Source organism: Eleutherodactylus coqui, chromosome 1, assembly GCF_035609145.1.
Source record: "Eleutherodactylus coqui strain aEleCoq1 chromosome 1, aEleCoq1.hap1, whole genome shotgun sequence".
Taxonomy (NCBI): domain Eukaryota; kingdom Metazoa; phylum Chordata; class Amphibia; order Anura; family Eleutherodactylidae; genus Eleutherodactylus; species Eleutherodactylus coqui.
The window spans coordinates 425,709,030-425,781,118 of NC_089837.1; positions in this window are offsets into that span (position 1 = coordinate 425,709,030).

Consider the following 72,089-nt stretch of genomic DNA (forward strand, 5'->3'; position numbering starts at 1 on the left):
GACAAGTGGGGGTAGCTTTTCAGAAAGCGCTGAACCACCAAATTAAAGACATGGGCCAGGCATGGCACGTGCGTGAGGCTGCCGAGCTGCAGAGCCGCCACCAGCTTACGGCCGTTGTCACACACGACCATGCCCGGTTGGAGGCTCAGCGGCGCAAGCCAGTGGTTGGTCTGCTCTGTCAGACCCTGCAGCAGTTCGTGGGCCGTGTGCCTCTTCTCTCCTAAGCTGAGTAGTTTCAGCACGGCCTGCTGACGCTTGCCCACCGCTGTGCTGCCACGCCGCGTGACACCGACTGCTGCCGACGTGCTGCTGACACATCTTGATTGCGAGACAGAGGTTGCGTTGGAGGAGGAGGAGGAGGAAGGTGCTTTAGTGGAGGAAGCATACACCGCCGCAGATACCACCACCGAGCTGTGGCCCGCAATTCTGGGGGTGGGTAGGACGTGAGCGGTCCCAGGCTCTGACTCTGTCCCAGCCTCCACTAAATTCACCCAATGTGCCGTCAGGGAGATATAGTGGCCCTGCCCGCCTGTGCTTGTCCACGTGTCCGTTGTTAAGTGGACCTTGGCAGTAACCGCGTTGGTGAGGGCGCGTACAATGTTGCGGGAGACGTGGTCGTGCAGGGCTGGGACGGCACATCGGGAAAAGTAGTGGCGACTGGGAACCGAGTAGCGCGGGGCCGCCGCCGCCATCATGCGTTTGAAAGCCTCCGTTTCCACAAGCCTATACGGCAGCATCTCTAGGCTGATCAATTTTGCAATGTGCACGTTTAACGCTTGAGCGTGCGGGTGCGTGGCGGCGTACTTGCGCTTGCGCTCAAACTGTGGCACTAGCGACGTCTGGACGCTGCGCTGAGAGACATTGCTGGATGGGGCCGAGGACAGCGGAGGTTAGGGTGTGGGTGCAGGCCAGGAGACGGTAGTGCCTGTGTCCTCAGAGGGGGGTTGGATCTCAGTGGCAGGTTGGGGCACAGGGGGAGAGGCAGTGGTGCAAACCGGAGGCGGTGAACGGGCATCGTCCCACCTTGTGGGGTGCTTGGCCATCATATGCCTGCGCATGCTGTTGGTGGTGCCTCCCCAGCTGATCTTGGCGCGACAAAGGTTGCACACCACTGTTCGTCGGTCGTCAGGCGTCTCTGTGAAAAACTGCCACACCGTAGAGCACCTTGACCTGTGCAGGGTGGCATGGCGCGTGGGGGCGCTTTGGAAAACAGTTGGTGGATTATTCGGTCTGGCCCTGCCTCTACCCCTGGCCACCGCACTGGCTCGGCCTGTGCCCACACCCTCACTTGGCCCTCCGCGTCCTCGGCCGCGTCCACATCCTCTAGGCCTACCCCTACCCCTCAGCATGCTGTATTAGCAGTGATTTGACTTCCCAGGCAGGAAAGAAATTGCCGCAAGGCTGCACTCAACCGTAGCTGGTTGCGTCTGATTTTTTTACGTTCTCCACGCAGCACACACGTACCCAGAGCCCTTAGGACTGACACAGGCAGGGCAAATATACTTTCTTCCCTTTTGTTTAAAAGGATAGGCCCACTGCGTCTATTCACTGAATAATAAGTCTAATAACTGTGTTGCGGCCCTGCAAAAGTGTCACAGAACTTTACTGTTGCAGAGTTACTAACTGTGGCAGAGCAGGTATTTCCCAGGCAGGAAAGAAATTGGCGCAAGGCTGCACTCAACCGTAGCTGGTTGCGTCTGATTTTTTTACGTTCTCCACGCAGCACACACGTACCCAGAGCCCTTAGGACTGACACAGGCAGGGCAAATATACTTTCTTCCCTTTTGTTTAAAAGGATAGGCCCACTGCGTCTATTCAATGAATAATGTATGTCTTCTGGCCCTGCCTACACAATTCTATCCCTGTAGTATTAATGCCGGGTGCAATGCTCTGCACAGCCGGTTTTGAGGAAAAAAAAAAATATGCAACACTGCTAACAGCAGCCTGGACAGTACTGCACACGGATAGATGTGGCCCTAGAAAGGACCGTTGGGGTTCTTGAAGCCTACACTAACTCCTAACACTCTCCCTGCCTAACCCCCACTTCTGTCCCTATTGCAGGGCGCAATGCTCTGCAGATCCAATTTTGGAAAAAAAAATGAAAAATACTGTGCTAACACAGTACTGCACACTAGTAGATGTGGCCCTAAGAAGGGCCGTTGGGGTTCTTGAAGCCTACACTAACTCCTAACGCTCTCTCTACAGCAGCTCCAGCACAATAGTACTTTCCCTCAGCTAAGTCACAAGGCATGTGTGGCGAGCCGCGGGAGGGGCCGATTTTTTATACTCGGGTGACATCTGATCTTTCCAGCCACTCACAGCAGGGGGGTGGTATAGGGCTTGAACGTCATAGGGGGAAGTTGTAATGCCTTCCCTGTCTTTCAATTGGCCAGAAAAGCGCGCTAACGTCTCAGAGAGGAAACTGAAAGTAACCGGAACACCGCGTGGTACTCGTTACGAGTAACAAGCATCCCGAACACCCTAATATTCGCACGAATATCAAGCTCGGACGAGTACGTTCGCTCATCTCTACTCATAACCTCTTCATCATCTAATTGGGACAGGATCTTCTCATGGTATGAGGATGTGTCCATCACTACTATAGCGCCCCCCTTGTCAGCTGCGCATATAATGACAGACATTCTTGCCCAGTTCCCTGAGTGCATTTAATTCAGAAACCTTCTAATTGCATTTCTTACTGCACCAACTCTTATCATTCTTTAATATCATTAGATCACAGCGGACCATATGTTCAAAGGTCTCGATCGCATGACTCATGTTAGGAGGAACAAATGTACTCCTGTTGCACAGTACAACCTCCCTCGGTGTGAATCCATCACGGGAGTTGGACTGTGCAACATTGGGGGCCATCTCCGCCACACTCATTACACCATCTGTCACAACTTTGTTCTGTCCAGAGAAAAACGTTTTGAGTCTCAGGTTCCTGCAGAAACGTCTGTGGTCAAGATCTAATTGGAACCAGTCTGGAACAGACACTGAACAATATGATAAGCCCTTTGACAAGACATCATTTTGTATAGAAGACAGTACCTTAGAGAATATATTGACCACGAGCGATCTAGCCATTAGCGGGTCTTCAGTCGAGTTCCTGATCTCATTGATCTCACATGATACCCTCTTCTTGTTTCTGTCATGTCTGCGTCCTCCCCTTCTCTTGTATATTGAGCTAGATATTTGCCCCTTCTTGCCTGAGGAGGGCGTGCCTCTAAAAAGAAGAGGAAGAAGCATCTTTGTCACGATTTATGCCTGTCACAGATTCATCTGTGGAATCAGATATCACAGTCCAGGTTCTCACTCATTGCGTCGGTTTACGTCATAATCGGTTCTTCCTCCTCCTTTTTCCATATATGGTCCCCTATTTCTGTGCATATCTATTGATTGTCTGCCAATTAAATATTTGCCCATTCCTGTAGTCATCTAGGTCCCGGTGCCATTTAGACCTTTTGATTTTTTCTGTATCCTCCGTGTATTTCCTTAGATCAGCTTCAGCTGTTTTTCGATAGCAAGATGTGATACAGGTGAGCAAGGAAGCATAAAGGTTCTGTATGGTCTCCTGTTGGATTTTGGTCAACATTTGCTGTAACTGGGCCTCTACATCGTGCAAACTTGTAGGCTGTTGAAGCTTGCGTTCTATGTGGTCCCATACATGTTCTATGATGATAAATATGATGACTGGATAGGCCATGGAAGTGTGACAATGTTGTAGAGGCATTCTTGTGACACCCTTGTTGTAAAATGCCTCTTCGAAGCTCTGCCATGAAAGGCAACACATGTGGCTGCAGGATGTACTGAACATATTGCTGAGCTGTTATTGTCCCTTTGTACCACTACTATGGGTGACCGACTGTCATATGTGTTGTTCCACAAAACATTACACTAGCAGTGGGGCAGTGTGCAGCTGCACAGCAATGGCGCTCACCCCTAGGTCTCCAGAAAAGAAAAGAACACAGCCATCATCAGTGCCCAAACTAAACCTGCATTTGTTACTGATGACAACCCAGTTCCACTACCTAGCAGTTCAGTTTTGTCATTCATGACACCAGTGCAAATTGAGGTGATGGTGGATGTCAAAGGCAATACATGTAATAGGCACCATGAGACCAAATTACCTTCATCGAGGGGTTGGAAATGGTTCCAATTGACACAGGAGTCTGTAAGGACGTTGCCACCTATCTTTGGATGGTGAACAACAAAAATATCTGATGCTGCTCGTGCTTGATGGACAGTCAGATGATTCTCTGTACTGGTAGTCTGTCAGGTGTCCTGAGCCTGGTCACCCTGCATGCATGCCCTAACACATGCTCTGCTCCCAACACCTCCTAAAAGTCTGGTCAGAATTGGACACAGGTAGCAGGCAATTTGTTGATGATCCAACTTCTTGCATTCAAAAAATACATCCTCTCTCAAACTATTAACTAGGCAAAATCTCTTCAATTGCATCGCAGAAGCATGTCTAGTGGTCAACAAGCTGTACACAAGCGAAAAAAGAAATTCACTACACTTTTTATAGGCTAAGGGTGAAACCACTTTTAGGCCCTCAAGTAGCAAGACCATTAACACTTTTCAATACACTATCTGACGTCTAAAGACATTCTGATTGAAGGCTGTGCAGCTCAGTTGTCGGAAGACATCCGGCAGGGTATTGATCCTATAGATTACTGGTCGCTCTGTTGTCGGAGGCCTCTCCCGCATGTCCATACTGCAGTACTGGCTCTAGCCAGCAGATGGTGCCATTTTATAATGGGAGAAAGAGAAAGCCCCCTAGGAAACCCTGAATCCAAAATTGGATTGCAAAGGGTTAATCTAATCGTGCCAAAACTCTAATTATTTGCATATCTGACTGAGATGTAATAGCATGCCAAGTTTTGCAGCAAAACAACAACTCCTTCCAGGTACTGTTTTTTTTTTTTTACAAAGAGTGTTTATTCAAAGATGTTGTCTACTAAGGTTTTATCCACGAGGTTGGCAGATATTTTACCCACTCTGGTTTTTCAAGATCAGGTAAGATTAGTTCAGGGTTGCTACTCAGTTGACAGTATCCTAAAACTTGAACGCCTTCTCTGCATCTTTCCCTTAGTACAGAGAAGGCATTTGATCAAGTCCATTGGGGATTCCTAAGTAAAATTCTTCTCAAATTTGGTATATCTGGAGTAGCATATGGCTCAATTAAGGCGCTATATTCACTCACATCTGCTGCTGTACTATAATATAATATATTCTAAACAAATAAAAAAAAAGTGTACTGTACATGATCGCTAGCGTCAGTACAGTACATGGCAGGGCTCACAGCTGAAATCCGTTTCGGGCCTCCGCAAGTGGATTGCGCATACTGCCGTCTGAGCCTGGCCTGAGTTATGGTACTAAATGATATTGATTTTGGTACTGTATTTATAAAATGAGCTTGGTTCTGGTATTGTATTAAAAATTAACTTTATTCTGGTACTGCATTTATATATTGAGCTTGGTTCTGCTACTACTGATCTTACAAAATTAATAGGTAAAAAATGTTTCATACCAAAATATTTCTTTAGATTCTACATTCCTAAACCAGCAAGGAATGCCACTGTACCAGAAACAAGATACAGATGTAGATAAGAATTCTTACTTTATTCCACAAAGTGCATATATATGTACTGTAAAGGCTCCAAATCCAGTCCAAAGTAGAATAAATTGGCAAGGAATGATGGGGGAGGTAACATGGAGGGAGGAGGGGAAGTGGGAGACGCAACAGAAGAGGCACAGAGAGAAGAAAAAGAAGGGAAAGGGAAAAAAGGAGGGAGTGGAGAAACACCCCATACACCTAACCATCATTTTTTGGGGGAAAGGGGTATGGGAGCACAAGATCCAGAAAACTCATACAAGGACCCTGGGAAGTGGGTCAAGGGAGACCTTGACCATTTAAATTTCAATATTCCTGAGAGTTTAGGAATTCAATCCAGTAGTACCAACTTATCCTGCGAGTCTTTGATTTTATGCTGTAAGGTCTTCCCTCTCCATTGTCTCAAGGATCATTTGAAACCACAATGGAAGGAAGGGACGCTTGGCGCCATAGTTTTGGAATGCATGCCTTGGCTGCAGTAACCAGATGTTTGACCACAGAGTGCCTATAGAACTATGTGAGGATATCACTAAGGTGCAGGAGGAAGAATGCGGGAGATTTTAGGGGATCAAAGCCTGTAAATTTGGATGCAATGTACCATACCTCTGACCAGAAGCCCGACAGCACCACGCATTCTCTGAATACCTGAAGTATGGTTCCCTGGTCTGTACCGCATCTCCAGCAAAGTGGGAAAAAACATGGTAAATTTTTAAGTAGGCGGGAGGGCACCCTGTACCACCGGGAGATAATTTTGAATACAGTTTCCTGAATTTTACTAGATATGGAGGATTATTTCTAAAGGAGTATGCTTTAGCTAGCTCTGTAGGTGTAAATGCGACAGAGTTGTTCAAAGGGTGTCCTTGCTCCGGAGAATCCTTGGGCAGGAGGTAAAAAAAAGGAGAAAGTGTCTGCTTTGGAGGTTTTGTTAGTGGAATAGTGGTGTAGGTTCTGTAATGTTTGCCATCGTCTAATGGTAGCCACTGTACTTCTGAAATGAAATGAAGTGCTTTAAATCCACCATTACCGAGCCAAAGATGGAATGCTCCACTTTCCAGGTTAGGGGGAAAGCCTGGGTTTCTGAGAATTGGATATAAGGGTGAGGGCATGGGCAAGATTCCGGATTTAGGGAAAACTCCAGGTAGAACCCTGAGAGTGGGGCCAATTGTGGGGTGTGAGCTGGCTTTCGGAGAGACATCTGCTTGTAGCCAGGGTAAGGTCAGCAGAGGAATAAAAGAGAACATCAGTTCCAACGTAATCCACTGCTTAAAATCTGTGTGCCAGTGCCAGTCAACTACGAAAAGATCATGAGAGACTTGGTGATAGGCCAACAAGTCTGGTAGGCCCAAACCACCCATCTCTTTTGGCCTAGTAAGAGTGTTATGGGCTATATGTGTGGGTTTGTCCGCCCAAATAAATTTGGGTGTCAGAAGAATAATCTAGAAATGTGAAGGGTAATGATTGTAGGGTCTATAATATTCTGGAGAGGGCATTTATCTTAAATATCGAGCACCTCCCAAACCAGGAAAAGAGGCCCTTATTTCATGAATCTAAGTCTTTTTTAATGTTGTTTAAGAAGCTCAGATAGTTAGCTGTGCAGAGAGGTGAGGTATGCACTGTTAGGTAGAGATATAGGATGTCCCTGTCCAATGTAAAAGAAAAGCAGTCTTTCTGCTCTGCAACCAGGGACTTGGTTAGGGATATATTGAGAGCCGCTGATTTTTGGTAATTGATTTTGAAATTCGAAAATGTGGCATAATATCAGAGACTGGACAGAGATAAATGCGAGGACAATAGGAAGAACAGCATATGCATATGCCACCACCTTGTGCGTTGACTCCCCCCCCCCTTCCCTGATCTGCACACCCCCCAATGTTGGTATTGGAATGAATATGATGGAGGAGGGGTTCCAAGCACAAGACAAAAAGCAGCAGGGAGAGGAGCATCTGTAGAGAAAAGGCATAAAAAAGGGATGGTTTTTTTGCATGGTGGATAAGATTTACGGCTTTGATGGTGTTATTTCGAGCCTCCTGCAGAGGCATGAAACCCACCTGGTCTCCGTGTTTTATATATTGGAGAAGGAGTGATATGTGATTGGCAAGGATTTTTGAGAAAAGTTTTAAGTCTATATTAAGAAGGGATATGGGCAGGTAGCTCTGGCATTGGGAGAGATCCTTCCCCTCTTTCGGGATTACTGTGATGAATGCTTTCAGAGTATCTCTAGGTAGGCCATTTTCTGAAGTAAAGAAGTTGAAGGCTTGTAGGAAATGAGGGGACAAGACTTTTGAGAATGTTTTATAATGTGATAGCGAAACTCTGTCTGGGCTGGAACTTTTCCTATTCAGGATTCTTTTAATGTGAAAGTGAGTTCTTCTTGTGAGAGGGGGATTCTAGCACTTGGACTGCTTCTTGAGAGAGATGGGAAAAGACCAAGTTTAAGAGGTAGGCTTGGATTAAAAATCTGGGTGAAGTGCGGTCTTGCTCTGAGAGAGGTGGAGACAAGTTGTTAAGACACTGAAAATAGTCCCAATATGACTCCACAATGTTAGGGCTACAGATGTGGAACCGTAAGGTCAACCTACCGGGTAGTTCAGAGGACCAATCCAGCGAGGTTGACAGCTGACCCTTGAAGATCAAAGACAAAGATACCAGGGGAATGTGACACAGTCCAGGGAGGAGATGCTGGATGGGATACCTAGCCCTCCACAAGTATAGGAAAGAAGGGACAGCTGGCATCCTGATAACAATGACCCCACTGTCTTCCTCTAGGGCCTAGCTCACCCTGACAGGGCATCGAACAAAACAATGCAAAAACCAAAATACAGACCAGGAAAAGAGCAGAAATAGAGCACTAAGGACAAGCGACTTAAAAACAGGCAAAGAGCTACCTGACAGATACAGTGCAGAAGCAAAAGAGCAACAAACATAAGAACACTGAACAAAACCAGATACACGGAAAAGCAAGATTGGAACTGTGTGTCAGAGAAAAACTCACAACAACCCTGAGGCAAAGGAAAGGATTTCCAGATCAGCTAAATAGGGCTATGATTAGCCATGTCCTACAGCTGAGCTAGAATACCTGGGAAAGGAAACCATTGACATGCTAGAGAAAAGTATGTAGAAGCTAAGGTAGCAGGAAAAGCAGGGTGATGTCCGCATCTACCAGGAACAGAGAGAGAAGAGCAAGCCTGAACAGCGGACCTAACATACGATCTGTTGTGGCAGATGGAGACTGCGGAAGAGATGTGTGGGATGTAGGAGCGAGTCCTCTCCTTTCGTAATTCACGGTTCAAGGTATGACTGGGTTTATTACCGAACCCATAAAAGTGTCTGTATTATGAAGAATCCCTTGACATGGGTCATGTACAATGTGCATAACTGTTCCCTTAATTGTGCTAGTTTTATTCCTTTCTCAGTGTCTAGAGTGTGATTATGGGCTGATCCCAAGGTCTGGTTTCATCCAGAAGGTTCCTGAAATGGGAGCTACATTCTTTTTTTTTAAATTCTGGAGCCAATATTGATGAGGGAACCTCGAATAACACACTTATGAACCTCCTGTACTGAAAGCGGGGCAACCTCTGGGGTCAAATTGTTTCTAAAGTACTCTTCCAGGCTATTTTGTATCTCATTTTTAATTGCTGGCTCTCATATGAAGGATTCATAGAAACCCCAATGCCAAGTCTTCTTGTGTAGAGATGGGAAAGAGATTTGAGCTGAGTTGGTGATATAGAATGAAGCTAGCATGACAAAGGTGTCTGCCAGCTTACCCTTGATGAAGAGGTATCTACCTGCACCATCCTCCTACGAGCCCAGGTGCTCCCAGGGAATGAAACTTGCAATGAGAATGGAGAGTTCTTTGGTTTTGGAGACTGGGCATGCTCTGTGGTAGACATCCAGAAAGCGAGCATCCCTCAACCTGGGGGCATCGTATCCTCTGAAATGGGTATCCTGAAGATAAGCGACATGTGCCCTTTTCTTCCGTAGAAGGTGAAGGAGTGAGGACCTTTTCTCCAGGATGTTTAGACCCTTTGCGTTAATGGAGACAATGTTAAGATTAGTGCTGCCAGAAGATATAGTGTGGATGGAAAGAATATCAAGACTGGTACAGAATTCTCACCGGTCAAAGATCAAGTGAAAAGGACTCCTGAGATGGGACAGAAGAGGGGAAGGAAACAGACAGGAGAGTGAATAAAAAAAAATAATTAAAGGTGGGCAGATGGAAAGAGTTAGGGGGGTTAGGCGAAGAGGACCAATTGGCGGAAACCCTCCAATAACTGCAAACTACCTGATGGCCAACATGGATCTGGGTATGGTCTGTCCCGGGCAGAAAGCAAAGGCTTCTTAATAGAGATGAGCGAGCACCAAAATGCTCGGGTGCTCGTTTCTCGAGTCAAACTTTTTGTAATGCTCGAGAGCTCGTTTCGAGTAACGAACCCCATTGAAGTCAATAGGAGATTCGAGCCAATCACCGTCTGCGGGTGACACCACTGCCTCTTCTCCTGTGTTACATGCTGGCATTGCAGTCCAATCGCCCGCACAAACCTACGACCACAGCGTACTCTATTTTGCCCAGCGCAGCATTCAGCTATCCTCATGCTACACGGTCGCTTAATAGCAACACCACCCACATGTCTATTTATAAGTGCGTATTGGATGAGGAGGAACCAGAGAGAAACACTGCAGAGGGCTTGGAGTGCCTGGCAGCAACCCCCTTTGAAATTGTGGGCGATAGACCACTATGCTGATGAGAATTGATGATAAATTAACGTATGATCAGAAGTCCAATCCCATGCCACCTCCGTGACAATATTGTCTGGAGCCACAAACGTGGCTATAAAGGGGACTCAGATGCCAGTACTTCTACCCATCTCCACAATTCTGCAACACATTCTAAAACCAAAGATTGCTTGGAAGCAGGAAGTGTCACACAAGTAGCCACCACAGGTATACAGTGAACCTGTGAAAGTCTCATTAAATCAGTTACGCTTCCTTTGATCGCTACAAGGACAGCATAAACCATGAAGAAATTTGAGTGACCAAAGCAGGACAATTCATTCTGCTGAACACCGCACTGGGAAACCTTTTTGTACCAAGAGTATAGGCAAACCCCTGATAAATTTGTTGACCAAGAGTATAGGCGAACCTCTATAACAATAGAGAGAGAGAGAGAGAGAGGGCAGCCTTGGCAAGTTCCATTGGTAATCGGGAAGGATGATGACAAGGCTCCATCAATCAAGGCTCTAGCAGATGGAGTCGTGTATAAAGCTTGGATTGCACTAAGGAACTCCCCTTTTATGCCAAATTATTGTAGAGTGGCAAAGGCAAATTCCCAATGGAGTCTATTGAATGCCTTCTCTGCATCCAGGGCAAGGAGAAGAGAAAGAGCGCGACTCAACCCCATTTTTGTAATCAAATTAAGTGCTCTTCTGGTGCCGTCTGCAGCTTGTCTACCTCTGACAAATCCCACCTGATCACTGTGCATTATAGTAGGTAAGATCTCTAAAAGCCTTGCGGCAGGAATTTTTGAGTAGATTTTTGTGTCCGTGTTTAGGAGAGACATTGGTCTGAAGTTAGCCGGGGAGTCTGTTGGTTTACCCAGTTTAGAGATGGCTACTATAATGGCTTGCAACATTTCTTGAGGAAGGTTGCCTGTGGACATGGCTTCATTGAAAGTCATAGTAAGATATGGAGACAATATATTTGTAAAAATTTTATAGTATTCATTTGAGAAACCATCTGGTCCTGGAGATTTACATATTTTAAAATTTTTAATGGTGCTGGTTACCTCTGTCTCAGAAATAGGTTTATTTAGTTTTTGGATGTTGTCTTTGACTGTAGGAAGGTTCATTTTTTGTAGGAAATCATTAATTATGACAGAATTTGGTTGGGCTGTCAGAGGATCATTCTTTAAATTATATAAGTTGGTATAGAATTTGCCAAATTCTTCTGCTATGGCTTGGGGATGGGAACGTTTTAATTTACTGCTGTCTGATGATAAAATGTATGGAATTTTAGTTTGATTTTGTCACTTCTTTGTCAAGTTAGCCATCAGCTTTGAGGGTTTGTTGTAAGAGGAGTAATAATTTGCCCGCATAAAATCTGTATTTTTGTTAAATTTTTTCTAATAAAATTATTTTTAAATCTCCTCTTAGTGACATTAATTTTGTTTGGTCTTCTTCCGTAGGATGAGTCTGTAGAATTGTTTCTTGTGATTTAATTTGGGCTAAGATATTATTTACTTGGGCATTTTTGGCTTTTTTATGTTGGGCACTAATCTCAAACAAAACTGCTCTGATATAAGCTTTATGGGCATTCCAAATTGAAAAAAAATATTGGTTTCTGGTACTGAGTTTATTTCAAAATATTCTTGCAGGGATTTACTGATTGAGGGATTATACGATGGGGATTTGAGCTGGTTAACATTGTTACGCCAAACTTGTGCATTCCCTCGTCTTTCACCTATGTTCATTTTCAGGCAGATCGGAGAATGATCTGACCAGGTAGTCATTCCAATTTCTGAGGTCGTGATCTTAGGAAGTGTCCACCTATCCACCAAACACATGTCTATTCGTGAAAATGATTTGTGGTGGGGAGAGAAAAAGGTGTATTCTTTGGAAGATGAGTTGAGGCATCTAAAGGAATCATAAAGTGATTCTTTGTGGAGCCACGGAAGTAAAATGGGAGATGTTCTATGTTTGGTTGTGGAGTCAATAGCTTGATTTTATTTAGGAAGGAAATTTGGCCTTTGTTAAATATTTGCACTAGTGATAGAGCTCCCGTCTAGATCCCCCACCAGTACCAGATATCTACCCTTAGTATCTGTGATTTGTTCGGACAATTTAAAAGTAATAGATACTCTAAAAGCTGTAAAAACTCCAGCATGCTTTTTCTTTTGGGTATTCGCCATATATATCTGGGGATATTTTTTATTGGAAAATTTTGGGCAAGCAGTGTGTAGAAAATGTGTCTCTTGTATGCATAATATATCAGCTTTATAGTGATTAGCATCTCTCCACATCTGTGATCTTTTAAAAAGAGAATTCAACCCTCTAGTGTTTTGTGACAAAATTTTGTGACATGACACCTGAGATAAAAGCATGTTGATGTGGACATTCCATAACTTACTGCACTTGTAAACAGATTAGTTAACTTCATAACAAAAACAGCAATAGAAACATCAGGACTGTCACCGTTTATGGCCAGGTATACGCCTTCTTGATCAGAATTAGCGAAATCCTGGAAAGTAAAACAATTAAACATAACGAAAGTTAGAGCAGGAATTGTTGCTTTCTTGTCTTGGGGGCAGCAACAATAGTCCACCTGACGGCGTCAGCCTTCCTTTTTAAATGCTCTGGTTAGTGTATCTAGCGGTAAACGACATATTAAATTTTGGATACAATAGAGTAATCAAGCATTTTCTTTTATATGGAAGAGACTAGAGTGCAGGTGGTTGGGATCTTCTTAGATTTCTGCAAATTTTTGGATTGTTGGCCTTTATCTATTGGCATTCCTGACGTTGACAAAAGCTTTACTCCCCCCTCAGGGGATATTACTACGTGCATGGTCTGGTCTCAAGGGATGAGCAATTTCGTAGGCAATCCCCATTTATAGGGCATTTTAGCGGCTCTCAGAGCCATTATGATTGGCGAAAACGCTCTTCTAGTTTGCATAGTAGCAGGGGTAAATCTGCATAAACATGGATTGAAGAGCAGGGAGCAGGTAGTGAGTCTATTTTGGACTCTTGCGATAACGTCCCGTGGGTTTTTTTTCTGGAAGAAAGCTGGTTTTAGGTAATCTGTGTATCCTGTCTATCACCAGCTCTTGGTGAGGAGTGTTCGGCAGCAATGTAGACATGAATTTTGCTAAAAATTCTTTTAGCTCAGCTTGGTTTATGCTCTCTGGGACACCTCTCATCCTTATGTTATTGCATCTACTTCTGTCTTCTAGATCGGCCACTTTGCGTTTGATAGCCATTACTTCTTGCAGTATACTGTATAGAACCGGTAACAGTATGCAGTATACAGCCGGGATGCTTGTGAATGCTTTGTGCTCACTACTGGTCCCAGGCAGCCAAACTGCTGATACACACAATGAGAGGACTGTTGGGTTCCAATAATTCCAATCCCATGCCACCTCCATCACGAAATTTCATGAGCCACAAACGTGGGCATAAGGGAGACTCAGATGCCAGTACTTCTACACATCTCCACAATTCAACAACCCATTCTACAACAAAAGATTGTTTTACCCAGAGTACAGGTGAACCCCTGAAAAATTTTTTAAACAAGAGTATAGGTGAACCCCTGAAACATTTGTGTACCAAGAGTATAGGGATCCCCTGAAACATTTGTGTACCAAGACTATATAGGTGAACCCCTGAAACATTTGTTGACCAAGAGCATAGGTGACCTCCTGAAACATTTGTGTACCAAGAATATAGGCGAACCACTGAAGCATCTGTGTACCAAAAGCATAGGAAAACCCCTGATAGATTTGTTGACCAAGAGCATGGGCAACCCCCTGAAACATTTGTGTACAAAGAGCATAGGCGAACCCCTGAAATATTTGTGTACCAAGAGTATAGGCGTGTGAGGGTATATGTATATATTGCCATATGTTTCTTATGCTTTTATACCTGTATGCAAGTTCTATTCAAAGTTAAAATGAGAAAAACTTATATGTCGCCTTACATCAGATATTCCGGAGGCCTTGCAAGGCGAAGACAAAATGTATTTTAAATACAGCAAAGAAGAATCGGACGAAGGCCGCGTGCTTGGCTGTTTTCCCGGAGGCGCCGTATCAAGATAACAACTGTTCAACTACGTACATAGCTTTCACTGTCTCAGCCGGAAATCCGGACTTCCCATATATGGTTATGCGGTGAATTTGAGCCAATGAGCCCATCACCCATTCCTAGTTATGAGACCAAAGGGTATAAGATCCCATGTAATCTGTAATAAAGTGCGCAGTCATGTCCCCGTGTGAGGAGCTATACCAGACCTCTGTGTGGTGTCTCTTCTTTACCGCCGGCAGCGGGGCAAGTGGGGTGGGCCTGATTGGTGCTGTACTTAGAATTTTCTCTGACAAATGGTGCCGAAACCCGGGACAACAAAACCGGAGCCGTGCAGCCCTGTCCACCCGGATCCACACCACGGAGAAGCTGTCCTGCTGCAAACCGAGCCTGATCAACTCACAGAACTCCAGGTAAGACCAGCATATATTCATGTTGTGTTTTACACTGCGAGTTTTGCAGCAGGAGGGACTATCTGTGTTTTGTGACCGGACGGGTTGGGTTAAGAGTTCTACACGGTAACTCGTGTGGGCTTCGGGTTTGCCGTCATGGACCACTGACCGTGATATGCGCACCAATCGCTCACCCAGGAACTAGTCTGTAGTCTATTTGTACTTTGAAGTCCGTAGCGTTTTAGCAATAGTGGAGGTTGTTTGTTGTATCTGCAGAATTTTTATTTTTTTTTCTTACTTTTCATTTGGTCTCACAGACGAAGGAACCCTCCGTTTGAGTTTATTTAGTTGTTGATGGTTTAGCTGAGAGGGATGCACTCTGTGAGATAGTTCTCACAGACGAAGGAACCCTCCGTTTGAGTTTATTTAGTTGTTAATGGTTTAGCTGAGAGGGATGCACTCTGTGAGATAGGTCCCATAGACGAAGGAACCCTCCATTTTAGTTTAGTTTAGTTGTTGATGGTTTAACTGGGGAGAGGGATGCACTCTATGGGACTGGTTCCATGGAAGGAGATGCCTTCGGTTGTTTTGCCATATATAAGGGGCTGACAATTCGGGCCAGAAGGATGCACTCTATGGAGCGTGTTATTATTATTATTATTATTGTTGTTGTTCTAATATGCGTAAGGCCTTATTAAAGAAGACAGAGCCCCTCAAGGGCTGCCGCCGTGCGGATCAATTGGTGGAGGAGAAACAAGAGTTCCAATGTGTAAAATGTAAGAAAACTTATGAAAATGTGTGACATCGACCCGCACGGTAGATTACAGCATGGTGTCTGGGAGGAGGTCTTTAGGACCAAGAAGCGTGCCTTGAAAGACCAAGGTTTGCTAGAAAGTACTGGAGTGAGGAGGAGAGAGAGACAGTCAGAGAAAGTTAAGTATGTACACATTATTTGTTTAAGAAAGTATCCGTAAGTGAAATGTTGGAAAGTACAGTAAGTGATCAAGAGGGTGTCGGGAGAGTGTCTATTGAAGGTTACATTGGGAGTTAGGTAGGGAGAGAAGTATGGGGAATAAGCAAAGTCGAGAGGAAAGTTACAAAGCATGTGATTTGTTGGCAGAGAGAAAGAAGAAAAGGTGTATAATACAAGATAGATAATAGATATGTATATGTGTGTATATATGTATATACTGTATGTGCAAACGGTTAACTGAGCTTGCTTTTAGAGGAGAAGGTTTGTTTACTTAAAGCTGCAGTCTGTGTCTCGTTTTCAAGGTCAAGAGATAACAAAGCAGAGAGAATGCAATAATAACCCTGGATAATATCTTTGCTTGCTTAAATGGAATGGAGGCTTGAAATATAGCAATTTCTAAGGTATATTCTTACTGGGTTCTGAGGTCACAAATGGACACGTCTTGGTCTCTTTTTCATACAGGTGTAAGAAAGTTATATCCCACTCACATCCTGTGGGGGCTTTTAAGAATACAGGGGTTGAAAATGAAGAACATGTTGTAAGGTCCCAGCATATGTGTTAATTATGAGTTCAAATGCAGGGAATAGTTAAACTAAAACAACTTATTCAGTCTGCGTTTCATATTCGTAGAGAGATAACAGATATTTTGCAAAGGTGGGGGCTTTCAGACTTTACTTTTTGTTCAGGGTCACAGAAACTAAAATACTTCAGCGTTTAATACAGCATATAATAGCTTCAGTACATAAGAAAGATAGAATGTCTCAGTCACTCAGCAAATTTTTTTTCACATAATTTGTCAAAAATAGCGCTCATTCACAATCTCATCTCAATAGAATCATGTACTTTATAACATTATAGCACTCACCTCAATGTTTTTCAACTGATGTATGTTTGTTTGTCAAACTTTTTTTTTTTTGTCTGTGCATCTGTATGTACTGGTACACCTTCAATAGGGGGTGACGGGGCAGACTTGAGCGCATGGATCGATGAGAGTTAATGCCCAGTGCTCAGGCTGTGATGTATGTAACATGTGTGATGTGGATCTTGACTAGGGATGGAGGTCCCCCCCATGCATGGGACTTTACTTGTTTGAGATGTGGATGCTTAGACTGTAGAGCTTAAATGAAGGTTTGAAAAAAGACGCAAGCGACCAATATCGAGGGGGTGGAGCTAGATGATGTAAAAGTACGTAATGTTTCATCCCTCTTATCCACAAGGGAGGGGGTGAGGATCTTGAGCAGCTAGTAAAATTTTTTTTTTTGTTTTTTTTTCTCTCTCAAATTTGATAAGACATTGCAGGCAGGATCAGATTAATAATGAATTTGCTTAAAGGATATCACATTTCCAATATTAATAGGTGTTTGTAGAATATTCTGCCCCAATGTAACTCAGGTCTCTGTCATTGGTGCTAACATCTTACAGGCCTTATCTGCATCCATCAAATCTTTTTACAATGTTGTAATACCTTAAACCCGGCTACTCTTGTTCCAATTGAGTACCCTGGTTCAAAGGGGGGGAGGAGAAGGCATAGGTGATCTAGGTATTGCAAATCAGCCATTTTTAAATTTTTTGCAACAAGATTCTGATCTTTTTGAAATAGAATATCAACCTGATTGTCTAGCAGTGATGCAACAAGAAAATTTAAGTTTTAAAAAAGTTACTGAAAGCCCTTGTTAACAATGCATATTTTGAGTTGTTTTTTATAGATGGTACCAGGGTGATTGACGACTCCACACTGGATATGCAGTGGTCACACAACAAGATGTCCTAAAAGCAGAATGCCTCCGCATGTCGCAGTACAAGAAGCGGAACTAAAAAAGGCCCTCACTGAGGCGTGTAGAGTGGCAAAAGGTAAGACGGCAAACATTTACACTGACTCCCGGTATGCATTTGGCATAGCTCATGATTACGGCCCAACATGGAAGGCCAGACAGTTTTTTACCTCAGCAGGACAGCCAATTGAGAATGTTGCAGCGGTTCAGTCTCATGGAGACCCTACTTCTACCTGACAAAATGGAGAGCTCACACCTATTCCTACACTGGAGAAGCAAGAGGCAACGCTATCACAGACCACACAGCAAAGGCAGCGGCCCTCAAGCCGTGGAAGAAAAGAAGAAAAGAAGAATTTAACAATAACTTTGGACTTTGATAAAAATTTGGACTTTGACAAAACTTTGGACTTTGATAAAAACTTTGGACTTTGATATACTAAGGACTTTACAGTTACAAGCCAGCAAGGAAGAAAAGGAAAAATGAACTAAATATGGGAACAGCAGAAATGGGACGGCGTATGGCGAACAGTCAACAGCACTTGCCTACCACAGTCCCTGTGCCCCATGATGGCCCAACTGACGCACGGAAAGATGCACCTCTCAAAGCAGCAATGATTTCGGCGCTTGAACAAGGACGGGTGGCTCCTGGGTTTTCTGCAGCTGCTGCATCATTTGTCCAATTTTTGCATGATCTTTGCCGTAAGCAAAGGGGCAGAAGTAAATTTGCCACATCACACTTGCCGGGACCACTCTACCCATTTCAGGGATTGCAAATTGGCTACACTCAGCTCCCACTTGTTGGGAAGTATGAATATGTGCTTGTTGTTGTTGATTTCTTTTCAGGTTGGAGAGACCTACTCTGTTACCAAAGTAAATAAGCAGGTAACCGCACAGAAGCTCATGAATTAGGTAATCCGCAGATACGAGGTACCGGAAGTGATTGAGTCAAACAAAGGTACACACTTCACAGGTGAAATAATGCAACACATCATGTCTGCTTTGGGTATATTCCAGACTTTTCACACACCCTACCATCCGTGGAGTAGTAGGAAAGTAGATCCAAAAGCCAATAGAGGAAATGGGCAAATCTTGAATTGAGTGTCTTCTATTAGTTTTTCTTTTTCTCCGGAGGGTACATGCCACAGTGGCTGAGATTGGGGAAGATTTTCTTGTTAATTTTGTCATAGGCCTCTCCAAGGAATTGTTAGTAATCCTTTCTGCAGTCTCTGCTTTTCTCCCAGGTCCTACAGATGAGTGTCACAATCTGAAACCAGGTGACAGGGTCTATGTGAAAAAGTTTGAAAGAGAAACCCGGTTTGAAGGTCCTTACCAGATGATGTTCACCACCCCAACTGCAGTCAAGCTCGAAAGAAAGCCCACTTGGATCCACACTTCGCACTGAAAAAAAACTCATGATCCTGCACATCCTTTACATGCTATGGGCAGGGTTGGGGACCTTGGCGGAAGTGGATGTCACAGTGACATTGTGGTACAATTTCTCTAACACACACAAAGCCACACACACCTTTGACTACTGTACACTAGCCCCCTGTTTCAGGGATCAGAACAAATTAATACAATCAAATGTGCAATATGAAGACTACACTGAGGGTGAGAATCCAACACCGCATTGTGCTAAGAGAGAATTTGACGCTCCAGGTGGTAACTTTGATCCACATGTATACATAGATGCAATAGGAGTGCCAAGGGGGGTGCGAGATGAATTTAATTCTAGAGATCAGGTTAAAGCAGGTTTTGAGTCCTTATTTGCTTTTGTCACTGTTAATAATAATGTAGATTGGATGAATTATATCTATTACAATCAGCAGAGGTTTGTAAACTACACCAGGCATGCTTTACAAGGGTTAGCTGACCAGTTAGGGCCCACTGCATCCATGGCGTTCCAAAACAGAGTGGCCCTGGATATGATTTTAGCAGAAAGAGGTGGGGTATGTAACTTTCTGTATGTGTATTATCCCTTTGATCAAAAAGAGTATGAGTAAGGGACTGGACAATGTGACACCAACATTTCCCTTGTTTGAAAAAGATGAAGAGCCAGTTCCGATAATGCCAACCACATACGTTACCAGAAGAATGGAGAAATGTACTAGTACTGCGCCTGTCCCGGTCTCATAAGATGAACTGTCAGTGGACTTCCCATTTGCCTAGGGATAGTGCAGAAGACCTTAGGTTCGAGCGAGGGCACACCCTGTGGGGTGTTAACTTGTACAGATAGATGGTATGGATGCCCGGAAATGAGCCCAGGGAATCCATGGCCTCCTTCTGAGGTGAGGTAGGGATCCCCCGTCCTAGGAGTAGGGACTTACGGGCAGTGGGAAAAAACCTGACACAAGGGAGAGGCGACCGAGGAAGAGTGCAAGGCCTGGTGCTTGATCTCCATATAAGTTTTTAGGGGGGTTTGTGAGGGTATATGTATATATTGCCATATGTTTCTTATGATTTTATACCTGTATGCAAGTTCTATTCAAAGTTAAAATGAGAAAAACTTATATGTCGCCTTACATCAGATATTCCGAAGGCCTTGCAAGGCGAAGACAAAATGTATTTTAAACACAGCAAAGAAGAATCGGACGAAGGCCGCGTGCTTGGCTGTTTTCCCGGAGGCGCCGTATCAAGATAACGACTGTTCAACTACGTACATAGCTTTCACTGTCTCAGCCGGAAATCCGGACTTCCCATATATGGTTATGCGGTGAATTTGAGCCAATGAGCCCATCACCCATTCCTAGTTATGAGACCAAAGGGTATAAGATCCCATGTAATCTGTAATAAAGTGCGCAGTCATGTCCCCGTGTGAGGAGCTATACCAGACCTCTGTGTGGTGTCTCTTCTTTACCGCCGGCAGCGGGGCAAGTGGGGTGGGCCTGATTGGTGCTGTACTTAGAATTTTCTCTGACAGGCGAACCCCTGAAACCTTTGTGTACCAAGAGTTTAGGTGAATCCCTGAAACATTTGTGTACCAAGAGTATAGGCGAACACCTGAAACATCTGTGTACCAAGAGCATAGGCGACTCCCTGAAACATTTGTGTACCAAGAGTATAGGCGAACCGCTGAAAAATTGGTGTACCCAGAGTATAGGCGAACACCTGAAAAATGTGTTTACAAAGAGTATAGGCGAAGCCCGGAAAAATTTGTTTGCTAAGAGTATAGGTGAAGGCCGGAAAAATATGTGAACCAAGAGTACAGGTGTGCCCCTGAAAAATGTGTTTACCCAGAGTGCAGGTGAAACCCTGAAAAAATTTTTAAACATACAGCTCACACTTGCCTTTTTGCCCTCTGAAAATTGGCTGTTCAGCATGCTGACATGCTGGTTTAGGAGGAGGAGGAAGATCAGAGAAGGATAGACCAAGCTACTTCTACCTTTTTTTGGGGTGATAGAGGGTGCATGGTTCTTCTGTTCCAGCTTAAAGAATCTTCATGTTCTGCTGCTTTCCACCGGCATAGAAGAGAAGTCCGGGGAAATCCAGGCTTTGTTCATCTTAATGAGTGTAAGCCTGCCGGCACTGTCAGTTGACAGGCGGGTACGCTTATCCGTGATAATCCCCCAGCAGCACTAAACACCCTCTCTGATAACAGACTAGCGGCAGGGCAGGCCAGCACTTCCAAGGCGTACAGCGCAAGTTCATGCCATGTGTCCAGCTTTGAAACTGAATAGTTGTATGGAGCAGAGGGATCACGGAGGACGTTGGTACGGTCGGCTATGTACTCCCTCACCATCTTTTTACACTGTTCCCTCCTACTCAGCCTAGACTGGGGAGGGGTGACACAGTCTGGCTGGGGAGCCATAAAACTGGCAAAGGCCTTGGAGAGTGTTCCCCTGCCTCTGTTGGACATGCTGCCTGCTCCCTGCATCTGAGAACACACAGTAATCCGTGTTGGCCACAATGCGTCTAACGCGAGGGCCATGGAAAAGGCAGCTTAACATGAAGTCAGCCATGTGTGCCAGAGTCCCAGTACGCAACACATCGCTGTCCTCACCAGGAGGATGACTCTCAGTCTCCTCCTCCTCAGCCCATACACGCTGAAAAGATTTGAAGGAAGTAGCCTGAGTACCCTCTGCAGTGTGGGAAGTAGTCTCTTCCCCCTCCTCCTTCTCCCCCTCCTCCAATATGCACTAAGAAACAGACGTGAGGGTTGTCTGGCTATCATGCAACATATTTCCTTTCCCCTCCTGTTCTATCCGCAAAGCATCAGTCTTAATGCTTAGCAGCGACCCTCTCAGCATGCAAAGCAGTGGGATGGTTACGCTGATAATGGCCGCATCGCCGCTCACCATTTTTGTAAACTCCTCAAAGTTTCCTAAGACATGGCAAATGTCAGACATCCATGCCCACTCCTCTGTGAAGAACTGCAGAGGCTGACTACCACTCTGACGGCCATGTTGCAGCTGGTATTCTACAATGGCTGTACGCTGCTCGTAAAGCCTGGCCAACATGTGCAATGTAGAATAACAGTGCGTGGGCATGTCACACAACAGTCGGTGTACTGGCAGCTGGAAGCCATGTTGTAGTATCCTGAGGGTGGCAGCATCTGTGGTGGACTTTCTGAAATGTGTGCACACGCGACGCACCTTGCTGAGCAGGTCAGACAAATAAGGGGAAGTTTTTAAGAAAGCGTTGAACCACCAGATTGAACACGTGGGCCAGGCATGGCACATGTGTTAGTCTGCAAAGCTGCAGAGCCGCCACCAGGTTATGCCCATTGTCGCACAGGACCAAGCCACAGATCACTCTGCTCCGTCAAACCCTGTAACAGCTCTTGGGCGGTGTGCCTCTTGTCTCCCAAGCTGAGGAGTTTCAGCGAGGCCTGCTGACGCTTCCTCACTGCAGTGCTGCAGTGCCTCAAGCTACCGACTGAAGGTGACGTGCTCACACGTGGTAATTGAGAGGTGGAGGAGGAGGGGGGTGTTTAGAGGAGGTGGCATAATAAACCTGAGAAACCGCGACCGAGGTAGGACCCGCAATCCTCAGTGTCGGTAGCACGTGAGCAGACCCAGGGTCAGACTCGGTCCCAGTCTCCACAAGGTTAACCCAATGTGCCGTCAAGGAGATATAGTGTCCCTGCCCACCAGCACTTTTCCATGTGTCGGTGGTTAAGTTGACCCTCCTAGTAACCGCGTTGGTGAAGGCACAGTTAATGTTCCATGAGACGTGCTGGTGTAGGGCAGGGACAGCGCAGCGGGAAAAATAGTGGCGGCTGGGGACCGAGTACCGAGGGACCACCACCCCCATCAGGTTGTGAAAAGCCTCTGATTTTACTAGCCTATATGGCAGCATCTCCAGGCTGAGTAGTTTTGAAATGTACACGTTTAGCGATTGTGCATGCGAATGGGTGGCCAAGTATTTCTCTTAAATTCCAATCCTTGGGTTATCGACAGCAGAACGCTGCACTGGGACACATTGGTGGAGGTAGTGGAGTACCGTGGAGGGTGTGGGTGCAGGCCGGGAGGCGCTCGTGCCTGCGTCCTGGGAGGGGGATTGGATCTCAGTGACAGGATGTGACACAGGGAAGAGGCAATGATGTGACCCGCAGGCAGTGAATGGCCTTTGTTCCATGTCATCCGGTGCTTAGCTATCATATGCTTGCGCATGCTGGTGGTGATCAAGCTGGTAGTGGTGGCTCCCCTGCTGATCTTGGTGTGGCACAGGTTGCACACCACTGTTCGTTGGTCGTCCGCGCTCTCATTGAAAATCCTCAAGACCTTCGAACACCTTGCACAATGCACGGGAGCTTGCCGCGAGGAGGTGCTGTGGGGAACAGTTGGGGGACTATTTGCTGTGGCCCTCCCTCTGCCACTGGCCACCCCACTGCCTCTTCCAACCTATTCTGCTGCAGTACTTGCCTTACCCTCTGAAGCTCTGTCTTCAGTAGGCTTAGCAATCCAGGTGGGGTCAGTCACCTCATCATCCACCAGCTCTTCCTGTGAATACTCAGTCTGCTCCTCCCTCAGACTTACTGCCCTAACAACAACCTCACTGACAAACAACTATGTCTCATCCTCATCATCCACAAATAGCTCTTGAGACAGTAATTGGAAGTCCCCATCCTCATCACCCTGAGTCTGTGAAAGGTCCAAATTTTGGGCATTGGTCACGACAAACTCCTCACATGGCTGTGGAATCATTTTTTCCGACTCAGGGTAGAGACCCGAGAAGAGTTTTTGGGTGTATGCCTGTTTATAATCTCTCCTTTTCCTGGAGTGACCAGGGTGGGAGGAAAGAGGAACAGCCTGAGGATTCAGAGATGCAGTCCCTTGGCTGGCATGAGTGGACTGCATGGAAGACTGGGTGTTGGATAAAGTACTGGAGGTGTTATCCGTTATCCACGTCATCACCTGATCGCACTGTTGTGCTTTTAATAATGGTCTACCACACGGACCTGCAAAATGTGAGATGAAGCTAGGGAGGGGAGATACACGGCGCTCTACTAATCCCTCAGCAGCAGGCACTGTTTCACCCTGCCCAGGACCTCGGTCTCTGCCCACACCCTCATTCGGATGCCCACGTCCTCAACCTCGACCCTTACCTCTAGTCTTCATCATGTTGAATAAAGCACTTGCTAGTTGTTTTGTGTATGCTTATGGGCCAAAATAGACACAAGAAACAGTGTATACTGCTGTTAGCTAGGGCTAATTCACTGCCCACAGAGACTGGTAGGTACAGGTGGTTCTGAGCAGGCCCAGAAAATATTAAAACAGTGTATACTGCTGTTAGCTAGGGCTAATTCACCACCCATAGAGACTGCTAGATACAGGAGGCTCTGAGCAGGCCCAGAAAAAATTAAAACAGTGTATACTGCTGTTAGCTTAGGCTAATTCACCGCCCACAGAGAATGGTAGATACAGTACGCTCCAACACAACACCAACACGGGTATATAGCGTACACTTTGAGCCCACAAAAAACTAAAAATCAGAGAAATGATAGGAGTTTTCTTACTTCATATGTACTATGTGTATACCCCTGGCAGTACACTGCATAAAAGTGGTGACAGTGGGCAGAATACAGCTGAGCTGCTTGAAAAAAAATGGTGCGCACTACTGGTCCCAGCCAGCCAAAATGCTGAGGCACACAATGAAAGGAGTAGTTGTCCTAGAAAGGACTGTTGGGTTCTGGTAGTAAGCATCCCTGCCTAACCGCAACCTAATCCCTACCTTAACGCTTCCTCTATAGCAGCAGTTCTATCCCTAAACTAATGCAGCATGCGTCTGAGGCGAGCCGCGGGTGGCCGGAGTTTAACCCCTTAGTGACCAAGCCTGTTTGCACCTTAATGACCAGGCCAAATTTTGCAAATCTGACACGTGTCACTTTAGCATGGAAAAAGACCAGAAAGGTTTTGCATATCCAAGCGATTCTGACATTGTTTTTTCGCCACATATTATACTTCATTTAGGTGGAAAAAAAAGACCGATAGAATTTGTGTTTATTTATTAAAAGCACCAAAATTGGGAAAATTTTGAAAAAATCATCATTTTTTCACATTTCCAACTGCAATATCTCAAATATGTGCAAACATAATATAGAAATTTTTGCTAAGATTTATATTTCCATCCGTTTACTTTATTTTGGGCGCACATTGGAAAAACTTTCTTTTTTTTTTAACCATTTAGGAGACGTACAAATGTAACATTACTTTTCAGCATTTTAAGGAACACTTTGTTTTCCTACACCAATCCAAGATTGGAAAGGCTCATAGGAGTCAAAATGATAGATACCCCCACAAGTGACCCCATTTTAAAAACTACACCCATTAACGTATTCACTGAGGGGTGTCATGAGTCCTTTAACCCCACAGTTTTTTTTCAGGAGTCAATGCAATTTAGAAGAGAAAAACAAAAATTTCATATTTTTGCAAATATGTCATTTTAAAGACAGGACTTTTTTCTCTAGTACACATGAAAATTAGGATTTGCACCCCAGAATGGATACCCCTGTTTGTCTCGTGCTCAGAAACATACCCATTGTGGCCCTAATCTTACGTTTGGATGCACAATGGGGCCCAAAATGAAAGGAGCAACCGGTGGCTTTCGGAACAGAAATTTTGCTTGAAGGAGATTTAGGCCCCATTGCCCACTTGTAGAGCCATTGAGTTACCAAAACTATGGAGAACGCCCACAAGTGACCCCATTTTGAAAAGTAGACCCCTTAACGAATTTATCTAGGGGTACGATGACTTTTTTGACTTCACAGTTTTTGAATGAATCTAAGCCAAGCCGAAGGAAAAAAATTACGATTTTCATTTTTTTGGTAATTCTGTCATTTTAAAAGCAGTTTTTTTGTACAGCACATATATGAATGAAGACTTGCACCCGAAAATGGATACCCTTGTTTCTCCCGTGCTCAGAAACATACCCATTGTGGCCCTAATCATATGTCTGGATGCACAATGGGGCCCAAAATGAAAGGAGCAACTGGTGGCTTTCGGAACAGAAATTTTGCTTGAAGGAGATTTAGTCCCCATTGCCCACTTGTAGAGCCCTTGAGTGACCAAAACGATGGAGAATGCCCACAAGTTACCCCATTTTGAAAAGTAGACCCCTTAACGAATTTATCTAGGGGTACGATGACTTTTTTGACTTCACAGTTTTTGAATGAATCTAAGCCAAGCCGAAGGAAAAAAAATACGTTTTTCATTTTTTTGGTAATTCTGTCATTTCAAAAGCAGTTTTTTTTTGTACCGCACATATATGAATGAAGACTTGCACCCCAAAATGGATACCCCTGTTTGTCCTGTGCTCAGAAACATACCCATTGTGGCCTTAGTATTACAGCTATATGCACAATGGGGCCCAAAATGAAAGGAGCAACCGGTGGCTTTCGCAACAGAAATTTTGCTTGAAGGAGATTTAGTCCCCATTGCCAACTTGTAGAGCCATTGAGTGACCAAAACGATGGAGAACCCCCACAAGTGACCCTATTTTGAAAAGTAGACCCCCTAACGAATTTATCTAGGGGTATGATGACTTTTTTTACTTCACAGTTTTTGAATGAATCTAAGCCAAGCAGAAGGAAAAAATTATGATTTTCATTTTTTTGGCAATTGTGTCAATTTAAAAACTGTTTTTTTTGGAAAGTGTACATAGGAATGTAGACGTTCACCCCAAAATGGATACCCCCGTTTGTCCCGTGTTCAGAAACATACCCATTGTGGCCCTAATCTACTTAAAGGAAACATAGCTAGGCCTATAATGGAAGGAGCACCCGTTGGATTTCAGGGTACAATGGAATAAATTCCAGTCCCCATTGCCCACTTGTAGATTGCCATTGAGCGTCCAAAACGATAGAGAACCCCCACAGATGACCCCATTTTAAAAACTAGACCCCTTAACAAATTCATCTAGGGGTGTACTGCATATTTTGACCCCAAAGTATTTGAATGAATCTAAGCAAAGCAAAAGGAAAAAATTACGATTTTCATTTGTTTGGCAATTTTGTCAATTTAAAAACTGTTTTTTTTGTACAGTGTACATAGGAATGAAGACATTCACCCCAAAATGGATCCCCTCGTTTGTCCCGTGTTCAGAAACATACCCATTGTGACCCTAATCTACTTACAGGACACATGGCTAGGCCCATAATGGAGGGAATGCCCGCTGGATTTCAGGACAGAACTGAATAAATTCCAGGCCCCATTGCCCACTTATACGGAAAAAAATTTGACTTCCTAAAAATAATCCCCCGCTCCCCCCGCCATCCCCATTTTTTGGCATTCCCTAAATATTAGATAAAGGTAATAATATAAACTGCGTTTTATGTCCGAAGACAGGGGTAATTACGGAGGCTGATTGGGTTGGGCACATGGGGCAAGAAAACCGGGTATCCCCCCTCCTCTCATGTATTTTGGGGGGTATTTCGTAACCTCAGCGGCGGGGATGGGGTGTAGAAAGTGGCGCTGTGAGGCTTTGTAATCTTGCTGCGGTGCGGCGGTCTCACAGAGAAGGCGCTCAACAAGCTGCTCCTGGAACTGCAGGAAGGCGAACGTTCCCGGGGCTTCTTGTAAATTACGGATTACTGGAAGCGGTCTGAATAACGCCGGGCTCACGTAGCCGTAGGCGGAATCCGCTTGCGGAGGCCCGCAGCGGATTCCAGCTGTGAGCCAGGCTGTGACCCTGCGTACGGTTGCGTAATGTACTGCGCATAACTGCCTACTCACACAGGCGGTTTTTTGTTTGCATTTCCCGCGCCGTCGCTTAGGGATGACCCGGGTACCCGCAGCCCGTACACAATGTGTTTGTATATGGGCTGCGGGTATATCCGCGGTCATAGAGCACAATGGGCTCTAGGTCGCAGATATTCGTGGTAAAATATAGCATGCTGTGTTCTGTTTCTGCGAGTGGATTCCGTAATTCCGACCCGCTAATTGGGGGGAATTGTGTAATCCAATGCATGTGATTGATCCGTGGATTACCGCTGATCAAGCGCATGCAGAACCTGTAATTCCTCTCCGGTCACGCGTGACCGGCCTAATGTTAGATCGCTACTTTATCACGTGACCGGGGACCGCTCAGCGAGGCCGCCGGTCACTGCTCCAAGCACTCAGCGACCGTTGGTCGCTGGGAGCAAGGAGATTTAAAATTTCCTGGGCTTCCCGGCTCCTGCGAATGTGTCCGGCATTTTGCCGGCGGGCGCATACCCAGAAGCTGGCAGGATCCATGGAGGATAATCGCACCTGGATTCAAATGCGGAAGCCTCCGAGAAGATGTTTCATCTTCCCCCACCGATCGCATCGGTGAGGGAAAATGAAACTGCCACTTTTTAAAGAACTTTTACGTGATCGCCATTATGCATTGGATAACGGCGATCACGTGACCAGTAACCGCATACCGCGGCTCCCCGTGACATCTCCAGGCTCTTGGCTACCTTTTGTAGCCAGCAGCAGGGAGATTTTATATTTCTTGGGCAATATTTCACTTATGCGCATGCATCCGCCATCATGCTGACGGGCGCATGCGCCGAAGCTGGGGTAAGATCCGCGGATCAACATTCCACCAGGGAACAAATCCGGGACCTTGGGTACATAATTTCATCCCCCCTTACAGATACGATCCATAAGGGGAGATGAAACTTTAACTTTTTAAACTTTTTTTTACTTTTAACTTTTTTTTTTTTTTTTACTTTTTAACTTTATATGATCACCGTTACCTGATGGATAATGGTAATCATATGACTGGAAACCACATACAGCGGTCCCCAGTCATATCTCCCTGCACTCGGCTATCTGTGACAGCCGGGTGCAGGGAGATTTTGAATTTGCCGGGCTCGCCGGCTTCTGCGCATGCGCGCCGCATCAGCACATCGCAGAAGCCAGCGGGGGGTCCCGACACCGGCCGGAGGACATCGGCGGACCTGAGGTGAGTATTTTCACCTCCCCTCATGGATCCGATCCATGAGGGGAGGTGAAACTTTTCTTTTTTTACACTTTTTTTCACTTTTCCGCGATCGCCGTTATCCATTGCATAACGGCGATCGCGGTACCAGGGACCGCTCACAGCGGGCCCCGCTGACATCTCCTGCCTCCCGGCTACCTACAGGAGCCGGGAACCAGGAGATTTTAAGTCTCCCGCGCCGCCGGGCCTTCTGCGCATGCGGCTGACGTAATGCCGCCTGGCGCGCATGCGCAAAAGGACAGCTACGGCGCCCGAAGCATTGGGACAGCGGGGAGTCGTGCGGTGGACCTCGGTGAGTAATTTCAGCTGCTCCGATGGATCCGATCCATCAGAGCAGCTGAATCTTTAACTTTTATTGCACTTTTATTTACTTTTTTGCGATCGGCGCTATCCATTGCATAGCGCCGATCGCAATGCCGGGGGGGAGTCCGAACAGCCCGGGATGACAGCTCCATGCTGTCAGCTACCTGCGGACACCGACAGCATGGAGCTGTCATGTCCACAGCCCGAGGGGCATTATTCTCTGCAGGACACATGTTTTTACGTCCTCAGAGAATAAAGCCCACTTCGGGAGGACGTAAAAACACTATGGCCCGGTCGTTAAGGGGTTAAATACTCAGTGGTCACCTGATCAGCCCAGTCACTCACTGCTGTAGACGTGCATAGGGTTGGCACGTAACAGCAGGAAGAGGTAAAGCCTTCCCTGCATGTTTAGTGGCTAGAAAATGGGGCTAAACATGTGGGGAGGGGACATAAAAGTTTCTCGAGCACCACATAGTGCTCGAGCGAGTAACGAGTGCCATCGAGAACGTTAGTGCTCAACCGAGCATCAAGCTCGGATGAGCATGCTCGCTCATCTCTATTTCTTAACTTAGCAGTAAAGTTAGCCAAGGAACGCAACCCTGTCTAGCAGAGAATGGGGGTATGCTTTAAGGCACCATATGTGGGTAGCATAGAATGGCCGCACGCCATCGAAACATGCAGAGCCAAACTACAATGTACAGCCAATCAAATATTGGAAAAGAAAGGTAGCCCCGGACCCACTAATGAAAGACTAAAGTGCTGAAGGAGAGGTAGGTTAGGGGACAGTCCCAAAGTATAAAGGCAAAATGAGAAGCAGTAGCACAATCTTTCCCTAATTCTTTCAGCTAGGTAAACTGTGTTCCAGAAGATGGAGGGATCTATAAGTGTCTAGTTTAGTGTTGAGTCTGGGAGGATCTTCCAGACAATCTCATCAATGGGCCAAGCCTGCACGTAGTATCTTCCTCTGTAGACTGGTTGTAAACTGGGGGTTGAGTCCAGTATGGTCCCGACACAGCTTGATTCTTCAAGAATAAGAACGCCCCCTCTAATGGTGACTACCCACTAGCGTTTGCATTTTTCTAGCGTGAAAAACGCTGCGATTTTGCATTTGTGGGTTTGCGTTTTTCCTTGCATTTTTCTGGCTGTAATTTCATGACGCATCACAGCGTGAACAGTTGTGTTGCGTTTTTTTTACTTAAGCTACCTGAACATGTGCTGTGTAGAACTTGAAATTTCTGTTGACCTGCCCCATCGTAAATTCTGGCATAGTGCTCACAGCTGAGTTTGAGCTGTTAATGTGGTTGAAGTCAGTTTGTCTTAAACAATATTTTCTGCTGCCCTTTGTAAGATGGCGTTTCACTCCAACGCAGTGCTTTTCGACTGGCTAATCTCACTGCAATTCGGTGAAAGAAGCTTTATTTTGCAGCCTGACCTGCTTACTGCAAGAAGAATGTGGGTCCACCCTCTACTACAATGGTGGCCAGTTAAAGGGCACTTTCGTGTACTGTACCAGGAACTTCGTCTGCACCCTGCCAAATTTGAGGCATACACCAGACTTTCAGTGCCTATGTTTGATAGGTTGCTTTCTCTTCTGCGTGCTGACATGACATTCCAGGACACGCCAATGCGGAAGTGCATATGTGCAGAGGAGCGTTTGTTAGTTACGCTGAGGTTTGTTTCCTTACTGTTTTCCCCCTTTTGGTATAATTAGCCTGTGCATGTTCTTGCAGTCACAACCTCCCTGTGTTTGCATTATACTAATAACCCCCCCCCCCCCCATTATGTTTGCATGTTGCCACAGAAAATCCTTTTTGCTTTGGCCAGCCTAGATTTTGCCCCTTAGTCCAAAGTAGTTAAATGGGGACAGTCTGTGGCCCTAATGTATTGTTCATTCTTAGCAAATACTTTGGCTTCATGTCTGACCTATATACTGCCTTGGTAATCTTTTTCCCACCCCTTGCTGCCTAAGTACATTGTGAGTTATTACTTCAACCCTTTCTTTAAAAAGGGTTTTTTTTTTGCCTACAGTCCTTTTTGTTTTAAGACCATCTACACTTCCGCCGGCATCTAGGTGCATTCACTTAGGAGCCTCATTTTTGCTGCTGAAATGCATGTATATATTCTGATGATGATGTGTGCTTAATTTGAGCTGCTGTACATGCTATTATGGTGGGAATGTGGGACAAGGCAACCACCTGCTCCCTCTTGCCTTTACGAGTGTCCCTTTTTTTCAATTAAATGGTTTTCTTTGAAAAATCTGTCCTTTTTTTCAACCAAAGCCACAGCACAGCACTAAGCCTGTTATCTACTTGTTCTGTGGCCTTGACTTGACATTAAGCTCTTATACAGGGGATGTCGGCACAGTTTTGCCAAAGGCAGTAGCATCCGTTGCTGTGCAATGCCTTGGACGGGGACAGCATTAGCTCTTTTCCTAACCAAAATGACCAATGCTATCTTGATTGAGAACTATAGTAGCATTTGGGATACATCTGGCACACCCTTTTTCAAAAGCCATGGCTAAGTGCTGTTTTTGTTGAGATAGTGCTTTAATGGGGGACAACTATGGTTTTCAGGCTGTGGCAAATGACCCCCCACTTTCCCAGGGGAATATGTAGCATGGGAAAGTATTTTAAGAATAATGATGTTTTGCCTTAGCTGCTTACAAGAACAATTCTAAAATATGCTACAGTGAAAGGTCTTGTTTAATGTTGTTGAAAATTCTCTATTTTTATTTTTGTTTTGGACTGCACGCATTCCAAAATTAATATTGAGCCTTGTTAATGTACGGTGTTAGTGAATTATTTGATCTTGGTATACTTTTGTTAAGTCCGTCTTTCTACATTGCCACATTTCATCAGCACCTTCTGTCCTTGTCTTTGTTCCGAAAAGTTGCACTAATGTGTTTTCAACCATTACCCAACAGGTTTCTTGCAACGGGGGATTCATTTGCAACCATACAATTTCAATATCTCTGGGGCTACACGACAATATCAAGAATTATCCATCATACATGTGAAGTTCTTTAGCGGTGCCTACAGCCCCTATATCTTCAACAGCCAACTGTGGGGCATTGGCTACAGATAGCGAATGGGTTTCACATCTGCGCACAGTTCCCATTATGCATTGGGGCATTAGATGGCAAACATGTGCGTAGAAGAAAGCCACCCCACTCCGGATCGCGGTACTTTAATAATAAACATTACTTTTCAGTGTTGCTCCTGGCAGTAGCAGACACTGATTTTAAGTTTGTGTTAGTGGTTATTGGGGCCTATGGAAGTACCGCTGATTCACGTGCTTTTTCGTTTTTGCGCCTTGGCCAGAGGCTGCAGGAAGGCACATTATTTCTACCTCCACTCAGAAACTTGCCCGGGACAGACGGCCCTCTAATGCCCTATTGGTTTGTTACAGATGAGGGTTTTGCCCTAAGCAAACACATAATGCGACCATTTGCCCACAGGCAATTAACGCCAGAGCGACGTATCTACAACTACCGCATCTCATGGGCCCGACGATATGTGGAATGTACCTTTGGCTTCCTTGTCTCACGTTGGCGGGTGTTAGAACGGACCCTTCCCTTTACTCCGGATGGTGCTGTTGGAGTGATAAAGGCCTGCATAATTTTGTGCGCAATGAGGAGGGTACACTGTTTGATGACCTAACAAGCCTTGTTCCAAAACTTGATGCCTTGTCTTTTAGGAATGCTCTGATGAAGCCACCAACAGTCGGGGTACGCATTAGGGACTATTGGACAAATTATTTTCAAACTCCCCATGGGTCTGTACCTTGGAAAGGCAGAGTACTAAGAAGGCAGGACCTACAGTAACCACGTTTTTGTTTTTTCTTCCAAGAACAAATGAATTTTTTTGGCAAGTTCAGCAAATAATTACAGTGTCCCATAGCATATCTCACCTTGTGAGGTGTAATGTGTATGTTGCTTGGAAGCAAATCTTTCATTTTCCCTTGATGTTTTGTAATGAAATCTCAAATATGATGATCTAAATAAAGTCCTTTTTTAAATAAAAAATACACACAGCAAGCATTTTGAATAATTAATCCTTGACTACAGCTCTGTGTCGGTCTCAAAGTTATTAATTGTTATTGCAGTCAGATCAAAATAATCTTGTGGTAGTGTCCTGGAGCCTTCACACTACAGTATATTGTCCCTGTTTTTACTCGCTAAAACGCATTTAAAATCTAACAAACAAAGCATGTTGCTGCGGCTGTGGTCGTGGAGGTTCTGGATTATGCACCATGTTGCCAGAGGGCACTGTTTGTGGGAAGGTGTCATTTTGTGCAAACAGCCAAATTCCCACAAACAGGGCCCTCCCTCGCTCCGAATTTTGGGATACATTTATCACAGCTATAATGGCGCTGAGCAGCTCTATTTGGAGGTCGTCAGATATGTGCCTGCCACACGCTGCAATACACTGACACATCGTGTCAGCCCAGTCTAGTTTTTTTTGTTGCTGCAAATAATCCAGAATCTGCTCGTCCACTAGACGCCCAACAAATGGCCCCTGTTGCCCGATGATGGGTCTGCGGGCAGCTCTTGGTCTTGGTTGGGTTCTGCTTGGGGCAGCTGGTGGTGGAGTTTCTTCTGGAGGAGCCGGAGGAGCAGGGGGTGCCTCTGGGGCTTCAACTCCATCGCTGTGTAGTGAAATTGTCGGTAAGCTTGCCTCTGTGTCTCTTGCTTCATCAGGAGCTGCTGCTCCTGAAGATTATCGCCAGTTCTAAAAGAGAGGGGAAAAAGTCAATACATCCATTCTGGGACTGATGGTGTGAAATGAATGTAAGGCAGCCACAAATGACATGTTACTAAATGTAATTTTTAATGTTAACTTTTTTGGAACAAACTTTTCCCAAAAAGTTTGTTAAAAATGTGATTTAGTGACATTTCTCTGGAAAGACATGACCCAAATACTCTTCTAAGATGTGGGGACACATTGTTTTTTTTAAGGACAATAACATGCACGGAAAATAATCTAATTCATAGAGAATCAATCTTTCTTTCTTATTTTAGAGGGTCATGGCAGCACACATTATGCAGTGAGTTATGGAAATTGTACAAAGATAAACCTCCAAAATACTCAGACTATCTTGCAGGGGCAGTGCGTTTCATATAGGGCCTGTTGGTTAAACAGTTCTCCAGACACAAAACATCATTCCCATACCAAGAAAAACACTTATGGCCTTTGATCCATAAGAGGACAGAAAGCACAGAGCATGTGCCAAGTAATATGGCCTTTTGTGCCTCCTGCCGGATCCACTTGGCACCCTCTTTGCCAGCTCTTTGCGGTAGGTGTCAGGGACGCTTCGCCACTTCATTTGGATCTCCTCCACTATGAGAAGAAAATGAACAATAAATATAAGTACAAGGCAAGCCAACTACATCACATTGAACTTCTAGTTTGTTTCTATTTTGAATCTGTGCCAAACACACAGATGCTGTGCCTACAGTGCTTTATCACCTGTTTATAGGACCACTCACATTTATTTAACAGTGGGTGTTCCTGGCCTTATAGCACCGCCAATATTCAAATTACGGCAGCGCTTTAAGCCTCCTGGCTGTGCAATCAATAAGAGGCTGGAAGGGGTTATCAGCTGTTAGCAACAGCTGATAACCCCGCGAAGAACGCAGGAGGCCTATTTAACCCTTCCTGCCTTCTTCTTCACCGATACACAGAGGTCAATGAGCACTATGTTGGGAAATTGAAAGGAAAATGCAATTTGACTATGGTAGGCCAGGGGGCATGTGACCGCCAGGAGTTCCCTGCTCCAACAGAGCTGGTGGGTCATACTTTACCCTGGGCAGCTCCGTCAGTGACTAATGTCACTAGAGGTGTTTGCTTTCCCCTGTAACTGGGGCTCCTATGGACGGCGCAGCTACAGTGGGAAAGTGTCCAATTACCAAAAATAACAAATTTAATGTCCCACAGAGGTCTTACATGACAAAATGGGGATCAGAAATAGTAAAAAACATTATTACATACATCAGTAACTAAATTTTGCATAATGATAAAATTATGTTTAGATAATTAATATACAAAAAAAAGCCTGTAAACAAAAACCCATGGGTAAAATCCCCAAAAAGTCTCAGGTCCTTAAGGTACAAAACAACCTGGTCCTTAAGGGGTGAAGAAGAACACACACACACACAATATCTCAAAGGGTCCCCCATTTGTGAAGGAAAACAAGAGATAACAAAAGCACACAGTTAGAAAAACCTTATGGCAAAGGCAACACCTTTTCACAAAGAACCTCCAAAGATTACAAGTACAATAATTTATAGTATACACACATGTACAAGCAATGTGGCTGGAATATCTGCATGCCTAGCATCCTTCAGCAGTTTTCTTGGTGCCTGGGCAGACAAGATTGAAAAGAACAAGTAGAAATGTGCAGTATTTGGGCGGAACATAAACCACAACCCCCCCCCCCCCCCCCGCCCCCCCCAAAAAAAAATTTAAAAAAATGACCCTGACTGTAAGCACTGCAGTAAGCAAATCAAGAGTGCATTTGATATTGTATGTGGAAAGTTTAAACTATTGACAATGAAATATGTGCTTGAACAGAGTGTAAATGCATATGTTAGGTCTATAATTTTAAACCAACTAAAAAAAAAAAAAAAAGAAAAACACCTATGCAGCCAAATGCCAAATTTGGAAACATGCCAAACATGGAAAACCTGATTTCTAAAAAGCACACATTTAAACACCATCAGCACAGAGAAATTGGGAAGTGGGGCCATTGCATCTAAACCACCCAAAAACACACCAAAAACATGCAGAATCACCCACATCAAACAGCCCCTACCCCAGCGCAACCAGCGAGCGCACACACAGACACTATAATAACAACTAATTTTGCTATGCAAAAATTCAACTTAAATCATAAAAAGCATGAGAGCGAAAGGAAAAGTATCAGTTAAATAATGCAACATTGGTACTTACGCATTTTCAGCCTTGTTTGTGCCCGACAACACACCAATGCAGCCCATAGATCTCCTCACCAATTTCCTCCCAGGCCTCATCCCTGAGGGTCCTCACATGAAATTCCTTGGTGCGAGTATCCCAAATACATGGCCATTCCTGTACTAGGGCAATGAGCCTCTCTTTATCTATCCGAGGAGTAGTCATGCTGCTGGCAAAGTGGAAGTAATGGCTGATGAAGCAGTCACAGACCTTGATGCTGCAGTTCTGTCCCGCCTCCACGCTTCGGGGAAATCTCCACACCCAGCCACACGCTACAGCACCTGAGTTCAATGCCTGCCCTTCCTCTGTGTCCTCCGGGGAACATCCTTCAAAATCGCAATGCAACGCACACAAAATGAGTTGCGTTTTTACAGCCCTCCATTAACAATCATAGGTGCATCAAGGAAAAAACGCCGATATATACAACTGACAGTTGTGATGTTAAAAAACACAACGCAACACACACAAAAAACAGGACAGGAACACATTCTATACCAATGGCTCAACAGAAAAAATGCAAAACGCAATTTGGCAACGCAGGAAAAAAAACCTAGTGGGTAGTCACCCTAAGTCAGAATGCGAGCTGTGAAAGATTGGAATAACTGGTTAACCACTTGAATAGCTGTTTTTTGTTTTTTTCAATACATTGGATCTGTTTCTCCGAATCAATTTTAGTAGATTGGACCTTATTACGATTCAGGATATGCCAAAATGCATTGACTGTTGAATCCAGGCCTAGTAGATTTGCCACTTTTGTTAAAGCAGGAGGATTAAGCCATGAATCTGTGTTGGTAAAGAGCTCCTTCTAGACTTCTATACAACTTAGAGTGATTTGGGATTAATTGTTAATCGATTTAGAGCCGACGTTTAAGGCTAATGCTCGATCGAGCATCGGTCTTGTCAAGTAACTGATTACTCGACCGAGCAGCATGCGGGGGGGGGGGGCAGCCAGGGGGAGCAGGGGAAAGAGTGAGAGAGATCTCTCTCTCCCCCCGCCGCCCCCCGTTGCTCCCCCCCCCCCCCCCGCATGGTGCTCGGTCGAGTAATCAGTTACTCGACAAGACCGATACTTGATCGAGCATTAGCCTTAAACGAGCGTGCTTGCTCATTTCTAGTGATGATCCGTAGAGTGATTCTTTCATATCTAAATAACGTTTATGAATAGGTTTCCTAAACCAATGAAATTTTCTGCTCAGATGAATTACATCATGTAGCACATTAACATAATTTAAAGGGGTTGCCAGTTATTAACTAATGCTCTCTCTTACGGATAGCTCATCAATAGTAGATCGACAGAAGTTTTTTTGTTATAGACCCACACCAATCAGCTTTTCTTTGGACCATTGAATTTATGCACTAAGCTGATTTCTGCAGGAAGCAGACCGCTCCGTTCTCACTGCAGTGAACACACTTCATAAGGTAGGTCAAGTTCCCATTCATTTCTATAAAAACATGGCCTGCAATACTAATTCTGGCTACTGCAGTGGGAACAAAGCTGTTTGCTTCCTGAAGAAATCAGCTCAGTGCTCGAGCACACCAACTTGTTGAACAGTTGAATGGCAGGTGTCCAATCTACTATTGATGATCTATGCTGAGGATAGACCATTGAAAGTTAAAAACTGAACAACCCCTTTGAATTTATAGCTCCCTAGTTTTAGGGTCTGATGAAAATTTTGTAGGCTAATCTAAGTTATTTTACATAGAGTAGAGAAAAAACTATTGGGGAGATGAATTGGAAAAGTTTGCATAGGATATATTATTTTAGATATAGTCATCATTTTAAGTAGGTTGGATCTCTTGATCCATGAAAGAAATGGGATTCCCAAATTGTTAATTTTTTTTTGTCGACTTGAGACAACAAAGATTCATAATTCAATGAGACTCACAAGTCTGGAGAGGCTGAAAACTATATGCTCAGATATTTAATTGAAATTGAGGTCCATTCAAAATTTGTGCTCTCTTTAGCTTTGATAACTATCCTCTTATGGCATGAGATATTTAATGCTGTAGACTTATTTGGATTGATTTTAAAATTAGAGATATTTTGGAAGTGGTCAAATACAGCACTAAGTGTTGGGAAAAATGTTTAGATGTAAGAATAAGGAGATTGTCTGCCAAAACTCCAATGTAGTGGATTCTCTCATAGCCCCCAAAACTCTGGATAAGTGGGTGTTTTCAGATATGTTGTATTAATGTTTCAATCGTGAGGATAAAGAGGAGACGGAAAAGAGGAAACCTCCATCTCATCCCCTTAGAGATGTCAAAATGTGGAGACAAAATGCCTTTTACCATGACTATCACTGAGGGACACATATACAACGCCATTATTTGTTGGATAGTAACCTCTAATAATAATCTGTGTTTTCTCTAGAGCCTTCTCAGCGTCAGCTGAAAGAAGAGTTAGTGAGAGACCCCTAGAATGGGCAAATGCACCACATGCAGAATCTGCATTGTATTATCCTTTCCTGTGCAATACAAATCCTACCTGTTCCACTTATTATAAATTTGGAAGAACCATATATCATTAAATGTGTTTGTACATTAACAAGATTTAAAAGAAAATGTAACAACTAGCTGAACAGGACTGTTTAATATATAATTGATATTTCATAAGCAAAGCACCTTTTCTTGTATATATTTTCTGTTTGCACTTTCATGCAGGTTTAGCTAAAGTAAAGTTGATGACACAAATTGCTTCTCTCTCGTGGGAATAAAATATATTATTATATTAAACCTAATGCACAGGAAGAAGGTTGGCCAAATATGAGATTTTAATAGCCAAAATTGCCTTGATTATGCTGTAATTATAAAATATAATAGTGTTAAAATTGTCTATATTAGGTATATACTTTGTATTCCAAACCTTTAGATAGTGCATGTTGCTGAACATCATTATAGCTTTTTAAAATCCTGAAAATTGAAGTTGATGTCATACATTAATTTAAAGTTGCTTTAACCAACACAAAGTAATGGTTTATATTCCTATTCACAGTGTATCTAAAGTGTGCAATTTGAAATCCCATTTACTGGAGGTAGCAAACGGAATTTGCAACTCTTAGGCCTCATGTCCACGGGCAAAAGAAGAATTAAAATCCACAGCGGATTTTAACTCTTCTCCTGCACGCGGATCCGCATCCCATAGGGATGCATTGACCACCCGCGGGTAGATAAATACCTGCGGATGGTCAATAAAAGTGATTTTAAAAATAATGGAGCATGAAAAAATCTGGACCATGCTCCATTTTCGTGTGGGAGACAAAAATCGGAATTTACTCACCCGCTCCGGTTCTTCCCTTCGCCGCGGCTCCATCTTCTCTCCGTCGCAGCCGGATCTTCATTCTTTGGGCCAGCGCATGCGCGGGGTACGTCACTGACGTCATCCTGCGCATCCGCCGGGCCGAAGAAAGAAGATCCGGCTGCGACGCAGAGAAGATGACGCCGCGGCGAAGGGAAGATCCGGAGCGTGCGAGGGGTGAGTTTATTCTTCTTTTAAGCGCTCATGTCCGCGGGGCAGGAGGGACCCACTACGGATTCTCCATGGAGAATCCGTAGCGGGCCTGATTTTCCCCGTGGACATGAGGCCTTATCCTACCTTCTCACTCTTCTAGCAGGATGAGGGGTAGTCAAAGAAAACAACTTACTAGGACCAATTCGCAATCTCATCTCTGCTATGGTGAGCAGAAATATTCACACAGAGTTCCTGTCAAGTGAGAAAGGAAGCATCTGTAATGTTTTCTTACTATGCAGTAGTAATACTCAACTAGCAAACATGAAGACACTTCTGTTCCTTATAAGTCCGATTTGTTCTCAAGGCTCCAAGAGAATGTAGCTTTAGACTGCTGCCAGATGAGCCATATTATGAATCATAATTCACTAGTTGGCTCATGCTAGTGCTGCCTTGTTGTCAAGACCAGCACTGTTTTCTTAGTGATCTAGTAGAGGACATTGGGTGGGTACTCTCTGAAATGGGGCAAGTAAGTAGAATTTAGAGAAATATGGAGCTCCTTAAGACTGACCAAAAGCTGAACTTTAACTTACTTTACAAGAGTTTTGCTCTAATTGTAATGACAGACACAGATTAGCTGTAAGTTTGTAAAAAAAAACAGTAATACAGCTATATGTACAAAAATAACTTTACCTCAATTTTGCTATTGATTCATGGTAGACAAAACACTAATGATCACTTTTTACACTCCCCTTAGTCTACATAGCTTCAGATCACAAACATTTTTTTATGCTGTATGTCAGGAATGCACATGAAAATTTAGCTCATAGTAACAAGATTGGGCACTGTTAAAATCCTATACTACAGATGTTAACAGTTCAGGACATCTAAAATGTTACCTCCCATACTTTATGACACATATACAAATTCTGGATGCCCTACTAAGAGTTGCAGTTTGTCTTCACTCAATTATTAGGAGTCTGTGTATCTCCAATCATTTAGTTTTATTACATCAGCAAATTTGACAGGTTCTGTTTGTAAGGACATTGTATATAGAACTTGTTACTATGTTATTTTTATCCTATTATAATGGGGAAAATGGAGCAGCAAATGATAAATATGATACTAGAACAACCGTCAACCATTCCAGTTATATTTACTGTCTATGCAACTATTACGCTGTTTAAATAAAAATTCCTTCTTGCAAAATACACCCAGAGAAAAGCTTAAAATCTACAACTATTGATTTTTGAAGTTAACCACATTTCTGAAAAGCAGATGATATGGGAGTCTTGCAGTGCACAGACTTAAATAACTAAGATCAGTCACATTGACAAGACTACTAATACAAAAAAGAAACTATTTCCAGGGGATGATGATGTGAAATATTGATTTGGTCAAATTAATTGAATTTTTACTTTGGAAAGTGATTACAAAAATGTTGCTCCAATATTAATTTGTATCTGCTTTGGATAAGATTAACATTAATTTCTTTGCGTGTCCCCATTACTCTTTTATTATTCATTAGCATCTCTCTTTGCATGTGTAAGAGACCTTGATGAAGCATGTTTATTCATAGATTAACCTTTTTAAATAATTCTAACAGCTCTCTAACAGGAACCTTCCTGGCATGCGGAATATCTTGTCTTTGTTTCATTATTCAATCCTTGCACTTCATCTTCCACTTGAGATGCAGAACATGAATCATACTATTCTTCCTACTGTTCTCTTTTTCCCAGTCAAGTGTCCTCTGCAGCCTGATCCCACTGGGTAACTTTTCACAAAATACTGCAGCACAATTGTCTACTGGATGACTACAGGACAGAGCAATTTCCGCAAAGCTTGAGTGTAATTATTGATTTATGTCTTCTTTAGTTCATTACAGATTTGTGGCCATGTTTTTGTTCTCTGTTCTTTATAGCTTTCATTAGAATATTCACTTTTCAGTCTGTCTTCAGAGACAGCTGTAAAGGTGACATTGCATATCATCCTGGTTGTTGAAATCTCATGGGTATATTTGTCATGCAATTTTAAGAGGTGTAAAGAGTAAAAAGTAAGGCTTTCACTATATACATTTTTCTTATTAGGCATTCAGTCCTCAGCTACCATTTCATCTGCATTTTATTCCACTATTGACAGCAACAGTTTTTGAAATATTAAATACATTTTTTTCCAAACTTCTTTTTGGTGCATATGTTATGCAGTTGAAAATGGAAAACTATAGCATTTTTGAATGCTTGGCATTATAACTTTAAATGCCATATACTTTTGAGAATATATTTTTTTCCTTGGATAAAATGAATTAAACCTTTTTGTATGGCTAAAAACAGAGATACTGCACGCATAAAGCTATTGGTTTGCTCTCTTGCCAAACAGCTAGCATTTCAAAAATTGGAGTTATACCATTCTGCACCACCTATTTTGATTTTCTAAACAGTAAAACGATTAATACTGAAAGTGTTGGTCCTTTAATTAATAATGTATTAAAATTGTAGAAGGTAAAGAGGTGAAAGCAAATATTTTTTTTTCTACAGTGTATTCACAGAGGAAAATGAAATTTTACATGAGATGCAGAATGATAAAGTAAACTCTCCAGTAAAGTCACCAGTTTAACCCACGAAGAAGTGTGGAGCCACCTTAAAAGATTAAAATAGACAAGTCACCAGGTCCTGTTGGCATACACCCACAAATTCTAATGGAATTAAGGAAGGTGACAGACAGACAGTTGTTGTTTATATTTAAGGATTCTATAGTGATAGGGTCTGTTACACTGGATTGGCACATCGCCAATGTGGTGGCAATATACCAAAAGAGTATGTTCTTGTATTTTGCCACCACATTGGCTATATAGTTTTTTCACGGTTTACGTAAAAAGTGAACCCGTAAAAAGTAAGCTGGTAAGTCTTACTTTTATCATGGATAAAATGTTTGAAGGGTTTCTAAGATATGCTATAGAATCATAGATTGGTAGACTTGGAAGGGACCTCCAGGGTCATCTGGTCCAACCCCCTGCTCAATGCAGGATTCACTGAATAATCCAGATAGATGTTTGTCCAGCCTCTGTTTGAAGATTTCTATTGAAGGAGAACTCACCACCTCCCATGGCAACCTGTTCCATTCATTGATTACCCTGACTGTCAGGACGTTTCTTCTAATATCTAACCTGTGTCTCCCTCCTTTCAGTTTCATGCCATTACTTCTAGTCTAGAGTCGGACTGATCCCTCTGCACTGTGACAGCCCTTCAGATATTTGTAGACAGCTATTAAGTCTCCTCTCACCCTTTTTTTTGCAAGCTACTCATTCTCAGATCCTTTATCTGTACCTCATAGGACATGGAAGCTTTTCTCTAAGCTTGCTACAGTTTGTTTATGTCTTTTTTTTTTTAATTGGGGTGCCCAGAACTGGACATAGTATTTCAGATGAGGCCTAACTAAGGAAAATTAGAAGGGGATAATTACCTCATCTGATCTAGACTCTATGCTTCCCTTAATAGACCCCAGAATTGTGTTTGCCTTTTTTGCTGCTGCATCACACTGTTAACGCATGTTCAGTCTATGATATATTAGTATACCCAAGTCTTTTTTTACATGTGCTACTGCTTAGCCAAATGTATGTGTTGTTTTTTTTTTCTTATTTTTCTCCCCTCACATTTCTTCTTGTTAAATACCATTCTCTTAGTTGCCACCACTTTTTAAGCTTGTCTAAATCTTTTTAAATCCTATCTCTCTTCTCTCTAGTGTTAGCTATTTCTCCTAGCTTTCTGTCGTCGGCAAACTTGATCAGTTTCCCCTCAATTCCCTCTTCTAGATCATTTATAAAAATGTTATATAACACTGGGAGTCCTCAATGAAAATAGCTGTATAACTCCATATCAGCATTGGTGGATCAGGGAGAGTTATTGGATCTTGTATAGCTTGACTTTTGCAAAGCGTTTGAAACCGTGCCACATAAAGGTTGGCATAAAATATCAGGATGATTGGTCTGGGTTACAATGTGTTTAAATGTATAAGTAACTGGCTCAATCATAAAAAGCAGAGGGAAGGGGGCGTGGTCTGCAGCCAAGATGGACGTGACTTAGGGGATCTCCCTCAGGGAAACATAAATCCTGCAAGAATCCTCATTATTCTGTGGCTGACAGGGTCAGCACTGGCATAAACAAACTCCTATGAATATTATCGACACATTTTCTCAATACTCTGGCCTATGCATCAATTGAAGAAATCCACAAAATTATTTACCACACATACATCCATGTACAAGCAGACATTTACCAATAGTATCTAAATTCAATATTTAGGCATAACAATGGTGTGTGACCACGAACATGCCCTAGCTAAAACTATTGACCCACTGCAAGATCTAATCTAAACCAAACTGAAGCTCTGGTCCAAACTTCCTCTCTCTGTGGCAGGAAGAATAAACCTCATTAAAATGGTGATTCAGCCCAAATGCTTATGTATTATGCAGCACGCACCAGTTAAGATCCTATTGAAATTTTTACAATCTATAAATTCCACATTTACTACCTTCATATGGGGTTCGTCCCATGCAAAGGTGAAATTAACCACATAACAGAGATCTAAGAACCAGGCAGGTATGGCCCTCCCAGATCCCAAACTTTATTACCTGGCGAGACAGCTGAGGAATCTAAGACCATGGTTTCTGAATGAAGAACTCCCCATTACAGATCACTTCCTAGCTGAAACAGTGACCGAGAAAAAACTGATAGGCTATCTGGAAGGACCAGAGTACGCTAAGGCTTAGGGGATACTTTCACTACATAAATTAACCCTATGGGTTTGGTGTTTGGCTAAATCCGTGCAACATTTTAAAGACACAATAGCGAAACTGCCACTATGCAATAACCCTTCTCTCCCCGCCATGGGTTCAATACCCGACCCCTAGTACTGATGGGCTTGGGATAACAACACTGGGAGATATTTACAGATCCAATATATTAATTTTCTATACCTAACTATGTGACAAACTGCAAACAACCCACCTGCAACTATTTAGGTACTTTCAATTGCGATATGCTGCTAATGCCCAGTTCCCTACAGCTGCGATGCAAACCTCTAAATACCCTATCCCAGGAATTTTTAAATCTCAAAGCCCCAAAGGATTGTTTTCCGCATTATATACGCACCTGCTGTTGGCCAAAATTAGTTATACCCCACTAGCAGTCCAAGATAGATGGCAGGCTCTCGTCCCAGAAATAACAACAGAAGACTGGCAAGACATACTGGAGTCCCATCGGTGGGTATCTCCAGCAATAAACAACAGCTTAATACAGTTGTACATAATACACCAATCCTATCTTACACCCATACTACTACATAAAATGGGCAGAACTTTGACATCGAAATGTCATAGGTGGCACTGTTTGAATGCTGACTTCTGACATATGTTATAAGACTGTCCACACATCAAATATTTTTGGATGAAGATAGTAGCATTTTTATCTGAGCTTTTGCCCTCCCCATACACAGTCACTCTAGATTCCAAAATAGCAATTTTTGGCTTAACCCCTTCAGTGATAGTCACGGAAATTTTCCAGGACTAGCTCCACTGCTCATAGTGATATAGCCCGGAATATTTATGGGCTATGTTTCACTATGGGACCATGCAGAACACAATGCCATAAGCTGTGGCATTGTGTTCTGCACACGCAGCACCTAGACAGTCCCACAGAGAACCAGTGCAGGACTTTAAAAAAAGAAGCAGGAAGATATAACAAATCTGACGGCAACTTCCCACTTCTTTTTTTGAACTCCTGCACTGTTTACATGTTGCCACGGAGACCATCGGCTTGACAGAAGCTGGGTGATAGTCCCCATGGCAGTGAGAGCTGATAAACGGCTGTCAGATGATAGGCAGGCACCAGCTCTTAGAGCGAGAATGGAGAAAACCTCTGATCTCTGCTGTTTAACCCTTTACATACCACGGTCTGTGCGACCGCAGCATGTAAAAGGTTGACAGAGGGAGAGGGCTCCCTCTGTTACCATCGGACCCCCGTAATGTGATCAGGGGGTACGGATGGGTCTCTGTGGCACCCGGAAACTTCAATATAGCCTCAGGCTCTGCCAGCTAAATTAGGCTATGACGCTCAGACTCTATCTCAGTGTCATAGCCTGTCTAATACCCTGCTATGCCTCAGCATAGCAGAGTATTAGAATAATAAAAAAAGTATTATGCAAGTCCCCTAAAGGGACAATAATTTTTAAAAAATTTTAAAAAATAGTAAAAGAAATTATTAAAAAATAAATATAAAACCCTCACCTTTTTCCCTTTTCTTTGTAAAAAATTAAAAACAAAATTACACATGTGATATCCCTGCATTTGTAATGACCTAAAGAAGAAAATTAGCTCATTATTTAATCTGCAGGGTGCATTATATAGAAAAAAAAAATTAAAATGCGGCAAAAATAGCTTATTTAGCTTATCTCACCATACAAAAATTGGAACAAAAAGTGGTCAAAATGCTGCGCGGATCAACAAATGGTACTAATATATTATTTATACTGCTCAGAGAATGCAGTGAAAAATAAAAATGAAAAACATGCCAGAATTACAGAGTTTGTAAATCTTTCCCCTAGAAAAAATGGAATAAGGAGCGATCAAAATTTTACATGTTCACAAAAATTAGATAAGGGAAAACTAGAGTTCATCCCGCAAAAAACAAGGCCTTCCAGAGCTCTGGCAATGGAAAAATAAAATAAATACGGCTCTTGGAATGTGGCGACACAAAAGCAAACCTTTAAAAAAAAAAAGTTTTAAATGGACAAAAATAGCAAAACATAAGAAAATGTATAAACTTGGTATCAACGAAATTGTGTTGACTCAGAAAATAATGTTATCACATTATTTATTCTGCACGCTGAATGCCATATAAATGAAATCCCCCCCCAAAAAAATTGTAGAATTTCTTTTTTTTCCCAATCGCCCTACAATTTTTTTTCTAAAAGTTATGCGATACATTCTATATACCCAAAAATGATGACATTAAATAATATAACTTCTTCCGCAAAAAACAAGTTCTCATATGGCTGTGTCAATGGAAAAATGAAAAAGTGATGGCTTTTGGAACGCGACTGGAAAATTAGGGCTTAGTCAGAGGGGCCATGAATTCATGAATGGGTGTGAGTGAGAGCTGCCTTTGATTGGTCAGGCTGTGACCAATCAGAGGCAGTTCATTCAGCAGGCGGGGATTTTAAATCCCCGGCTGCTGAATACTACAGAGAGCAGTTCAGGAGAACTGCCGCTGGCCGCGGCTGAACTCCGGCTGCCGGGACCAGGTGAGTATATATAATTTTTTTATTTTTACACATTTCTGGATGAATTGCAGGGAAGGGCTTATATATTTAAGCCCTTCCCAAAAATTCATAGTGAGATCGCCCGCAGCGCATTGCTTTCAATGGAGCCGGCAATACAGCTATCTAATGAAACGCGGCTAGGAGCAGTTTTTTCGGGCGATTTTTCGCCCCGGTCATGCGATTTGCGGATGCGCATCCGTTATGCGATCCGCAGATCGTGGGAAAAAACGCCCGTGTGACTAAGGCCTTAGTTGAAATTAAATGATTGTCCCATTTAAAAAACCTGCCCTAGTAGGTCTGACAGGGTGGTAAGAAACCCGCCACTGAAGGAATTAATAAAGGAAGAATAATGGTCTCATCACATACTTTTAAGGGATGTGTTGTACTTGGCTCGGAAAGCAATCTCCCTGAAATGGGTGGCTGACGAGTCTCCATTCATGTCGGGATGGAAAATCCTGGTTAATACTATATTATCGTATGAAAAGGTTATTTATCAACAGAGGCTGCTCGGCTAAATTTCAAATAGTATGGGGTCTTTGGGTTGATGCCTGTACTACTCTACATTAGCATCAATGCCACTTTATAGTCATGAAAAGCAAACAAATATTGATGCAGACTGGTTCACTGTTTATTGTTTATTCATCATATACAGATGGAAAAAGGTTCTATTGCTATAACAATGGTGTATGGGATACATACAACAGACACAAGAAGTTGTAAATGACAACAAGAAACAAATGAGTACTATGTAACTGAATTTATTGTCAGAATACCAATGATGATATATGGAATGTACTTGAATATCACATTCATTGAGTGTTCAATAACACAAAGTTAAAAAAAAAAGAAAGCAGAGGGGGGGGGGGTTATTAATGGCACATACTCTGATAGGGTCACCAATACTAGTAGGATAACAGAGGGCTCAGTATTGGGCCCTATTCTTTTTAATATACTAATTGATGACCTAGTAGAAGGATTTCACGGCAAAAAATTTAATATTTGCAGATGATACAAAACAATGCAAAGTAATTAACACAAGAGAGGACAGAATGTGGTTGCAAATGGATCTGGATAAATTGGGGGATTGGGAAGAAAAGTGGTAAATGAAGTTTAACACTAAGAAATGTAAATGTCAGGTTTGTGCTGCTGGGATCTGTTGTTCTACAAGTTTCCTGGAGCACACCTTCACAGGTGTGGAATAATTGTGTTGGCTGGGTGTGGACTTCTCCTACCAGCCAATCTCCAGCTGGTATCTCTTCACTCTAGGGCACAGGTGTCAAACACAAGGTCTGCGGGCCGAATCCCGCCCGCTGCCTCATTTTATGTGGCCCACGGCGTGCCGATGGCCGCTCATCACCGCTGGTAATTACGCTGTTGGCGCTGATCCCGGCGCACACTCTGACGTCAGTGTGCAGCCGGAATCCTCCTCCCCTGAGTCCCCTGCTCCTCAGTTCCGCAGGAGAGGACTCAGAGTGCATCCGGGCTCAGCACGAGCAGAGGGGGAGCGGCGATGAGAGCAAGGAGGAGGTGAGTATATGGGTTGGGGGGGAACTATTATTACTGAGGGGGTTTAATATTACTGAGGGGGGGTTAATATTACTGAGGGGGGGTTAATATTACTGAGGGGTGGTTAATATTAATGAAGGGGGTAAATATTACTGTGAGGGGTTAATATTACTTTGGGGGTTAATAGTACTCTGTGGGGTTAATATTGCTGATGGGGATAATATTATTACTGAAGGAGTTTAATATTACTGAGTGGGGTTAATATTGCTATGGGGGTTAATAATACTGAGGAGGTTTAATAATACTAAGGGGGTTAATATTACTTGGAGAGTTAATATTACTGAAAGTGGTTAATATTACTGTGGAGGTTAATATTACTGAGGGGGGTTAATATTACTATGGGGGTTAATATTACTGAGGGGGTTAATATTACTATAGGGGGTTAATATTACCGAGGAGGGTTAATATTGCTATGGAGTTAATATTACTGATGGCGATAATAATACTGAGGGGGGTTAATATTACTATGGCGGGGTTAATATTGCTGAGGGGGATATTATTATTGCTGAGGGGGATAATATTACTGTGGAGTTACTACTACTGAGGGGGATTAATATTACTAATGGGGATAATATTACTGAGGGGGGTTAATATTACTATAGGGGGGGGTAATATTGCTGAGGGGGATAATATTATTGCTGAGGGGGATAATATTACTGAGGGGGGTTAATATTACTATGGAGGGTTAATATTGCTGAGGGGGATAATATTATTGCTTAGGAGGATAATATTACTGTGGGGGCCACAGTATTACTGTGAGGGAGTTAATGTTATTACTTCTGAGGGAGTTAATATTATTACTATGGGGGCCACTGTGGGGGTCGCTATTACTAATTGGCCCACTATGGGGGTCACTATTTTTACTGGGGCCACTATGAGGGTCACTATTTTTACTGGGGCAACTATGAGAGTCACTATGACTACTGCGACCACTATAGGGGTCACTATTACTACTGCGACCACTATAGCGGACACTATTACTACTGCGACCACTATAGTGGTCACTATTAGACCTCGTTCCCATGGGCGTAATCGTAGTTTGGTTGCACAAATATTCTGTGTATTTGCACAATCGAAAATCGCTTATGCCTGCATATTTGGGCACGCAAAAGAGAACGCAAATGGGCCCACTGAAATGGTGCGCAAATATGCAGTGAATACATAGGTTTCCTGCGCATTCACCACGTATTTGCGCGGCCCATTTACTTCAATGGGCTATTGCGCTGTGTAGTACGCAACAAAATAGGTCATGCTTTGTGAAAATATGCATCATAAATCAATGGCTTCTATTCACTGCATATTATGTACGCCAATACGTTTCTGTGAACAAGCCCTAACTATACTGTCTTACAATCGGCCCTTTGAAGGTAACCATAAGGCTGATGTGGCCCTCGGTGAAAATGAGTTTGACACCCCTAGGGCTTTCTTTTCTTGCATGCCTGTTATGTTGTGTGTGTGTGTGTGTGTATAGGTGTGAACAGTGTTGTGTTCAGTGTCTGTGTGGTTGGCCAGACATCAGGTATGAACAGGCTTGTTCAATGTATATGTGTGTGAATAGCATTGTGTTTGGTGGGTATGTGCAATTGGCCAGACATTAAATATGAGCAGTTCTGTTCTGTGTTGCATGCTATCCCTTCTGTGTTGGTGTCAACTGGGTCCTGTCCTGCTGTGGATCTTTTACCATCTCTGGGCGAGTTAGGTCCTGAGGTTCTGGTGCTGGGCCGACCTTATCAAGACAATTGATCTGCTTGCAGGCAGGTGTCATGTGAATGTTGTCTCATTAGAATAGGGAACCATGAGACAACAAGGACCCTTGAAGTGGGCTTGCGAGCTTAAATGACTTGGCCAATCCACTAACTAATACCTTGTACTTATGATAGCTATTCCATTTGGTTACGGGTGCAGGTATGCAGTGTGAGTGCTTTGTCATTCCTTACATTATGTCTGTCTGTGAGTCTAGTACACAGTTCACTGTCTCTTTGGTGTTCCGTGTGTGCAGTTACACAGTATTTCCGGTTTCAGAACTAGCATGTCATTACAATGGCACCTGTCAAGGTTTTAATATACTAGGCAGTTCTTGAAACTGATATGTTGGAAGCAGAGACATTACAATTGTAAATATTTGAGTGATTTGTGACCTATAGAAGACTGGGTCAGAGCATCTTCAAAAAGACAGGTTTTGTGGGGTGATCCCAGCATGTATTGGTTAGTACCTATCCAAAATGTTCCAATTAAGAACAATTGGTGAACCAGCAACAGGGTCCAGGAGTGCCCACTACTCATTTATGTACATGGGGAGCAAAGACAAACCCACATTGGTGCAATTCCTCAGAAGAGCAGCTGTAGTATAGATTGGTTATCCTGTCTTAAAAAAGATTAACCATTTCAAATCCAGTACTAGATGTCATCCGACATTCAGATTTCCCTGCATAGCTCTGATGTCAGGCGAGTTCCAACCCATTTCTAACACCAGGCAGGACAGCTCTCCGATGTTGGATGCTGTTCTGCATATGAATATTACACTATGCAAAATAGCGCAGATCCCGTGTTGGAGGTTGTGCTGCATAATACACATATGCAGAACAGTCTTCGGGATCAAGACTGTGCTTTCCTGCATAGTGTAATACACATATGCAGAACAGCCTCTGACATTGTAGAGCTGTCCTGCATTCTCTATTCATTTCTAATTAACATATTAAAACTAAATTAATTTCTAATTTTTCTAATGATTGATAGATAATAAAGAAATTAGAACTTAATAGAGTCTTACAAATGTATGTTATGTCAATATACATACATTTACAGGATTATTACAAATTATCTCCTTGATGTGAAACACTCATAACTCACATTTAATTTTCAAAAAAAAAAAAAAAATCATCATGATATCATTTTTCTGTTTTTCTGTTGAGTAATTCTAAGGAATCCAACCCCGGTTTCCCAACAAAAAATAAATAAGAGCTGGGGAGTGTACAGATGGCAGGGAAATTGGATTGGAAAGGGTCTGTGATAGATAAATGAGTGACAGAACACACAGTGCTTTGCAGCTTGCTGTTTATAAAGCTGCTGCATAGCCCCAGACCAGCTACAGTGCATATGCTGACCTTTTGCACATCCAAACTTAACATTAGCTTGTGATTATTTTAAGTGGACCATAGAGAAATACCTGAATAATGGTAAGAAGGCAAACTAGAAATAGGTAGTGTGATGCTCTGGACAGAGTTCTACATGGAAACCTTGGATCCCAGTAGTCATGTGACTGTCACTTGGACACTTTTTGCCTACTTAAACATTGCTGCAGACCAAGCATATTCCTTCATATTATTGCATTCCCTAATAGCAGTGAACTCTTTTCAGCAAGATAATGCTCCCTGTCACGCTGCAAAGATTTTTGAGAATGGTTTGAGGAACAAAGCAAAACGAGTATTGACTTTGCTTTCAAATTATCCATTTCTCAATTCAATCGAGGATCTATGAGATGTGCTAGAGAAAAAAGTCCGATCCATGAGGGCCCCACTTCGCAACTTACGGGGCTTAAATAATCTGCTGCTTATGTATTGATACCAGATACCACTGGAAATTTTCAAGGTCCTGTGAAGTCCGTGCCTCAACAGGTTAGAGCTGATGTTAAAGAAATTGTAGATCAATGTATCAGTTAATTGTCCTTTTATTGCATTGTAGACTAGAAATATATAGCATGATGCTAGTATAAGTAGTGAAGGGGTTAAACGAAACCCTTCTATAGCCATGCATGCAGGAGATAAGACAGTCTCCTAGATCACCCATGCGGTGCATGGTACTGATGGGACAGACAGGAAATAAGACAGTCTCCTAAACCCCCCTTGCATTCCTTTGCACTGAATTCCTAACGGTTTCATTGTATGTTATAGTAACACCTTAAAAGGTGTAACTTATGTTAATCATTTTGGTTTTAGTCTATTATGTATTTTTATTAATCTTGGAGATATATACTTTTCTTGTGATGTCATTTATGATATATAAACTGCATACACCTTAGAATAAAGTAGAAATCATCTGATACCGCACAGACTGGTGTGATTTGTATTTCTCCTGGGTCCAGACTTCTGCACGAGATCTGGGATCATCTTCTCTTTGATAAACACATAAATTCTCCTTACAGCTGATTTGGCAGGGTGAGGCAGTCCCACTTTATATAATACGTTTTAATGCTATGTCTGATTGGTTTATAAATACTGTATGCTCAGAAACTTTAACCTACTACCTTTAAAAATTAAGAATACAGGATAAAGGAAGACTCAGGTAAAGTATAATCTTTTTGACTATAACAAATACTTTTTAGTAGAGATGAGCGAGCATACTCGTCCGAGCTTGATGCTCGTTCGAATATTAGGGTGCTCGAGATGCTCGTTACTCGAGACGAGCACCACGCGGTGCTCGTCTCGATTAAACGAGCACTGACCATTGAATTCAATGGAGCCGGCAATACAGCCGGCTCCATTGAAAGCAATGGGCTGCCGGCTAGCGCGGGATGAATTTCGGGGAAGGGCTTAAAAATATAAGCCCTTACCTGAAATTCATCCAGAAATGTGTAAAAAGTAAAAAACAAAATATATACTCACCTTGTCCTGGCAGAACAATGTTAGCCCATTGAATTCAATGGAGCCGGCAATACAGCCGGCTCCATTGAAAGCAATGGGCTGCCGGCGATCGCACAATGAATTTTCGAGAGGGGCTTAAATATATAAGCCCTTCCCTGCAATTCATCCAGAAATGTGTAAAAATAAAAATAAAAAAATATATACTCACCTAGTCCCGGAAGACGGAGTTCAGCCACGGCCAGCTGGCAGTTCTCCTGAACTGCTCTCTGTAGTATTCAGCAGCCGGGGATTTAAAATCCCCGCCTGCTGAATGAGCTGCCTCTGATTGGTCACAGCCAGACCAATCAGAGGCAGCTCTCACTCACACCCATTCATGAATTCATGAATGGGTGAGTGAGTGCTGCCTCTGATTGGCTCAGCGCAGCTCTCAGCTGAATGACAGCTAAGCTGAGCCAATCAGTGGCAGAGGAGAACGATCGTTATGCTGACAGTGCGGGGGGGGGGGGGGGGTCTCACTCTTGCCACTATTGTGGCTTAATAGTGAGACCTCGGAGCCCGAAATGCAGCCCTGCATGTTGCTCCTCGCCTGCCCTATCCATTTCTGTGTTTTTTACATGACTTTGGTGATTTGCTAAGATTTTCACAAATGAAAACTTTAGCGGAGCACCAGTCATATACAAAAATGCTCGAGTGGCCCATTGACTTCAATGGGGTTCGTTACTCGAAACGAACTCTCGAGCATCACTGAAAGTTCGACTCGAGTAACGAGCAGTCGAGCATTTTGGTGCTCGCTCATATCTACTTTTTAGTAAAAAAAAAAATATTGCAAAATGTTGGTGTGTTTTATAGTGTGAATTCAAGAGGAACCCACAGCACCACTGTCACCTGAGTTTGTTACATGTCCCTGCCTGCAATGATCTGTATGATCAGTGCAGAGTAATAAGACAAAATCCATACCATCACTTACTACAGCTGCAGTAACCCATTAAGTTACTAATTCATATTACTAATTGCTAAGCATTCAATTACTAAGAATTTTTATTTTAAAAATGAATTTTGACTGTCAAGTGCGATAACCGATTACGTGAAAATTATAAACCCTTTTAGTTCCACCCTTAGGGTGAATGCCCAGGGACAGGAATTGCTACACGTTTCCCCCTGCCGAAAAACACATGTAAATTCCGCAGCTGTTAGGTTTTATTGAACCTAATAGCTTTTTGCCTGTTAAATACTCATCTGCAGAACTCTACTGCCAGAAATAAATTGCGGCATGTTCTATTTGCCGCGGATTTACGCCGCAGGAGGTCTCCATTAATATAGTATTAATGAGACCGCGGAAATCCGCGCAATCACCAGCAGGCATTTTGTTGTTTATATCTCGGTACTCTCACGGCGTAAATCTGCGGGCGTATCCCGCAACGCTCGTGGGCATCAGCCCTTAGTGTCACAGAGTACAAATGGTATAAATGTCACAATAACATTCATTGAGGAGTATCACGCATCATGTAGAGAGATGTAGATATTTATTTATGTTTCCCTTTTTTGACCTACTCAGAATTCCTCGGTTGCTTGTTTTTTGCTTTTTTTTTAACTTGCATTATGTTCAGTAGTTTACATTTACTTTCTGTTCCTCTCTCTGCACATTCAGTTCATCTATCAAATCTATTATTAGCTTGTTTGGAATTTATTACAGATATTCTGGGAAATAAGTTTTCACTGCCCCTCCATGCAGGGCCTATGACTACAGCATCCATGCTGTGCCTTGGAAGAGATACAAGAAGAAAAGAAGTTGGTGCTGAGATGACAGCATGATCATTACCAGGGTGCAGATGGTGACCCCATGCTGCACAAAAGGAGGTGAGTTTCAGATAAGATGTATCCTTTACCTTTCTTTTTGTGTCCTGTTTCACAGAAAAAAACTATAAAACTGCACATATTAAAAGGTCAGCAGTTTATTATTGTCATAGCAATTTGAGCCTGAGCATAATAGCTGTTGAGTTACTATCCAGGGAATTTATTGTGTGCAAGGCCTGTGATTTCTCAAAAAAGGCATTGAAACTGGTTAGCAATAATGTAGACTATATTGGGAAATTGAGCTACAAGAATGAACTCAACAGATAATAAAGATTTTCACCCTTATTTAATCTGGACAAATTTACTTTATTTCAACATTTACTGTTCCTACATTATACACTTATATTATATGATAAGGCTGAGTCTGAACACAGTAATAATAACAACCCAAAGTTCTGGTGTTTCACGAAGCTCATTAAGGTAATTGACCAAATGTTTGCCTTCCACACTGCCAAAGACGTGTTTTATATATAAATCCACCTATCTGACAATGATCATCTTCTGTGCTACGACATTGCCCACATGGCTTGTGATGTCTCTGCTGGCTCCTGGTCCAGTAAAGTCCCATATACAGTAATATGCAGCTGAGGATAAAGAAAAAAGAGAAGGGTGGAGCAAAGCCCGTATGGTCATGTTGATAATAAATTTACAAATGTGGTAAAAAATAGAATGAAGGTAGCAGTGATAGAGGTCCCATCTGCCCAGGTAACGCACCACTTAGGTGAGCGTGGATGAGCGAGAAAATGGGATTAAAAGACTGGCGATGATGCCACAACACTCCAAGTTGTAAAATATTGCTAATGACCAAGTGGTGTAAAAACTTCTCTTTTTATTGAATGAATTAGAATTGGGGTTACCACCAGGGGTGCAGGGGCCCGGGCTGGCGTCTCTGTCCGGGGTTCCCCCACTCTGGTGGTTGGTCGTAGCGGCCGGCAGTGTGCGGGCACGCCCACCTACTAGTTGGCCGCTCTGCACTCTGGTCAGTGCGCACTGCCGGGGGAAGACGGTTTCATGATTCCCCCTGGTGGTCATGTGACTTGTTCTACATATACACCTGCTCAGCCAGTCCTTCTTTGCCAGTGTTTGGTTTTGATTCCATTCTGCCGACACCCGCCTATCATTGACCTGACTTTTAGTATTCTGACTTCTGCTTGACTCTGACTTCGCCTCTGGTTCATCCATCTGTACTGCGCATGTGCTTTCTGATTCTGACCCAGCCTGTTTTGACTATTTTCTGGTTGCTGTTTACTCCGTTACTTTCAGGTTCCCACATGTCATTCTCCCAGTCACTCTTTCCTGGGATCCCTGACACTAGTGCAGCATAGGGACGTCACCCAGTTGCTGCCCTTGGGCTTAGCCCAGGGGGCCAAGTAGGTAGGGACACGGGAGAGGGTTGGCATAGGGAGTCCCTGTCCATCTGCTCTGGCTAGCCCTAACAGAAACACTGACCATACAGTTTCTGGGAACCTGTTAAGACCTTCCTGTTTAAACCCTGATATGGAGGCTGTTGTGGCCCTCTGCCAATCAGGTGCAGACCTTAACTGGGTTGGTGCAAAAATTGTCCGCCTGGGTTCAGCATCAGGAGCAGACCGCTGCTGGTACCCCAGTCACCATTGCTGCAGTTTTGGACTCGGGGGTCGAACGCAGGGTTGCACTACCTGACGTGTTTTCAGGTGACCGTAAGTCGTTCTTTGTCTTCCGTGAAGCGTGCAAGTTATTTTTCGAACTACGCCCCTCTTGTCAGGTTCAGAGTTCCAAAGGATGGGCATAGTAATTTCATACTTGAGAGGCGACCCGCAACACTGGGCATTTTCGCTATTCCTCGACTCACCACCCCACCAATCGGTCAATGCCTTTTTCGCGGCCCTCGAGCAGATATATGATGAGCCAGATAGAGTGGGATATGCTGTGAGCAAGTTGTTAGATCTTCGGCAGGGTAGTCATCCTGCAAAAGAGTTCTGCTTTCAGTTTCAGCAGTTTTGTGTGGAGTCTAGATGGAATGACCGTGCTCTGAAAGATTTGTTTCTGACTGGGTTGTCAGAGTCAGTTAAAGATCTGTTGTTGTCGCACCCGGAACCCGAGACCTTAGAACAGGCTATCACTATTGATGTAAAGGCCGACCATCGTGTTAGGGGCCGACTCAAGAGACAGACCGAACCGGCTGTGACCCGATCCAAGAATCTGCCCGTGACTCCAACTACCAATGAAGTCGAAGCAATAGAAGTGGGCTCCTTGTCCCCGAAGGAGCGCAAGGAATTTTGGTTCAGGAACCAATTATGCCTCCCATGCGGGTCTCGGGTATCGATTCCACCCTGTTATCAGCGGTGTCAATCAGTAAGATGACTCCTGAACTAGTTTTTTCTGTAGGGGCACTACAGTCTGAGGTGTGCTTATTTCTGGTGAAGGAGAGCCTTTCCATGAATTTGGTCCATGGGTTACCCTGCCTCCGGCAGCACAACCCTCAGTTTGATTGGTCCACCTCAGAACTAGTACAGTGGGGGCAAGGTTGTGGTGAGCATTTGGTCTCCGTCCAGGTGTACTCCACAGAGTGTATGGTGAAGGGGTTACTTCTGTATATTGAGGGTTTTTCTGATGTCTTCTCCAAACAACTTTCTGAGACATTACCCCTGCACTGGGAATGGGATTGTAAGATCGATCTTATTCCCGGGAGCAAGATCCCTAAAGGGGGAATATATAATGTAACTGTCCCTGAACGCGAGGCTATGAAGGAGTATATCACTGAGAGCCTCGCCAAGGGACATATACGTCCTTCTAAATCGCCCGCAGGGGCAGGATTATTTTTAGTAGAAAAGAAGGATGGTGGGCTCCGGGCCTGCATTGATTGTAGAACCTTGAACAGGATAACCATCAAAAACCAGTACTCCTTGCCTCTGATCCCTGATCTCCTCAACCAGGTTGTAGGGGCCTGTTGGTTCTCCAAATTAGACCTCCGAGGAGCCTATAATCTCATCATTTAATACACCTTTGGGGCATTTTGAATGTCTAGTCATGCCATTCGGTTTATGTAACGCGCAAGCTATTTTTCAAGGTTTTATGAATACCATTTTCCATGACATTCTGGGCGCGTTTATGATTGTTTATTTGGATGACATGCTGGTATTCTCTCCTGATTGGGAGAGTCATGTGAGGCATTTAAGGACCGTGCTGTCCCATCTTCGAGACCATTAATTGTATGCTAAGTTGGAGAAATGCCTATTTGGTGTACAGGAAATTGCCTTTCTGGGATATGTCATTTCTTCATCGGCCATCCGAATGACTCGGACAAGGTTAAGGCCATCACCAATTGGGTGCAAGCCACCAACTTAAGGGCGTTACAACGCTTTTTGGGATTTGCAAACCTCTATCAGAAATTCATTAAAAACTTTTCGGTGGTGGCCAAACCCTTGAATGACTTGACCAAGAAGGGGGCTAGAGTGGATTCCTGGTCGCGGGAGGCTGTGGAGGCCTTTGCACTTCTCAAGAGGGCTTTTTCCATAGCACAGGTGTTGGCTCAGCCGGAGCTAGATCGCCCTTCATCATTGAAGTGGATGCCAAGCATGGTGTGGGAGCAGTTCTTGCGCAGGAATCTCCCGGCTGACCTGGTCTCCAAGCTTGTGCATTCTTTTCCAGAAAGTTTAATCAGACAGAATGCAACTATGGTATTGGCAACTGAATTATTGGCCACAAAATTAGCATTTGATGAGTGGAGACATTTCTTAGAGGGCGCTCGTCATACTATTACGGTCCTCACTGACCATAAGAGTCTGGTTTATCTGGAGTCCGCTAAGTGCTTGAACGCACGTCAGGCCAGGTGGGCATTGTTTTTTTCACGTTTCGGTTTTGTAGTCACATACTGTATGTGCTGGCATCTAGCAGGACATTGGTTGCACAGCAGTCGAAGGAGTATATAAACATGTCACGGCTGCAGCCAAATCAGGCTCCTTAATCAATTCTACTTCTGATATAGCTGCAACCTTTCAAGCCTTATACTCAGAGTTGTATAACTTTGTCCAAGACAAACAAGCAGGCTTTGTCGCTAGTAGAGAGGATCCCACTTGTTTTACTAGTGGTAGATACTGAAAAGGTGTATGATAGAGTATAATGGACTTTCACGAGGGAGGTCTTAATAAATTTAACTTCCCCTTGAAATTGATTAAAGCCATCTTCATCTTATACACCCAACCCTATACCAGACTTTAAATAAATGAAGATTCATCCCCTGCATTTAAAATATCAAATGGAACATGTCAGGGCTCTCCCCTCTCTCCCACCTTTTACATGATAACTTTATACATTTTGTTACATGCAACCAGACAGGATCAGGGAATACAGGGCTAGGAATTTGGGGAAAAGTCCCTTCAGTCTGTAGTAGCTATCCACTGACTTTTTTTGTTTTGTTCCACCAACATAACCATATAATGGCATTTTTAGTAGAACAAGTTGTATTTTTTAATAGCACCTTTAAATACACCATATAATGCATTAAGAAAACTGTAAGAGTATGTCCAGACAGCACATATTGTTTGTGAAAAATATGCAACCAATCAGCATTAAAATTAGCTTGTATTAGGGCTTTTACCCACTAGCATTTTCTTTTCGCAGCAAATTTGCTGCGTTTCCTACAGAACTGTTCAGATGAAGGAATTTTAGATATAAAATCGCACCTATCAAAGATAGGACATGTGACTGCAAAGCTCGCATCTAAGGTCCATGGTGCAAGAAAAGAAAGGATGCGTGAGAGTTTCCATAGACTCCTATGGGAGCTGGATAACACGCATCACACACCTCCGATCATGTGAACGGGCAATTTGACAGCTAATTAAACTTGAAACTTAATAGCTGGAAATCACCCATTCACACGATTTTTGCAAGAGCTATTTGAGCGCTAAAACCACGCTCGTGTTAACAAGGCCTTAGGGAATGAATCTAGCTATCAATCATGACTAGGTTCCTGCAGTGATTCTGTGGGCCTAGACAGTCACTGAGTCATACCATTACAACCTGTTAGGACTAGAAGACCACACTTAGCTCATAGTATTGCATGAAACTCATTTCTTTATTGCTACAGTTAGGCCTCATGTCCATTTGCATGCACAAATTCCACTGCTGAATCTCGCAGCAGAATCCATGTGTGCCCACAGCCATGGACATAAAGAGAGAGTTTCTTACCACTCCTGATCCAGCGTAGGTTTCCCCTGTGCTGGACAGATCTTCTTTCCTCAGCATGGCGTATGTGTCCAGGCGCTTCGGCCGATGTGCCCGGTGCATGCGCAGTGCCTTTTTTTCTTTTTTAAATCTCCTGCTTTCCCGCGGATTTGCAGCACATCCAAAGTGACAGCTGCGGGTGTGCTGCGGTTTAGATGGCTACCATTGACTGCGGGATCCGCAGGAAATGGAGTTTGCTGCATGTTGTTCCCGTGCATGAGATCTGCACAACGAAAAGAAACATATCCACATGCTTCTAGCTGCTTTGTGGGTGCCCATGTCTCTCTATGGGTGGCTTGATTTGTGGATCTCCTACAGGGGTGCCCCCCGCGCAGGTTCCTCGAATCAAATCTGCCTGTGAACATTGGGCCTAAACATTCATTAAAAAATAATTCATAACATATGTCAATTGCTAAACACTACAAAATTAGCATGCTGGTTTTGTGGAAGGGACCCTCATAACAATAATTGGTCTTCTAGTACACATAATCCAGCCTATAGAGGATCAGACTATGAGATTTGTGGAGTGATGAGAGTAGAAAACAAATGAATGGCTTCAAGCAAACTGGTATGATATACTGGAATCAGTGCAACATGCCAATACTTCTATCACCATCATCAGGAATGTATGCCTTCTGATAAAGGCTACATTTATACAGTGTAAATAAGCAGAATGAACAAGCTAAACATGGATATTTCTATTTTAACATACACCTCTTTTTTATCATCACTGTTATTTTTCAGAAGAAACATGAAGCTGAAAGATAAAGCAAAACTAAAACTCTTTAGGTAAGTGATTAAAAATATATCTTCAGTGACTTAACAAGCAAAAAGATACAAGAAACACATTAAATAGGAACAGATTTTGTAGTTGTTTGTCTCAAGGCTTATTAAATGAACAAAATATAAATGCTGTCAGATTGCTTAACTTAAATTGTTTGTCTCCAAGCAGATAAACATATAAAAATCAAATAAAACTGCTGCTAAATATGCTGAGCTATGGCTAACAAAAGCAAAGCTTTAATAATTTGCTGCTTATTGGATTTTTTTTTATTTCTTATAGTCTTGTTACCGTTATTAACAAATGCAGCTCATCTGTTCTGCTAATAACCATGTTATTGCACTACATTTTATCAATATTAATTACCTGATTGTTGTCTCCTCACAAATCTGCAATATAATCATCACTATTTATCCTTAATTTGACAAAATGCAGGAAATGACAAAAAACCTGGCAATTTCTCACAGTCTGAAATGTGATGTGTTGTCTCATATGCGTACATTTAGATGGAGAACAGCCTGTCAAAAGATTTGTCAAAACAGCAAAGCTGAGTTTTTCACATAACACAATGTTACCTAATGTGTAATCTTTGGTTTTCCATATGACTGCATGAAAACATAATGAGTTATGTTAAATGAGTTTTCTGGTTTTATGTAAATCATGCTTCATCATTGCATAAATAAAAATGTATACTACCTTTTGTGCTTCAATTACTGACTCTTTTCAATTTACTTGTTGAGGCAGCACCGTGGCTTAGCAATTACCACTGCAGCCTAAGGGTGCATTCACATGAACGTATATTGGCTCGGTTTTCACGCCGAGCCGATATACGTCATGCTCATGTGCAGGGGGGGGGGGGGGATGGAAGAGCCAGGAGCAGGGACTGAGCTCCTGCCCCCTCTCTGCCTCCTCTCCGCCCCTCTGCACTATTTGCAATGAAAGGAGGTGGGACGGGGGCGGTGGGACTTGTTCATTCCCTCCCCAAGCACATCAAGCCATAATTACAGTAATACCTAAGCCAGGGAGAGACCCTTCAACCTGTATCACCTATCATCCCATATGACTGCTCAACGTAGATACAAAACTGTTCTTAAAAATCCTAACATCTTGACTACAACCATTTATACCTTTCTTAATTCATAGAGAACAAGTTGAATTTATACTGGGGCATGAAGCTCAGGATAACTCGATTAGATCAATTTCCCTAATATTGCGGGCTCACTACTTGGGGAAACCCTTATGCCTGTTAGGGGTCAGTGCTGATAAAGCATTTGAAGGAGTCCACAGGGGGTTCCTATAGGAGAACTTGTAAAGGATTGACCTGGGCTTCCGGTTTCTGAACTGGATAATGGTCCTTTAGTCAACAGCGTGGTTTTTATATTTCCTGCTGATAGAGTCCTTGGTAAATGCTAAATTTTGTGATTTGGCAGAATTAATGTCCTGGAGATGGATTCTCTTTTACATGCAACGATTATCGCTTAAACAACCGCGCAAGTAAACGAATTGCGGTAATTTCTGAATAACATTACTCGCAATTTATTATCTGTATTTTCCCTCCTCGGCTAAAATAAACTCAGTAGGGAATGCGTTTGAGTGAGAGATTATCTGGCAGGCTGATTCCATTGTCTTTCCCCCTTGCATACACAATGAGTACATTGTCCTCTCTCAGCAATTCTAGGAACTAGAATTTTTACCTTTCATGACACAACGTCTTGATATTTGGGATGGTTTTGCAACACATCTGGGACTGATTTCATGGCCAGGTCTGCTTACTCTCCTTGTGGGCAACCCTGGCCTGCCAACATTGCTCAGTGGTTCTTCCCTTCTTGCTAAGCTGGAGACCCCAATACCACATATATGAGACTTACTATCCACAAGATGATGCTCTGCCCTTTTTAAGAGACTTGGAGAGAGTTGGAATGATTCTTTCCAAAAGAGACCTGATGCAAATCTTTTGTTTTAACATACAAGCTTTCAATCTCAAACAAATTCCAAGAGCTTAATTATATATTCCTGTCCCAATAGTATAGAACGCCTTCACGGCTTGCCAAAATGTAACCTCAATATATCAAACAAATGCTGGAAATGCTCCTTGGATAGGTGTAGCTTCCACCATATTTGGTGCTCATGTTCCTTGGTTTTCACAATCTGACAAGAAGTTAACACTTTATACAATTCATAAAATGGGGAGACATTGTCTTTCTCACTAGAAATAGCCTTCTTATTAGAGATGAGCGAACGTACTCGGATAAGCACTACTCGTCCGAGTAATGTGCCTTATCCGAGTACCGCTGTACTCGTGCTGAAAGATTCGGGACGCGCTGCGGAGCGGGGAGCTGCAGGGGAGAGCGGGAAGGAATGGAGGGGAGATCTTTCTCTCCTCCTCTCCCGCCCGCTCTGCCCGCTCCCCGCTGCGACTCACCTGTCAGCAGCGGCAGCTCCCGAATCTTTCAGGACGAGCACAGCGGTACTCGGATAAGGCACATTACTCGGACGAGTAGTGCTTATCCGAGTACGTTCGCTCATCTCTACTTCTTATCTATGAATCCAGGATATAGCTCTAAAGTTAAAAAGGATATACTCAGATTCATCAGCTATCCCAAGACTATGGAAGTCCCCATCGCTGCCTTTGAGGTTCCTGTGGTTAGAGTCCTTAGATAAAATAAGGTACATGGAAGAGCTTATTGCGAACAATAACAATAAAGTTTCCTGTTTTTACTCTACTTTGGATTCCTAGATTTTATTTGTGCTTCCCCCAGTTTGAACATATGGCTCCTTAATAGTTTTGTGCCTTCATAATTACACAAACTTGTCATTGCTTACATCATAACTCAAAATGTTTTTGGGCTTCCAATTGGAGAAAAGTGGCAAATTGCGTACCACAAGGCTCTGTTCTGGGCCCAGTGTAGTTCAACATTTTAATAAATGACCTGAAGGAGTGAATTAAGGGGAAACTGATTAAATTTGCTGACAACACAAAGCTAGGAGGGATAGCTAAACTAGAGAATAGAGAGAGAGCATTCAAAAAGAAAACGTGACAAGCTTGAACAGTAGGCGGCAACTAACAGAATGGTATTTAACAAGAAGAAATGCAAATTCCTACATCTAGGCAAGAAAGATGAAAAAAAGCACATACACAATAGGAGGAATTGGGCTAAGCAGCACATGTGAAAAAGACTGGGATATAATAATAGATCATAGACTGAACATGAGTCAGTAATGTGATGCAACAGCCAAAAAGGCAACCATAATTCTGGGATGTATTAAAAGAAGCATAAAGGCTAGATCACCTGAGGTAATTATACTCCTCTACTCTTCCTTAGTCAGATTTCATCTGGAATACTGAGTCCAGTTCTGGGCACCCCACTTTTAAAAAGACATAGACAAACTGCAGCAAGTTCAGAGAAGAGTTACCAAGATGGTGAGTAGTCTGCAAATCACATACTATGAGGAACAGTTAAAGGATCTAGGAATATTTAGCTTGCAAAAAGAAGGCTGAAAGGAGACTTACTAGCTGTCTACAAATATCTTAAGGGCTGCCCCAGTGCAGAGGGATCTACCCAATTCTCATTTGCACAAGGAGACACAAATTATTAGAAAACACTTTCTGACAGTGAGAGTGATCAATGAGTGGAACAGGCTGTCACAGGAGGTGTTCAAACAAAGGCTGGACAAATAGCCATCTGGGATGATTTAGTGAATCCTGCACTGAGCGGGGGGTTGGGCCAGATGGCCCTGGAGGTCCCTTCCAACTCTATCATTCTATGATTCTATGATTCCATCTTCACCATATACCTCAGACATATTCCCTCATTTTCCACTCTCTCTCCCATTTTTCAAATTATTTTTCTTTATTTATTTTCTCCTATTTTATTTTTCCCCTCTCTGTCTCTTTCAAGCTGACTCTTTTTACTTTCTAATTTGGTTATTAAGACTGTTGTCCTAAGCTGCAAATAGCAATGGAAGACTCATGTTTAGTAATTACAAGAATTCCAATTACTTGTAACATGCAACATAGACGTAAAGTTTTGTTAGATCATCACTGTATACCTCAATATTACCATGTAAACATATGGTTTATTGAACTTGCATCCTTAAATAAAAATATTTTGAATTATATGTATATACATAGACGCATACCTAATAGCAGCCATAGTGCCCCCCACCTAACCCTCATAGTAATGATACCTCTAGCAGCCAGTATAAGACTACAAACAGGAGAGATAGCAGCTTACACTTGTTGCTGTGCTTCGGCAAGCTGCCGGCTTCCCAGAGTTCCTGGTAGTGTATGAGAGGAGAACTCTTTAGTGGTGCTTAGACATCGGACTTTGATCACATGACTGTGATATCACAGAAGGTTCTGTGTCCTATTTGTTACAGTGAAGACAGAGGAAGAAGTGACAGGTTGAATAGCCACACACAGCAGCATGGAGAAGCTGCTGCCAGAGAACATAGCATATCTTGTCTCTGACAGTCTGCTCTCTGCAGCTCCAGGTGTAACTACTCATTGTGCCCCTATTATAATGGAGGAATGAGATGCTTAGTGCAGTCACACAGCTTGTACATCCCTAGGGCTATCCCTGCCCTAGAGTAAGATGCACTTGCTTTATTTAGAAGTATATTACTTATTAAAAAATTAGGCACATCTCTGGCCTCCATGCATAAGATAAAATCTACACCAACTATGGACTGGCATAGATTTGTGCTATAATTGACACCAATTTTTTTAGCGTAAGTTATAGTAAGTTTGCTGGTCCGTGAGTAGCCTTATCATTTCTGCTAAGCCAAGATAAAAGTTTTTAGAAAAGTGTTGAGAGCAGTGTAAAAAGGCTAAAAAAAAGTATATGCATTCCTTTCGAATCCACTTCTGACTTCGGCTCAGAAACCTGCACCAGAAATTGTCACAAAATATGTATATGCAATTCTAACCTTTAACCCCTTAAGGAAACCAACTATTTTTTCATTTTCATTTTATCAGCTTCACTTTAAAAAAAATCATAACTTTTTCCATGTAAATTTACATAGCTACATGAGGGCTTGTTTTTTGTGGGGTGAGTTGTATTTTTCAATGGTACCATTCATGTACTACACAAGTTACTGGAAAACATTTTAAAAATCTTGACATCTGGGGAATCTTATTTCTATGGCATAAGCTAGGTGGCAAAAATGATATGATAACTTTATTCTGTGGGTCAGTATGATTACGTTGATACCTTGCTGTACTACTTAGAAAAGAAAAAAAAAAAACCTTGGCAAAAAAATAAAATTATTTTCTACTGCCATCTTCTGCCAGCCATAACCTTTTTTATTTTTCCATTGATATAGTTGTGGGAGTGATTTTTTTTTTGTGGGGCACCCTGTAGATTTTTGGTACTATTTTGTAGTTCATATGACTTTTGTCTAAAAAAAATTCTTGAAGATAGCATGAGCAAAAGTACACAATTCTGGCATTGATTATCTTTTTTTACAAAATTCGCAGTGTGGGATACATAAAGTATCATTCTATTACATTCGATCTTTATGGATACAACAATACCAAATGTGTTTTATTTATTATTATTAATATGGGAAACATTTTTTTTTTACTTTTACTTCTTTTATTTTTTTCCAATAATTAATAAAAGGTTTTTTGGTTTTTTTTTAACCTATTTTTACATAGTTTGTTTAGTCCCCAAGAGGGACTTCAACATGTGATGGATTGTTTGTTGCTACAGTATAATGTAATACCAAAGTATTACATTATACTGCATTTTGACATACAGTCAATGAAGGCATACCTTCAGAAGGTCCCCCACTGCCGTGGCAACCAAATGGCAGATCGCTGGGGGTCATTGGGGACTCCCAAACAATAATTGGCAATGTAAGAACTGAAAGCGATATTTAGAAGGTTAAAAGCAATGATTAGCATTAGCACTGATTACAGCTGTTGCAGCAGCTGTCTGCTATGACAGACAGCCGACACTGCCTTGTATGGAGCAGGATCGTGAGCCACACCACTTCATATAAGCCCTAGACAACCAGGATGTCAATGTACCCCCTCTGGTGTTAATGGGATAAGGTGCATTCGCAAATAATTTGGCATTTGACTAAGATATGCCATGACATTCTGATAAGTCGGGTTCCAGCTTTTGGGACCCTCATTTATTGTACAAAGTAACCAAGGACCCTTTTTATATAAATTTTTTTACAGTTTTACCAGATCTGCTTAGTTTTATCAATTATGATATAGGGTAGCTGTCTATTAATTAATATAGATATCCTTTTTTATTCACTACCATGGTGTTGACCTTATCGGGACGCCAGCTCCCTTATGGGCAGGGGTTTCCCTCTCCAGGTTATCAGCTCAGAGAAAGATATTTTCCCTAGTTTCCATCTGCATATGAGATTTGTACATCTGGCATCTTACCTCCCACGCAGGGGTCAGCTGTCCACTGTGCTGGATTGGATCATCACCTACCCAGTAGGTTGACACAGTGGTTTCACATCCACAGTTGTTATACTATTTTTCCCTCTAAACTATGACCCAGTGTCCAATTTGAACTTAAGAACTTGAGAGATATCCCATAAATGTATCTGAATTTGCAAACCTGTATGTGATCTATATTTCTTGATTGGGTAGTATTGCTTTTAAAACTGGGAGTTTTTTTATTCACTCACATGCCATGATTAAGAAAAGTAATGCTGGAAATACGAAGGTGCTGTTATGATTACACTACCTGAATCATTTTTATGATGCAATGAATAAAAGTTAATTTTTAACAGAAGTGCTGGGATTCTTATAAGGAAAATTCGGATACAATTATATATCTCTAAAGATCCATTGGACTGCACTCTCCAGCATTGGAAAATGTTTGCAAACATGAATTGCAGGATTAGTTGAGCTGACTTCACAGTTTTTTCATATCCCATAAATGTATTTGATGGAAAAATACATCTTCAATACATAAAGATTTTGGAGATATTGTTGAAATAATCTTAGAACAGACAATCCCTGTCCAAATGTTCCATGAGGCCATATGTAATAGAGGAGGATGGCTTCCCGCATATTAACCAGAATGGAGTGGTCACTGAAGGGAAAATGTATGGTCCAATGTTACTTTGCTGGCATTAGAAGCTGATCACCATTATAGGGGACAGACCTATACAGATCATCTGATTGCAGAGCCTGCGCCTATTTAAAAAAAAGGTTATATTTGTATGACGACCCCTATCATGATATGGACTTAATTGGACAGTTTCACATGAGCATTTTTGTAAATGTCGGTTACACATATCTGTAAAATAGATGCATTATGCATGAAATTGCATCAGTAGTTCATTTGTATTTGCATCCGTATTTGCCTTCATGGGCATTATTTTATATTGGGCGAAAATGGACAATATTCTACTCAAGAGAAAATAATGCCAGTGAATGCAAATATGTATGCAATAAGGATGGAACACAGATGTAATACAGATGCATCTGCATTTTAATCACCTTTTATATACTTCAGTGGGCGTATTGCATCTGTATAACAGAAAAAAAGCATATTTTAAATGTCCATGTAAATAGATTCATAAATTAATATTAGCTAAATATTGCAGACCTAAGAATTTAGCTCGATTACTGATGAAAAATATGCTTGTCTGAAAGTGTCCCATTATCTGTCATATTATAATGACCTGTATTTGTTCCAAGCTCAAAAATAGCCCAATGATCCAATATAAATTTTTCTAGATAGCAGACTTTACAAATCAAATTATTTTCTTGCTTACCCCTGTCAATTATACTTTTGATGGAAACAAAAAAAAACAACATGTTCTGTGAATCTGTTATGTAGAGATTAAAGATGAGCGAACACCAAAATGTTCGGGTTCGCGTTATTCGAAACGAACTTCCCGCGATGTTCGGGTGTTCGTTTCGAATAACGAACCCCATTGAAGTCAATGGGCGACCGGAACATTTTTGTATTTCGCCGATGCTCGCTAAGGTTTTCATGTGTGAAAATCTTGGCAATTCAAGAAAATGATGGGAACGACACAGCAAGTTCTCCTCTGCCACAGCTGTAACAGCTGTGGCAGAGAAGAACGATGTTAGCCCATTGAATTCAATGGAGCCGTCAATACAGCCGACTCCACTGAATGCAATGGGCTGCCGGCGATCGCGGGATGAATTGTCGGAAAGGGGTTAAATATATAAGCCCTTTCCTGCAATTCATCCAGAAATGTGTAAAAATAAAAAATATATATATACTCACCTGGTGCCGACAGACGGAGTTCAGCGCGGCAGGCTGCAGTTCTCCTGAACTGCTCTGAACAGCTGTTAGTAGTATTCAGCAGCCGGGGATTTAAAATCCCCGCCTGCTGAATAAGATGCCTCTGAATGGTCACAGCCTGACCAATCAGAGGCCAGCCCTCACTCACACCCATTCATGAATTCATGAATGGGTGAGTGAGGGCTGCCTCTGATTGGCTCAGGGGCAGCTCTCCTGCCCCTGAGCCAATCAGAGGCAGCCCTCACTCACCCATTCATGAATTCATGAATGGGTGTGAGTGAGGGCTGGCCTCTGATTGGTCAGGCTGTGACCATTCAGAGGCATCTTATTCAGCAGGCGGGGATTTTAAATCCCCGGCTGCTGAATACTACTAACAGCTGTTCAGAGCAGTTCAGGAGAACTGCAGCCTGCCGCGCTGAACTCCGTCTGTCGGCACCAGGTGAGTATATATATATTTTTTATTTTTACACATTTCTGGATGAATTGCAGGAAAGGGCTTATATATTTAACCCCTTTCCGACAATTCATCCCGCGATCGCCGGCAGCCCATTGCATTCAGTGGAGTCGGCTGTATTGCCGGTTCCATTGAATTCAATGGGCAAACATCGTTCTTCTCTGTCACAGCTGTTACAGCTGTGGCAGAGAAGAAGGATTTGTCTTCTATATGTTCTCAATGGGGTTGGCGCTGCTGCCGCCGGCCCCATTGAGCGCATATAGACGAACATCCGAACATCGTGTGGTGTTCGTTACGAATAACGAACATCCCGAACACCCTAATATTCGCCCGAGCATCAAGCTCGGACGAGTACGTTCGCTCATCTCTAGTAGAGATATCATTACTAACCATGTGCAAAAAGAACAATAAGGAACTACTAATGAACATTTAGGCATATATCAAAAAGATCATTTGCAATGTTTTCATTAATTTCAGTAGGCAGCATGCTGTTAATTTTTTATATATTTTGCAACCAATTTATTCACATGAATGTTTCATTACAAAGGGGCATGAAGTATCATTTTAAATTCTCCAAATTATAGTATTATCCACATCACTTTTTTCAATTTGAACAATGTTATAACAGATATAAAGACTATCCAGTTCTAAGTTAATTATATTATATGGCAAATATAAAATGTTTCAACACAAACACTCCAAACCCAATGTTACTCGTGAATCTGGTAAAACCTGCTCAATTAAATGATCAGACTTTCCCTCTGAAGATATCCTTGCTATCAGACAAGTTTCCAAAAAATACTTTGTTTAATTTGTAAGCCAGAATTGGAATGTTAAAAGGAATGTGCAAACATGAATATATATTTCATTTTACAGGCATCATGTTATAGAGCAGGAGGAGCTGAGCAGATTGATGTATATGTTTGTGGGAAAAGATTCAGTGAACCTTATATTTTATTAATCTGAATCTCTGCTCTTTCTGAGCGTAATGGTTAAGTGGGCAGTGATATCAGTGATTGCCAGCTCTCTGTGTATACACAGTCATGCACAAATATCTGTCAATCAATGATAGGACCTCTCACTGGACCGTTAATGTTGCGGCAGCTCTGGGATCACTTCCTTTCTAAATAATACGGTACTGGTTTTGTATGCTTTTCTCTATCTTCTGGCTCTGGGTCAGCTAGTGGCTGAGGTATGTGACCAGGTTTGCTCTTCTCAGGGCATGTTATCTACATATAGGTAGGTCCTTTCCCTGAGTTAGGTTATTTAGGGGCAGTGCTTTTCTTGTTGCAGTTGTATATTTTGCTTACCACTGTTTGGTGTGTATTTGTGTGAGTGTTTCAGGTTACAGATCCAGCGCATCCTGTTTGGACGGGACATATTAAACAGCCCCTACTCAGTGGGATCTGCATTTATATCTGGTATGGATCCCATGGAGATTTTATCAGACCAGCTAAGGGCACTGACAATTGATGTAGCTGAGGTTAAGCAGTGGCATCTGACTTTGGTGGTTCCAGGAAAGATGCCTAAACTCAAATTACCTGACCGATTCTCTGGAAATAGACAGGAATTTGTTTCCTTTAGAGGGTCTTGCAGTTGCATCTTGTTTTCTTGGGTGACGAGTCACAGAAGGTGGACATTGTCATTTCAAGGCTGCAGGGAGATCCTCAAGTGTGGGCTTTTTTCTTGCCCCCCTCCTATGAAGCCTTACAAGCCTTATCATCTGTGGATAGTTTTTTCTCTGTTCTAGGTTTAATCTATAATGATATAGTGTCCCTGGCAGAGGAAAAACTCAGAGGTTTACATCAGGGAGACCCTTCTATTGAGGATCTCCACACCAAATTCCACCATTGGGCGACAGAGACTCAGTGGAATGACCCTGCTATACAAAGCCAGTTTTATTGTGGTCTGGCTAATTAAATAAAAAATTTATTGATTGCTTATCTTGTGCCTCACAGTTTGGATGAAGCTATGACTTTAGCTATCAGAGTTAGTCAAAGGCTTAGAGAGAGGCATAATGAGTAGAAATGAGCGAGCACCAAAATGCTCGGGTGCTCGTTGCTCGAGTCGAGCTTTCCGCGATGCTCAAGAGTTCTTTTCGAGTAATGAACCCCATTGAAGTCAATGGGCGACTCGAGCATTTTTGTATATGACCGATGCTCGCTAAGGTTTTCATTTGTGAAAATCTGCAAAGCCTACTAAACTGATGGAAACGCCACAGAAACGGATAGGGCAGGCGAGGGGCAACATGCAGGGCTGCATCTCAGGTTCCCGGGTCTCACTAGTGTGCCTGCAGGACACACCGCTGCCTCTTCTCCTGGGTTACATGCTGCCCAACCCCCCCCCCCCCCGGCACGACCCTGCATTCGTAGCGCACACAAAAGTGCCCCTGCGCAGCCTTCAGCTGCCC